This window comes from Argentina anserina, chromosome 3 (assembly GCF_933775445.1).
Source record: "Argentina anserina chromosome 3, drPotAnse1.1, whole genome shotgun sequence".
Lineage (NCBI taxonomy): Eukaryota > Viridiplantae > Streptophyta > Magnoliopsida > Rosales > Rosaceae > Argentina > Argentina anserina.
In genome coordinates, this window is record NC_065874.1 from 29,061,568 (window position 1) to 29,132,846 (window position 71,279).

General features: G+C 38.5%; 5 protein-coding genes, 2 long non-coding RNA genes and 1 pseudogene across 11 annotated transcripts; 2 read left to right on the forward strand and 6 right to left on the reverse strand.

The window, feature by feature from the left end:
* Window positions 1-6,974: 6,974 nt before the first annotated feature.
* Window positions 6,975-9,517, reverse strand: LOC126788308 (uncharacterized). The gene is made up of 3 exons (XR_007671353.1): window positions 8,725-9,517; window positions 8,109-8,173; window positions 6,975-7,262 (listed from the first exon to the last, which is right to left on the reverse strand). It is a non-coding gene; the product is annotated as an uncharacterized LOC126788308 (long non-coding RNA).
* Window positions 9,518-13,530: 4,013 nt separating this feature from the next.
* On the reverse strand, window positions 13,531-15,958 carry LOC126788309 (uncharacterized). Its single transcript, XR_007671354.1, has 3 exons — window positions 15,281-15,958; window positions 14,665-14,729; window positions 13,531-13,818 (listed from the first exon to the last, which is right to left on the reverse strand). It is a non-coding gene; the product is annotated as an uncharacterized LOC126788309 (long non-coding RNA).
* A 448-nt stretch (window positions 15,959-16,406) lies between these two features.
* On the forward strand, window positions 16,407-18,381 carry LOC126787427 (factor of DNA methylation 4-like). Its single transcript, XM_050513316.1, has 5 exons — window positions 16,407-16,427; window positions 16,572-16,625; window positions 16,720-16,971; window positions 17,626-17,835; window positions 18,148-18,381. Exons 1-5 carry the CDS (start codon window positions 16,407-16,409, stop codon window positions 18,379-18,381), a joined length of 771 nt encoding a protein of 256 aa, XP_050369273.1.
* Window positions 18,382-21,815: 3,434 nt separating this feature from the next.
* Window positions 21,816-25,386, forward strand: LOC126788295 (factor of DNA methylation 2-like; annotated as a pseudogene).
* Window positions 25,387-38,790: 13,404 nt separating this feature from the next.
* LOC126788303 (uncharacterized) lies at window positions 38,791-40,809 on the reverse strand. 3 transcript variants are annotated; one of them, XM_050514283.1, is made up of 4 exons: window positions 40,693-40,809; window positions 40,433-40,594; window positions 39,673-40,147; window positions 38,791-38,811 (listed from the first exon to the last, which is right to left on the reverse strand). In XM_050514283.1, exons 1-3 carry the CDS (start codon window positions 40,768-40,770, stop codon window positions 39,722-39,724), a joined length of 666 nt encoding a protein of 221 aa, XP_050370240.1. In that variant the 5' UTR covers window positions 40,771-40,809; the 3' UTR covers window positions 38,791-38,811; window positions 39,673-39,721. The 3 variants fall into 3 exon arrangements, with proteins under 3 accessions (XP_050370240.1, XP_050370239.1, XP_050370237.1); XM_050514282.1 differs by lacking the exon at window positions 38,791-38,811 and adding an exon at window positions 39,218-39,588; XM_050514280.1 differs by lacking the exon at window positions 38,791-38,811 and having other exon boundaries at window positions 39,596-40,147.
* Window positions 40,810-43,827: 3,018 nt separating this feature from the next.
* Window positions 43,828-45,839, reverse strand: LOC126788294 (COP1-interactive protein 1-like). Of its 3 annotated transcripts, none has more exons than XM_050514273.1 (3): window positions 45,786-45,839; window positions 45,514-45,618; window positions 43,828-45,235 (listed from the first exon to the last, which is right to left on the reverse strand). In XM_050514273.1, exons 2-3 carry the CDS (start codon window positions 45,589-45,591, stop codon window positions 44,069-44,071), a joined length of 1,245 nt encoding a protein of 414 aa, XP_050370230.1. In that variant the 5' UTR covers window positions 45,592-45,618; window positions 45,786-45,839; the 3' UTR covers window positions 43,828-44,068. The 3 variants fall into 3 exon arrangements, with proteins under 3 accessions (XP_050370230.1, XP_050370229.1, XP_050370228.1); XM_050514272.1 differs by having other exon boundaries at window positions 45,719-45,826; XM_050514271.1 differs by lacking the exon at window positions 45,786-45,839 and adding an exon at window positions 45,719-45,756 and having other exon boundaries at window positions 43,828-45,618.
* Window positions 45,840-58,409: 12,570 nt separating this feature from the next.
* On the reverse strand, window positions 58,410-60,397 carry LOC126788296 (uncharacterized). The gene is made up of 4 exons (XM_050514274.1): window positions 60,317-60,397; window positions 60,141-60,242; window positions 59,935-60,033; window positions 58,410-59,835 (listed from the first exon to the last, which is right to left on the reverse strand). Exons 2-4 carry the CDS (start codon window positions 60,204-60,206, stop codon window positions 58,876-58,878), a joined length of 1,125 nt encoding a protein of 374 aa, XP_050370231.1. The 5' UTR covers window positions 60,207-60,242; window positions 60,317-60,397; the 3' UTR covers window positions 58,410-58,875.
* Window positions 60,398-68,289: 7,892 nt separating this feature from the next.
* Window positions 68,290-70,459, reverse strand: LOC126788293 (flavonoid 3'-monooxygenase CYP75B137-like). The gene is made up of 2 exons (XM_050514269.1): window positions 69,498-70,459; window positions 68,290-68,910 (listed from the first exon to the last, which is right to left on the reverse strand). Exons 1-2 carry the CDS (start codon window positions 70,422-70,424, stop codon window positions 68,290-68,292), a joined length of 1,548 nt encoding a protein of 515 aa, XP_050370226.1. The 5' UTR covers window positions 70,425-70,459.
* Between the last annotated feature and the right edge of the window lie 820 nt (window positions 70,460-71,279).

Consider the following 71,279-nt stretch of genomic DNA (forward strand, 5'->3'; position numbering starts at 1 on the left):
TAAACATGCTTTTGTGGAGTCACCATGACGAAAGTGATGCCTCTTGGGACCTAGAGTCGGATATGAGGACAAGGTATTCGCAGTTGTTTGTTGAGTAGAGTACTTGAATATCGAGACGAAATTCCTTTAATGGGGTAGAATGTAATACCCCGAACTTTCGAGTTTAAATTTGTATAATTTCTTGTAAATTTTTAAGCTTGATAATTAGAGTAAAATCGCATTTTTACGTCTTCTCGTCAATGTCTTTGAGAAATGAAACTGATTTCGGAAATATAAGGTTGAAAAACGTTACGTTTCAGTGGCTCAAGAGTTGATTTTGGAAATATAAGGTTGAAAACTTCCTTCACGAAAGTTGTAGAGCTCGTCGATACGAGTTCGTGGACACATGACACACTTTAATCGGATGTCGTATGTGAAAGTTGTTAGCAACAGACGTTTGGTTTCCAATTTTGGAAGGTTATAAAAGGACTTTTTTGGAAACTCTAAATCATAAAACCAAAAATGGAAACTGGGCAGAGCCGCGCGACCCCGACCCCAGTTTTTCCAGAAATTTCTCCGGCCCGGAACTCAGCCGTTCGGCCGCCAATCGGAGGGCCACCGGTGCCATTCTCTCCGCCCCTCCATTCTCTCTCGATTGAGCCACGGCCCATGGCGAGCAAACCACCGAGCGCAGAGAAGCAAGCTTGGCAGTCTCCATCGTCGATCCGCACCTCAGTCTCCGGTGACGCCGGAGCTTGCGACACTTTCTTCCGCAGTCATCCTACCTCTGATTCTTATCCTAGATGATTTGAAGCTCGAATCGAACCGGTTCATTCCCGATCTCCAACCTCTGATTCGATCTCTTGTGGCGGTGTTTCCGGCGATCTCCGGCCGAATCCGAGCTAGCTGCAGCTAAGGTTACAAGGTACTCCTTGTAATCTACGTTTTTCATGTTGGAAATTTTGTAAATTGTGGACGTTTGGCCTGAGATGGTGGTTGTGCGCGTGCCGCCACCTAGGGCGACGCGTGGGAGGAAGTGGGGCTGCGGTGAGTGGCTATTAGGTCTAGGATGGTTGTAGGAAGAAAATTAGAGGGTTTTGATGGCGGCAAGCGAGCCACGCGCGACTGCCTGTGGCGGCGCGTGAGCACCACACGCGACTGCCGATGGCGGCACGTGAGCACCACACGTTGCTGCCGGAAGGTGGCGCGTGAACCCCACGCACTGCTGCCGGAAGGTGTTTTGTGAACAGTGTTCGTGATTTTAACTGTAATTAATATTCACATGTTGTTATGCGGGTCGTTTTTTAAGCATGTTGTTATTCTACTAGGTGACCGATGAAATCTCTCTTGGTGCCGTAAAAGTTGCACGCAGGAATTAAGGTGAGTAAATCTTATTATGACAAGTCTACCATTACCGGTGACTCATAATTATGATTTTTTTAAAGAGTGAACTGTGACATCTATATAATATAGTGGGTTGTGTATGTGTACAAAAGTGGTGAACACGATACATATATATGAGTTGCTATATTATATAATGTTACGGTTTTTACTTAAATTATGAAATGTTATTGTTTTCGATTAATTGTGGCGGATGAGACCAAAAGGGAGATAATGTACCTTCCGATAAAATGAATTATGGGAGTGACTGTATATATATATATATATTGTTGATATTGTTGTGCAATAGTCGCTTGGGTGTAGTAGATAAACATGCATAAGTTGTTATATTGTACGTGGTTTTAACATTGAGTCTTGTTAAAACGTTTTCTGGTATTCGGACGGTGATGACATTAAATCGGAACCAAACCTTAGCCGGGTGTTGGTTATGAGCAGTTAAAACTCTAGTCTGTCTGCCTTGTATTCATGAGGGGTAACCAGGTGGGCTGCCCATCTCATGAGTACACATATTTTTAAATGATATTCGGGTAACCAGGTGGGTTGCCCGAGTCTCATGTGCACACATATTTTTAAATGATATTCAGGTAACCGGGTGGGCTGCCTGAGTCTCATGTGCACACATATTTTAAAATGTTATTTGTTACGGTGAACCAAGTGGGGTACCCGAGTCTCATGTGCACACATATTTTAAAATGTTAATTGTACATTTCCTTGTATGTGAAGTATGTCTAAATGTTGGTTTACTCATACGGGCTGAAAAGCTTACCGGGTTTGTGTTTACAATCTCGGTGCACCAAATCGATGGTGTAAATGATAGTTCTGCAGGTGGAAATTAGTAGGCTCGGAGAGCTTACTCGGAAGAGTACTGAGGGTATCCTACTTCTATTTTTGGTGAGGATTAAGTGAATATTACATTTCCAATTGTTATAATACTTGAGTGTATAAACTGGTTATGTATTATTCAAGTCGACTGAGTCATACTGTGAACTCAGTTTTCAATACATTGTTGCTATAAGATGATTTCAATATATTTGAGATTATTTTAGAGTTTTCATAACTTCGAATTCGAATTTTTATCATTTGAAAGTTTGAGGTTGTGACAGTGTTGTAGTGTGTTGTGTGTTCGTGGTCAATGTGATGTGGTATGTGAGTTAGATATGTGACTTGGTGAGGACATTGATTTGGCAACCAACGTTGTAGTTGTAGGATAAGGTCTCTCCTGCGTGGCGAATGAGACCTATGTTGTGTGATGGTTTCGGTCTCTCCTGTGTGGGGTATGAGATCGTTGATCCCTCCTATGTGGCGAAGGAGATCATTAGGCACTTAATCCCTCCTATGTGGCGAAGTGGATCATTAGGCCTAAGTATGTTGAGGGTAATGACGTTATGCATTACGCCTGTTTGTGTGATTAGGGAGTGAGGTAATAGGTTACCTTTTACTTGCCTTAGGTTGTTGAGGGTGTTGATGTTATTGTGGTCAGTATTGTGATTGTTGATGGAGGTCTGAGTGGTTGGTGTTTTTGTGTTGTGGAGTTTGAGTGTAGTGAGATATTAATGTTGTATGTGTTGTTGTCGTGGTGACGATGTGATGATATTGTTTGTCTATAAAGTAAATGTTGTGAATTAATGGTGTTGTTTATATATTGCTGAATAGGTTGTGATGTTGTTGAGTAGATATATTGGTTTACTCATACCAGTTGTGAAGCTGGCCAGGTTGTTACAATCCCGGTGAACCAATCAATGGTTTAGTGAGTAGTGTTGCAGGTACTTCTTAGTAACTGTGACAAGACGGGTGGGCACCGTGACAGCTGAGAGCTGTTTTTTTATCTCAGTTTTTCTTTTAATTTTGGTGAGGTTTCGTGAGATTTGTCGAACTGTACTTTTTACTTTCTTGTAAACAGTGAGTTTGGTTTTGAGTTATAATCTAGTTAGTAGTTTAAACTCAATGTTGGATATTCAGCTGCTGTAATGTAATTTCAATTATATTGAGGTTATTTTAGAGTGTTAGTGTTCTATCTTGAAATTTTACTGTTCAGAATTTAGAGTCGCTACACCATCATAGACGCAAAACCTATAGAAATCTTTCCTTGTAAGGCAGTGAGCATGAATTGTACGCTTGATAAACCATTGCATCAACATATAAAGTAATGACTTTGTTGTACATTAAAAGTTTAATAAATGATATTACTTATTCCCATTGTGTTTATTGATTTACTGATGTACATTTTGGATGTGGGTGCATAAAAAGGAAATTATTGATGAAGATGATGCAAATTTGAAAATGTTAAAGACAGAGTTTGGCGTTGAACTTCATCAAGCTGTGTCAAGTGCTCTTTTGGAATTGAATGAGTATAATCCCAGTGGAAGGTATCCGCTTACAGAACCATGGAACTTTAAACAACATAGGAGGGCATCATTGAAAGAGGGAATATTGCATGTCCTGAAGCAGTTGAAACTACAAAAGTGGGGAAGAACCCATTGAGGGTATGGATTGAAATTTTAAATGCTTTTCAGCCAATGTATATTGTGAGTATTGAGATTTTAATCGATTATTTATTCTTGCTAAAAGTCTTTCATTTAAATGTTAAATAGGAATAGATAATAAGATCTTGTTAGTATAGAGGTCCTCTTGTATATTTCTCTTGTTTAAGTTTCATTTGTTCAAGGTCTCTTATATATTGTTTGATTAGCATAATGCAGACCAGACTTGTAGAAGTGCTGCCTTCGTCGTTTTCTCAATTTTTCGTCCAACAGTGCACAGAATCATAATCTTATTTACTCTTTGTCCATATAAATTTCAGTTTGGCCACTACAATTTAATGCAACTTGACAGTTGTAGGACTGTCTTGCAAATTTGTCTAGTGATATGTTATTTTGTCTTACATTTTAGAATTTAGAGTTTGACATTAATATAAAGATGACCATTAAATAATTAGTCTGTTGTGTTCAAATTCATGGGTTCCAATATCATTGTGCAACTGTTTTCTGAACTTCCTATTTCTTCAGTTAGTGTTAGACTTGAAATGTTATTTTTTTGGTTTTATTTTTTGGTAAATATGATTGATGTTCTCTTGCATCTGTGGATGGGAAGGGAAATTTGGCATCATTGAGCACATTTTGCATTACTGTTCTGCCCATCAATCCTGAAATTAATATATCGATCTTAAATATGGAACTATTTTCTATGAAGCAGTTGTCTAACTCTGTGAGACAGTTTTCGGGCTTCATTGTTCCGATTTTGTTCTCCGCATTACTTCACTGCTACTGACGATGGTGACGACATTGTTAGCAAATATTAGTGTTGAGTGCAGGAGAATCGTTAGTACAGTTGCTTTTATGTTATCGGTTGTAGGGCTTTTAATCCATAAATTAGTGAGTCGTTGACATCCTCATACTCTTTCTACTTTGATTGAGTTGGGGGGCATGTACTCTTTGTATTAGCTACTTTTCGCAGGTCTTGTAATTGGGTTCTCCCTTAATTCATGAATTTATTCATTTCTTCAAAGAACTCTGTGAGACTTACCGAACATCTCTTGTTACATCTCTATCTATTTTTGGCAATGGGCTCTTGTCATTACCTATCATTAGTTCTAATCTTTTTGTTATTTTATTTTGTGCTATCTTATTAAGTTGTTTCAGACTTTACACATACCGGGAAGCACTGATGCTTGCTGATCTAACGCCTGGTTCAAAGTTCTGACCACGGCTTGTCTAAATTTCATAGGGGGCTGTCTCTAAAGTGATGGCGTGCGCCCAAAGGATCCGATCGAGAAGCTGCTATTTCCTGCTAAGGAAGTTTTTTTTTTCTTGGGGAAAGCTAGGAAGCTTCTAGAGTAGGCTTACCAAGCCTGTTTTGTATGTGAAAATCAACTTGTTTCGGTGTAGTATTGCACTCCAACTGGACCAAGTTGCATGAGTTGGGAGGCAATCATCTTGTAGTAAGTAGGGAAACAGTCACTATGCAGTCATGTAAATTTACATCGCTTCCTAGTTTCCAACATGTTTGGTCACCATGACTTGAATGATTCAAGTCGTAAATTCCCTTTTGTATATTTACTCTAGTTGCACTAATATAGGAGAATCAACACCTTTCGGGGCCTGGGAGGGAGCCCTGATTTGTGTTGCCGCTTTGGGTTCTAGCCTCTAGGTGGTCGATTAATTTGGGCCTATATTTCGAGCTTTATTGCTCCCTCAGCTGTCTTGTAATTTCTAGACAAGAGCATACATCTTCGCCACAAACAGTTGAGGGATATGATGAAGCTTTTAAATACGTAGCTGACAATTTGTGCTATCGTCTGCTGTAGAATATGTCCGAATCATTTTTCTTTGCCATATCCTACTGCAGAGAAATTCTTCTGGAAAAACCAGAGTTTAGTTATGCTAAATTGTCACGCAATAGAGAAGAAAAGTTTGTACTCCAAAACCAACTTACATCTTTGCCCACCGACTCAAAAGTGAAATGATGGAAGCTTTGAATATGCAACTGACGGTACAACCCCTTGATCATGATGTTCATGTTTCTGTCCAAAAAAAAAAACAGAGTTCGCTTATATCGCGACGCTGCGGATGCAATAAATAAGAGAAGTTCTGCGTTACGTGCTTTGTTCGTCACGTAATAGTTTCACGAAGAAATTATAAAGTAAGGAGATATTCTTGTACATAAGGTGAACCAGAGGGACTCAGAGACTCAGAGAGTAAGCCAAGGAGTAAAAAGGAAGGAGATAGATTCTGGTACGTATTGCTGGTATTATTTACTATTGAGAGTTGGCGGTACTTGCCACCATACCTAGTTGGTATTTGGTTGTGTGGCGTTTACTACCATCTAGTTCAAAAAGTATGTTGACGTGACTAGCTTCAATCCTTATAATCATTCTAGAATAGCATGGTGTTAACTGTTAAGTTTAGAAGGTATGGCCTGCTTTCAGCATTATTGGAGAAGGTGGTTAGTGCCTCTCTATGACACAACACACTTCTATCTTCAAACAACCCTTCTTTAGGTACATCTAAAATGCCTTGCATTCTTATCTTCTTTTAGTAAAAGTTCAAGCTTAATTAGTCTTCTGAGACTTCCACTGTCCAAATTGGTTGGTTGAATGATGATCTGCATGTATCTTGTTTGGTTGATTTGAAGAGATGTTTACGCTTTGTTATATTAATTGTTTGTTACTGGTTACAGGATATCAGAGGTTGAAATGTCTCACATGGAGATCGGTGAGTCTGAACTTTTGAATACCTTTTGAACGATTCTACTTGACCATTCATTCATCCATTAATCAGTTCACTTTTCTTTGAATTATATGGGCTCAGTAGGGAAACTCCTAGAAAATGCTCGCGAACACCTAGAGAAGGCCTTGGTCGAGTCTCTCAAAGCCTTTTCAGATACTGAGAAGAAGCTTGAGCAAAGTGAATTTGACAAGAAAGAACTTCAGAAGAATTATGATCAGATTGAAAATCAGAAAAAGGCGTTGGAGCTGTCGAATGTGGGGAAAGATTATAAGTTGGAAGTGTTCAAGAGAGAACTCGAACAGAGTGAAGGAAAGCTGAAAGAGTGTAACGACCCTAAAATTTCGAGCCCAAAAACTCAAAATTTCAAAGTCGTTAGAACACCAAAAACAATCTCACTGAAAATGAAATCATTTAATGTCACAGCGGATCACCTCTGAGTTTAAAACATAACTCAGTCAAGCCGATTATTACAAACCAAATGCTAATTCAACATTTAACAAATGGAATTGTATAATCCTCACAACAACCTCACAATGAAATCACAGAGAAACTCACACACAATCCACACAGGAACCTCACCACGACTGGATGCAATCGACTTTGAGTCTTCGGAGTCGTCACCCGATCACCACTACTCAGCACCTGTGGAAGTATCCCCTACACCATTGATATTGGTGCACCGGGATTGCAAACACAAACCCGGTAAGCTTTACAGCTCGTATGAGTAAAATATAAAAATAACTCTCGTCTCATAAACGACACAACTCCACAGCAACACAGTATAATGAAAATCATGAGAAAACGAGCAACCCATCTGGTTACTCTAATACTTTCACACAATGGTATCTAATGAGCGCTGGTACACATCCGTTACCCCTCACTTAGTATACCGCTGATGTTGGGTAACCACCCGCCACCCAACATCCACACAAGCTGAGTACCCATGATCAGGTAACCACCCGTTACCCTCATGCAGTACTATGGCAGACAGACTAGAGCTCTAACTGTATCGTAACTTTCGCCCGGCCAAAGGCTAGGTTCCGACTTGCCTCACATGTACAATAATCTCACATCATATTGTACCACACATCACGTCCGAAGACCAATCACAATAATTCACATTTTCCGTGATAAAATCATGTACAATAATCACACATCATATTGTACGTTTTAAAACTTTCACAATATCACCACAATAAAATCATAACAGTATAGTATATAGCGAACTATATATATTCGTATTTATTTACCATTTATACTATATACATCGTTCTCTATATCCTATACATGTCATATTTTCTGTCACCGAATTGATTATTTTCAATGAATTAATAACAGTATGTAATTTAACGAACTATATATATATATGTACTTATTACCATTATACTGTATATATGTAGTCCGCTAAATTATATACATGTTGTAATTCATTTAATAAACACACTTGCAAAAATGTTGAATCACCACGAGGGTAGATTCGTAATTCAGTGAGATTTTACTCACCTTAATAACTTGAGCGTAATCCCACAATTCCGAAGATAATTTCCTTGCCTCGCTTTATAGATCACCTTGAAAAGATAAGAAAGAATTTAGAATCGTTTCGTAAACCTTTAAATGCCGAAACAGTAATAATCGGTTACTGTTCAGCAATTTTCGGTTTTACGAAGTTACTGTTCAGTGTTACTGTTCACTGTTACTATTCACGGTTACTGTACAAATACACAATCATACGTATTTCTGTACGTGTATATACTGTTTATGTATTTTTGTACGTACGAATACTATTCAATGTAACTACTGTCTCAGTAAATGTTAATTACTGATTTACCCTTCTGAAATTTCTTTTTTTTTACTTTTACTGAAGGTAATTTAGGATAAAAACGTAAATAGTAAAACAGTAACTTTCTGCCATGGGTATTTTTGTCATTTCACATCACAGTAAAATGGTAAAAAGGTAACTGTAAAATGGTAAAAACAGGGGAATTCACCCCATTGTCTCCGATCACTACTCCGGCCTCCAAACCTCTTATTCTAACTCTCCCAATTCGGCATACAACAACAACATAGCTTTCACAAGAACTGAAAACATCAATCAGAGGGTTAGGAGCAGAATTGCCACCTGAAGAACTAAAAATGCAAGCCGAGGATGCTGCTCTGTCCTTGACTCCAATCCGAGTTCCTGCAGTCCTCCTTCTTCATTGCCACTGTCCCTTGGACGGCTGAGATTGCTTCAAGTCTCTTTTAGACCAATTAGGGTCAGGCGAGCTCTCCATTGCGACAAGAGGAGGGTGACGGTGATGATGGTGTACCGACGGTAATAAACCCAGAAAAGGAGGAGGAACAAGAGGGATTAGTCCCTGATTCATCAAATTGAAATAACAATTAGATTGGGTATGAAGGGTTTAGGCAAGCTCACCCAAAGAAGAAGGAAATCATCGTCGAAATCCGCCGAAGGTGATGAGCTTCTTCGGTGGTGTTCCACTGCCTCGATTTAATCTCACAAATTCGTGGGTGCAGCGGATGATTGAGGAACATGGCTTGGAAGAGGATGAAAAGGCGATCAAGATGGTGGAGAAGGAGACGGCGGGGTCTCGGTGAAGAAGAAAATAGAAGAAGAAAGAAATGAGGGAGAATGAGCTCGGGCCGAGAGAGAGAGAGAGAGAGAGAGAGAGAGAGAGAGAGAGAGAGAGGAAGAGGGAGGCGGAAAGAGAGAAGAGAGAGGGTTTCCTGAAAATGGAAACCCTAATCACAATAATTCCTTTTTATACTCGTTTCCAAAATCGGAAACTAACTTCCGGCGTTAATAACTTCCACCTCCGACGTCCGATTTGAACGCGTCACATGTCCACGCACTCGTATCGACGAGCTCTACAACTTTCGTGAAGAAAGTTTTCACAAACGATCGACGGAATAAAAGTCGATATATTTGTTACGGAAACGTAACGTTTTTCAAATTAAGCGTTCTGAAAACGTTTTCGTTTTCGCTTCGTAACGTTTGCAACAATCATTTTCATTTAAACTGCAATTCATGTCTTTATAGAACTCAATTTAATTCAAATAATGTATTTGAAATTTAGGGTTATTACAATCTACCCCCCTTAAAGGAATTTCGTCCCGAAATTCAAACTCACTCAACAAACAACTGTGGATATCTGGTCATCATGTTTGACTCTAGCTCCCAAGATGCATCACCCTCGTCATGGTGACTCCACAATACCTTGACTAGCTCCACATTTTTCCTCCGAAGCTTCTTTGTGGATCTATCCAGGATACGAACCGGTTCAACCACAAGTGTGGCATTTTCCTTCACTTCAATGGTGCTATGATCGATCACACGTGACTCATCTGGTACATACTTCCTTAACATGGAAATGTGGAAGACGTTGTGAACACTCGACATGCTAGTAGGCAAGGCTAGTCGATATGCTAGTTCGCCCACTTTCTCAAGTATCACAAAGGGCCCAACGTACCTCGGTGCCAACTTCCCTTCTTACCGAATCTCACTACACCCCTCATAGGTGAAACTTTCAAGAACACATGATCACCGACCTCAAATTCCACATGTCTCCTTTTCAAGTCCGCATAGCTCTTCTGTCTGCTCTGAGCGGTCCGAATTCTATCCCGGATGATCGAGATCTTTTCTGTGGTTTCCTGAACCACGTCTGGACCCATCAGTGCCTCATCACCAACTTCGGCCCAACAGATCGGAGATCGACATGGTCTACCATAAAGAGCCTCATAAGGTGCCATGCCAATGCTAGAATGGTAACAGTTGTTGTAGGCAAACTCAATCAATCTCACATGATTTCACAGCTACCTTAAAAATCCAGCATACAAGCTCTCAACCTATCTTCCGTTACCTCAAACTTTCTACATCAGACAATCTGTCACATGTCCTAACAATAATAGTCGCATGTGAGCTACTCAAAATATAACCATCCTCCCGAAACATCATGATGTTTTCAACATGGAGGCGTCGACGCCCTCTTTTGTCTAGTTCACCACTCTCTTACGATTTGACAGACTATCCTCACGTCATGAGTTAGCTCCTACCACCAAGCATGGTCAAACTCTCAATATCTAACATGAGTCAAACCAATGATTAACACATGCCTACGACTTTCATCACACATAGTGGTTTTCAAATAAACGTGCTTTATCACGACAATACTTTCATGACTTCACCACAACACATTGCTAGAATAACGAACCTACCAATCCTTCCAGTCAACAAAATGATCCCCTTCATGATCATCTTATTATAACCATAAAAAGTTGTCGTGCATGATACCCACTCCAGTACCATATTTGTATCGGCAACACGATAAAGAATTCTTAACTCATTGAGTTCACAACCACCACAGAACACCACCGAGGATTATGAGTTACTCTCCAAAATTTCACCAGAGAATCGACTAATATACGCACAAGGCAATAGAGAACCTCTACCGCCACCACAAGAGTGACGCATCACGCATCCCATCACACTCACCAAAACTTACCGTCGAAAATTAATTACAACTTCTTGCTTCCATGAGTGGTATGCCACAATTTGGGGTTCAGACAAGAAGGTATTTATCTCACAACGGTGGAACATGAAAATTAGGTGAACTTTACAGCACAAAATCCAACACGACCACAACTGAGATATACTTTACCCCCTGGTTCATACATGCCTCAAATGTAAGACATACGGTCCACACAAATGCCCCCGTGCATCATCTAAGATATTGGTTCCTCCCTCCGTTGTAGTACTAATAAGTTTAGTAATTACTTCAACAGAACCCGATATTAGGTACACTATCTCCTCGAAACTAACCCCAAAATGATCGCTATACCACCATTCTAAACCGTTGTTTCTTTACTTCCATTAAGAACTCTCATGGCCAACGCATTCGGCCAAAATAACTTCTCTGCAAGCAGTAATATAGTTGAGCACTCTTTATTGTAAAATTTATCCCTTGTTGAACACTTCAGTCAACTTCTCCTTATCCAACAATAAACAATCTGATGCATAGAGGAAAAGAACTTCTAAGTCTCCAACATTAACGCCACTTGCACTTGAAAGAAAATTTAGTCCTCAACCATTCCTTTACCAGTTAGAAGGTACTTGTCACGACCAAATCGTTAAACATCATTAAGCTAAGGTCTTCTCATACCCAACCTTCAATAGAGTCACTTCACCGCCATTGCGTCTCACTTGGACCTGTGGCATTGTGAAGTTCCAGTCCCCAACACCGAAATAATTAAATCCTGAAAGATCAGTGTTCTCATTTAAATGCTCATCTAGCAAATAATTAATTCATATCGCCACATTGAGATTTCTCCATTACCTTATATTTCTTGTTCACCCAAGAACAATGCGTAACATCAATTATCTATAGCCGAACCAAAACAAGTTTGGAATGTCACGTCAACAAAATGTGAATCCCATTTCAATAATTGTATTTACCACTTATGGACATATCATACGCCCTACCACTCTGTTACCAATAGCGTTAGAGATGCTAGTCACGAAAATTTTCGTTAACCAACTCCAACCTATGGTCTACACATCTTTTACGTGAACATAATATCTCAACCTTGTTAGGCTTCATCTTAGATTAGTTGCATAACTAAAATCTAGTCCTCAACATTTAAACACTGAACATCCCTCAACATAGGGTCAACGCTCTCTATCAAGACTCCTTGACAGTTCTCTGCCCTGATAGGAAACTATATACTCAAACCTGTTAGCATTCCAGTATCTGGATCGCATGTCAAACTCAGAGAGTATGGTAGCCTCTCTAAGCTGATCGCACCAGTCATTAAGTCTTTGAATTCATTTGTCCCATCCATACGACGTCTTCGTTATAGGTGCTATAACACAGTATCTCCGGAAACGTCTCACTTTACTGAGACATCACAACAATGTCTGTGATAGCTACTTCAGATCCACATACTCAACATATGCTATGACTCAAGCTCTCATGGCATTATCCGACTCGAGTCAGAGATACGAAACTCTGGTTTCCTGGGTCTACAAAAGAACCCACCATGTCAAAACAATCAATCACTACGTACTGCGGCCTCAACCAATCGATTCCTCAGATTACCTCATAGTGTGGTCAGGAATCACTATCAAATAAGCAGAGAACTCTCTACTTCCAATCACAATAGGATAGGCCTTTCATTGTCTCCAATTTCGAGGAACACTCCAAAAGTGAAGTGACACATAAAGAGTTTCCCATAGGCGTAGGAATCAATCCTAACCCCTCCACTGCCAACTATCAATAAATGAATGCGGCTATCCTCGTCTTCTCTAACTCAGAGTACTCAATCATTACTAAGTAAGTCCCAATACTCTCGATCCAATGGTCCGCTACCATATGATCCAAGCGTCATGAAATGACAGCACTAGCAGCTCACTCATGTCCTTGATCAACCTCAACACACGACTATCGTCTCTAACGATAGCAACAAGATCAACTTGTCTTTCCAGTGGAGCAGCCTCCTCATAAAGGTTCTCCACATTGCGGACTCGGCCTGCAGCCCTAACTCGGCCTCGACCTCTCGTCCGTCCTCGACACTGTCCACGACCATTTTCCAAATTCATCACCATTCAACAATTAACACTCAGTCATACATGTGAAGTCTCGAATTCGACAAAATAGATCCAACCAAAATCAATCATGAAATTTCAGAAGAAGGTGAATCATCGGAGTATCGTCACAATACTCTCTACAGGACCAAACCATAAGGTATGGCTCCTAACACTCTCGCGTACCCGACAACATATCAATACCGAGGAGCATGTGATGGGTGCCCGCCTGCAGTCGGATCATCGCTCCCGGATGGTATAGATAATCGCCAAATACGCACTTAGGCTCTGATACCAACTGTAACGACCCTAAAATTTCGAGCCCAAAAACTCAAAATTTCAAAGTCGTTAGAACACCAAAAACAATCTCACTGAAAATGAAATCATTTAATGTCACAGCGGATCACCTCTGAGTTTAAAACATAACTCAGTCAAGCCGATTATTACAAACCAAATGCTAATTCAACATTTAACAAATGGAATTGTATAATCCTCACAACAACCTCACAATGAAATCACAGAGAAACTCACACACAATCCACACAGGAACCTCACCACGACTGGATGCAATCGACTTTGAGTCTTCGGAGTCGTCACCCGATCACCACTACTCAGCACCTGTGGAAGTATCCCCTACACCATTGATATTGGTGCACCGGGATTGCAAACACAAACCCGGTAAGCTTTACAGCTCGTATGAGTAAAATATAAAAATAACTCTCGTCTCATAAACGACACAACTCCACAGCAACACAGTATAATGAAAATCATGAGAAAACGAGCAACCCATCTGGTTACTCTAATACTTTCACACAATGGTATCTAATGAGCGCTGGTACACATCCGTTACCCCTCACTTAGTATACCGCTGATGTTGGGTAACCACCCGCCACCCAACATCCACACAAGCTGAGTACCCATGATCAGGTAACCACCCGTTACCCTCATGCAGTACTATGGCAGACAGACTAGAGCTCTAACTGTATCGTAACTTTCGCCCGGCCAAAGGCTAGGTTCCGACTTGCCTCACATGTACAATAATCTCACATCATATTGTACCACACATCACGTCCGAAGACCAATCACAATAATTCACATTTTCCGTGATAAAATCATGTACAATAATCACACATCATATTGTACGTTTTAAAACTTTCACAATATCACCACAATAAAATCATAACAGTATAGTATATAGCGAACTATATATATTCGTATTTATTTACCATTTATACTATATACATCGTTCTCTATATCCTATACATGTCATATTTTCTGTCACCGAATTGATTATTTTCAATGAATTAATAACAGTATGTAATTTAACGAACTATATATATATATGTACTTATTACCATTATACTGTATATATGTAGTCCGCTAAATTATATACATGTTGTAATTCATTTAATAAACACACTTGCAAAAATGTTGAATCACCACGAGGGTAGATTCGTAATTCAGTGAGATTTTACTCACCTTAATAACTTGAGCGTAATCCCACAATTCCGAAGATAATTTCCTTGCCTCGCTTTATAGATCACCTTGAAAAGATAAGAAAGAATTTAGAATCGTTTCGTAAACCTTTAAATGCCGAAACAGTAATAATCGGTTACTGTTCAGCAATTTTCGGTTTTACGAAGTTACTGTTCAGTGTTACTGTTCACTGTTACTATTCACGGTTACTGTACAAATACACAATCATACGTATTTCTGTACGTGTATATACTGTTTATGTATTTTTGTACGTACGAATACTATTCAATGTAACTACTGTCTCAGTAAATGTTAATTACTGATTTACCCTTCTGAAATTTCTTTTTTTTTACTTTTACTGAAGGTAATTTAGGATAAAAACGTAAATAGTAAAACAGTAACTTTCTGCCATGGGTATTTTTGTCATTTCACATCACAGTAAAATGGTAAAAAGGTAACTGTAAAATGGTAAAAACAGGGGAATTCACCCCATTGTCTCCGATCACTACTCCGGCCTCCAAACCTCTTATTCTAACTCTCCCAATTCGGCATACAACAACAACATAGCTTTCACAAGAACTGAAAACATCAATCAGAGGGTTAGGAGCAGAATTGCCACCTGAAGAACTAAAAATGCAAGCCGAGGATGCTGCTCTGTCCTTGACTCCAATCCGAGTTCCTGCAGTCCTCCTTCTTCATTGCCACTGTCCCTTGGACGGCTGAGATTGCTTCAAGTCTCTTTTAGACCAATTAGGGTCAGGCGAGCTCTCCATTGCGACAAGAGGAGGGTGACGGTGATGATGGTGTACCGACGGTAATAAACCCAGAAAAGGAGGAGGAACAAGAGGGATTAGTCCCTGATTCATCAAATTGAAATAACAATTAGATTGGGTATGAAGGGTTTAGGCAAGCTCACCCAAAGAAGAAGGAAATCATCGTCGAAATCCGCCGAAGGTGATGAGCTTCTTCGGTGGTGTTCCACTGCCTCGATTTAATCTCACAAATTCGTGGGTGCAGCGGATGATTGAGGAACATGGCTTGGAAGAGGATGAAAAGGCGATCAAGATGGTGGAGAAGGAGACGGCGGGGTCTCGGTGAAGAAGAAAATAGAAGAAGAAAGAAATGAGGGAGAATGAGCTCGGGCCGAGAGAGAGAGAGAGAGAGAGAGAGAGAGAGAGAGAGAGGAAGAGGGAGGCGGAAAGAGAGAAGAGAGAGGGTTTCCTGAAAATGGAAACCCTAATCACAATAATTCCTTTTTATACTCGTTTCCAAAATCGGAAACTAACTTCCGGCGTTAATAACTTCCACCTCCGACGTCCGATTTGAACGCGTCACATGTCCACGCACTCGTATCGACGAGCTCTACAACTTTCGTGAAGAAAGTTTTCACAAACGATCGACGGAATAAAAGTCGATATATTTGTTACGGAAACGTAACGTTTTTCAAATTAAGCGTTCTGAAAACGTTTTCGTTTTCGCTTCGTAACGTTTGCAACAATCATTTTCATTTAAACTGCAATTCATGTCTTTATAGAACTCAATTTAATTCAAATAATGTATTTGAAATTTAGGGTTATTACAAAGAGATTCAAGAAAAACTATATCAGAGTGAATCCCAGAAGGTAGAGCTCGAGAAGAAGGTGCTTGAGCACATCGGATCGCAGAAAGGAGAGCTTGAGAAGAAGGTGCTTGAGCAAATTGAATCTCAAAAGATATTTTTTCCAAGAAGTCTTAAGCAGTGCGAGATGAAACTAAAACACCTTATTGTCCTTAATATGTATCTTCTACTTGTCTAGTTTTCTGCTATATATGTTTAATAATCTAGTGTGCTACTGTGCTTAATATGATTACCAGAGATATTCTTAGGTATTTTTGTTTGATAGCTAACACTGACCCTTAATTTTTAACAGGATAAGCTTAAGCTGGAGCGAAAGAAGGCTCATCAAAATTTGCAAAAACAAAAGGTAGGTTTTCTGTTTACTCAGAACTAGCTGGGATATTTGTTAGTTGTTACATACATTTGTTACATGTTTTTTTTTGGATCGAGGGGAATAGCAGAAAGAAAATGAGGAGCTCCGGAAGAAGATCACTGAATTGGAGGAGCGCAAGGACCAAAGTCAGGATCAGGATACGGCGGTTTCAGACAGGGATGAGTCTAAGGAGGCGGAAGAAGAGATGGCTGTAATTCAAGAAAAGTTAAAGGAGAAAGAAGAAGAGCTGGACAATGTTGTAGCTCTAAACAATACACTTATTGCAAAAGAGCGTGGAAGCAACAATGAGTTACAGGATGCCCGTGCAGAGTTAATCAATGTACGTATGTATATCATTGGTTTTGAATTTGAGTGTTATTTTCAAAGTGAACACAGGAAGCTTACACTATGCATTAATGTATCTATGAATGACTTAAATAAAGGCACGTAATACCTTAGAAACTTGATTGAGGGAATTAATTAAAGGGCGTAGAAGTCGGTTGAGGTCCAAACTAAGGGACAGTTGAACTATTTTCTTTTGATTTTTTCCCCATGTTTAGCTGTTCTATGATCTTATTGTATCTGTTGTTTAGTTTCTCAATTTTTATAATTATTTGGTGATTAATACTCTACCATGTTAAACAGATCCAGAACTTACATGGCCTAATATTAGGTCTCATTGACCATAAGTTCTTTAAAATGTGATACACATGTGCCTTGGGCTTTAGTAACATGTATTTAAATCCTCTAATCTGTTGTTTATGTAGGTGATAAACCAGTAGTAAGTTGATTCATGTATTCTGTCCCAAACATGTATGCTTTCTAAATTTGTCTGATCTTCTGCACATGTTCCTTTTATCATCGGATCTTCCATTAACTTTTAGCCTAATGTTCAGTTTATTATGGATCAGTTGTTATTGCATCGATCCTGATGCTTGATTTTTGTGATAGCTACCATAGACATATGGTTTGAACATACTTGTGTATTTTGCAGGGATGGCCATCAGAATGTTCTGCTTTTATTGGTGTCAAGAGAATGGGAGGGATTGACGTCAAGCCATTTCGGACTGCATGCAAGAGAAAGTATCCTGCAGAAGTAGCAGACGACATGGCAGTAGCACAATGTTCTCTATGGGAGTTTAATGTTACAGATTCAAGCTGGCATCCATTCAAAGCTAGCACAGATTCCTTCGGACACCCTAAGGTATACAACTATACATTCTCCTTAGGTTGTACTATCTAAGTGAGATAATATAGTATTATCGGTAAGATGAGTTAATGTATGAGTTTAATTTCTCATGTTCATACACTTAAAAACAAATCATGTTGCTGTTCCTTATGCTTAATCTGTAGGAGTCTTTCCTGTATAATAGAACTGTGCGCCTGACGAACCATTGCGCCCACGTCCAAATAAAGGACGACGTGGATCATTAAAAATCTCATCATGACATTATTTTGATCCATTGCGCCTCTTGAGATCAATTTACTAACGTATTGGATGTGAGTATGTACACAGGAAATTATTGATGATGAAGATAACAGATTGAAAAAGTTAAAGGAGGAGTTCGGTGCTGAAGTACATCTAGCTGTCTCAACTGCTTTGTTGGAACTGAACGAGTATAACCCCAGTGGTAGGTATCAAGTTGGGGAACTATGGAACTTTAGACAAGATAGGAGGGCATCTCTGAAAGAGGGGATATCGTATGCCCTCAAGCAGTTGAAACAACAAAAGAAAAGAAGAACCAAATGAAGGTATGAATTATAATCGCACATACTATCTGGCCAATGTTGGGTGAGTATTGAGCTTTTAAATCGAGTCAGGATTCTACTCTTTCATGCAAGTGTTATCTGAAAATGGACAGTAAGATATTGGAATATATACATATTTCTCTTGTAGAAATTGGCTTAAGTTTGATTGGTTAAGGTAATAATGTCTCTCATTGTTTAGTTAGCATAATGCAAGGTCAGACTTGAAGCATTGCTAGCTGCCTAATAATGTGCAGTATATCTAAATGGTTAGCTTTGTCATTTTTAAATCTTTCGACGCATTATAGTGCATAAAGACCATAGGCTTCTTTTATGTTTTGCACTAGATTTCAGGTTGGCCACTGATTTCAACTGCAACTTAGCTCCTTCAAATTTGTAGAAAGTGACTAGTAATCCCGTCGGCACTTTAAAATCTTAGATGACCTTTACTATATAATCAGCCATTGTCTAAAAATTCCTAGGGGACAACATGGCTCTGCAACAGTGCAACTCATATCTGAACATCGTACTTCTGTTAGAGCCGAAGGAAATGTTTTATTATGTTTTTTTTTTGGTATATACGATCAATATGCTAATGAATATGTGGATGGGCAAACAACTTCTGCATATTACTGTTCTGCCCTTCTTTTAGCTGTTGAAATCATGAAAATAGTCTCGATGATCAGGTTCTAAATGAGACCTTTCATACCAAATATGTCTTGTTACATGCTGTGTGTGTATATATATATTTGTTTTGGCTAATGACAAGTTTTACTACTTATTGATGTGTTTCTGATTCAATATCTATACATCATACTATCAAGTTTATTTAACACTAGCTAGGTTCTGACTTCTGACTACAACCTCTCATCTAAATTTCACAAGGGGTTGTCGCGAGAGTGATGGCACTCGAAGGAATCGATAAGCCACTAAAAGTTCCTGCTAGGAAGCTTTTGGAGTAGCCTTGACGATCCTGTTTAACTGTTTTGTATGTAAAACTCAAGTTGTTCCCTTTCGTGTAGTTCTGTAGTGCAACTTGAGCTGCTATATTACCTTGCTAGGAAGCTTTTGGAGCAGTCCTGCCTGAACCTGATTAATGTTTTGTATGTGTAAAAAAGTTGTTCTTGTGTAAATTTGTAGTCCATGATCTGGTCCAGCCCTTTGTGCAAGACTATGTAATCTATGGTCGTCACTCATTCGGGCTGATTGGGGCCTGGCTTTGGGCAGGTCCAGCCCTTTATGTGTTACTGGCTGGGTATTACAGCCCTTGGGCTAATTGGCTCCGTCGAATTCTTGCTTCAGACAATTAGATGTGTGTGGTCTATTGTAACAAAATTAAATTTTTGGCGAGAACGGAAATATTGAAAATTTGAAAATTAGAAATTTGATTTAAAAAAATAATTAAGTAAATTGATGAAAATTTATATAAAAATATGGAAATTTTGAATGAAATTTTGAGAAATATTTATTTGATTAATTATTTACTATGTCATAATAAATTATTATATAAATATTAGTTTATAGTGAGTTATAGTAATTTGAGGTGAAATAATCGTCGATCATTATTAAAATCTACTTATATATATATATATATATTTATCTAAAGAGAGACTAAGTTATCACGCTTTATTTACATATGATATATTAAATATGAAATTACGTAACTGGTTTAGAACCACATAAATGATCTATAAGGTACAAAATGTTTACTATCTTAATCATGTCATCGAGTAAAACCCTGAGTACATTGTGAATAATAGTCTTTAAATGATATCGTCCCTTTATAATTTTGCATATACTGACTTATATGCCAACCATGGGGGTCATGAGTGATTGATTGTGAGTTGTGGTATTGATAGTTCCCGTTCAGACTTTGACTATGTTCATAGCTTTGTGAAGGATGTGCTTTAGATTGTGTCCCACGTTTTCACTTGATTGCATCTCAATAGAGAATAAATATGGTGGATAGACATGTTGATTTTCCTCCATAAGAATAAGGTTCATCATTACTTCATCCTAGACCAAAGGGGTTTGATTCCCTCTCAACAACTAGTTCGGTTTTATTTTAATTTTAAGTGAATGTTGAGACATGAAATGTAATCTATAATAAAAGAAACATATATAACAATAAGTTGATTATAACTTTGTGTTTACAAAATGATGGATCATAAGTTCGATTCTCCTAACTATTGATTTTTTATTTTATTTTGAAGTTTGCATGATACGTGGCGATATTATGAAAATATCGGAAAATTTCTAAAATTTTCGGATATATCGGAAAATATAAAAAAGCTAATGAAAAAAATGATTTGTATGTAACATATATATTCATATACCGAAAAATGAAAATTTTCATAAAAATATCGAGGAAATTATAGATATTTCAGACATTAGTTACTACTCTAGTGTTAAATTTCGCTCTGAAAATAAATACACCAGGATTAGGAAAATATCAATTTAACCGGAAATTCAAGTAATTAGTAACGCGAGAAAATGAATGCTCATTCAGTTCCTATCCTCCAGCTCAGTGAGCTCACTCAATATGTATGGTAGAGTAAAAGAAGTTGAGAGAAATAAATACCTGATAAAATTTAAATTTCTTCCGATTCGTTTGACGTTATTATCTAAATTTTAAACATCCTCTGTTATTTTTCTTCACTGTCTCAGAAGTCCTTTTTTTTTTTGAGAATGCAGAAATCTACAAATTAAACAAGATGAAGATTCAAAAAATTTACTTTATTTGATCAGTGGCATAGTCTTCTCGAGTTTAGCAGAAAAGTTAATGTACAACTCTGCTCTAATCGATAGCAAAAGTGAAATGAGAGACTGCCCCGCCCAGTTCACCAAGTCCTTTGTTGCCAGATGGTTTCCTCCTTCATTACCAAAAAACACCATGCTCTCTCTTCTCTCTATATTCAGTTTCCACCGTCCACTTACCACGAGATCAGAGCCAGACAGCAAATTAACTTATGGAGAAATGAGGCCATGTTGGTCATCATTTCATCACTGTGAACCGGAGAAAGAGCAGGGCCTCTGCTTTGGTTGAGTTACATTTTCGTTTCTGGGCATCTACAGTGTTGGCTAATCGAATCGGGTAAGCACATTCTCGTTTGGTGCTTTATTTGCTCTTCTTTGTTCATGAATACCAAGTTTGGTTGCTGAGAAAATCTCAGAGGAAGTGTGTGTGCGTCTTAGTTTTGGATCAAACTTTAGCTAGAAAAGAAATCCATTGTTTGGGCTGACCTGCTTCTAGTATGAAACTTTTGGCTTCATTAGCTTAGTGGAACTCCCTCTCTACTTGTGCTGCTGTTTCCACTTTTCCAAGCCATGGACCCTTAAATTAGATCTTTATATTTTTTTAGTACTTTGTTTAGGGGAGAACAGATTGTTAATTTCTACCTTATCTATCTTCCCTGTCTCAGGTCAATCAGGTGTGATATGTGTGATATATCAGAAGAGGCAGATATTGGAGATCAGTCTGCGTTTTCTCACCAACATCATCTTGATATTACTGAGTTTGATTAATCTCCAAGATACGCAAGCATGGTCTTTTGGGTTTGAACAGGGTTGCTATATTACTTTACTTATTTTCTGATGTTGATAATTAGGAAAATTGCAACAAAATGTACATAATCTCCTTGAAGAGGCCTTCTTAAACCAGGGAAAGTGATTCAAAACTCCGAGGATCAAATAAATGATCTTAAGAAAAAGCTCGAGGATACAATGTGTCAACAAAAAGAGCTTCGGGAAAAACTTGAGAAGAGTGAAGCTCAAACGGAAGAGCTCCAGAAAAATATTGTGCAGACCGAGGCTTGTAACAAAGAGCTTGTAAAAAATGTTAAAGCTCAAAAGAAGGCACTTCACGAATTGCTTCAGGAGAATGAGATTAAAAACAGAACTCTGGTATTGATATTGGTTTCAATCATATTCGTTAAAAAATGGACCTTCTAAAAATCTGAGTTGTCAAAGTTGATCTAAAATGAATTGTGTATTTTGAACTTTACTTGTGGTTTACTTGTGGCGATTGACTTGCAATGTAGGAACAGAATGAGAAACTTGGTAGGAAGTTGAACAGATTGCTCAACCATTGTGATCTCCAGAACGAACAAATGAATGTAGTTCTGATTAAGTTAAAGAAGATGGAACAAGAGTCGGCAGAAGTACGTGCACTATACTCTACACTTATTCGCAAGGAGAACAATAATTATGATGAGTTGATCAATGTACGGTACCATCTTGAAAACACCTTAGGGGCAGAAGCCTTTTCAAAATGTGAAGCTCTAAAAAATGATCTTGAGAGAAGGCTAGGTGAGACTGAATCCCAAAGAAAGGAGCTTCAAAAAAAGCTTTGTCACAGTGAATCTCAGAAGAAAGAGCTACTGGAGGAGCTTGAGCAGATTCAAGCTGAGAAGAAAGAGCTTCAGGAAAAGGATGATCAGAGTGAAATCAAATTGCAGGAGGCTTATAAAGAGTTCATCAATGTATGTATATATGTCCAGAACAGTTAATTACTTAATTCCTGTAGGTGTCTTATCATTCTCCGTTTTATTTTATAAAAATCCAAGAGGCTTACACTTCATTGATTCAAAGGTTATATATACTTTACAATTTAAATCTAGGAGGGCAGGGGATTTGAATGAATGAATTAGACCCGAAACAATGGGAGGTTTTATAGTATATATGTACTTTTTGTGTGCTTGTCTTGAACATATTTGTAATTGCTTTCCGATTTGTATACCAATACCCAGGCTTCTGATATATAGTCTGGATTTATCCAATGCTATTAGCACTTTAAATTTTAGGTTCTCTTTCCAATGTAACATAAACGTTTCTGTAGACAATTTTCTATTTAACATGTCTCCTTTTCGTTCTGTTAGTTTGACTGTTTGAACATGTTACTTGATTCATACTAGGGTGGATGATCCATCTAGATGGACTTCTTAGTTTTATCTATATGAGAAAACCTTTTTTCTTGTTGATAAGATTGGCAATGCGTTATCATTTGATGGGGTCATAACATGTGGGCAATGCAGGGACTAGGGGATTCAAGAACTTGTGCCCTGATTGGTGTGAAGAGAATGGGAGAGCTCAGCAAAGAACCATTTCAAACTTCATGTAAGAAACGGTATTCCGTAGAAGAAGCAGATGGCAAGCAGAGGCACTAGATGCTCTGTGGGAGGGCAACCTTAGGGATCCAAACTGGTATCCTTTCATAAGTAGCATGGATTCTTGTGGAAATTATGAGGTATATAACTATCTATATGTAAAATTCTCTCTGTCAGACCATTAAATCTATGTACCTACGAGTAGCACTGTTAGCGAATCTGATTTATTTTCTTCGTGCTATGCCACTTTATGTCTCATGACTACAAGACTTCAGTTGAAGAGCTATTCAAGTTGTCTTTCCTCCATATACAAACTATTAGCAACCAACTATTATCAAAGATAAATCTTCATTTCTTCTTTGAGGCTTATATTGTTAATATTTGTTTCCTCTCACATTGCTCAATCTATTATTAATGTACGGGTAATTTATATCTGGCATGGAGCTTTTTTTCTTTTCTTTTGTTTTCATCAACCATCTACACCAATGCATTTTTCATTCTCAAATTTCATCTGGTTCGCTGACGGGTTAATGTGAATGTCCATGAGCAGCTCACAATCAATGAAGACGACGAAAAATTGAAACAGTTAAAAGCTGACGATCTAGGTAGTGAAGTTTACAAGGCAGTGACAACTGCCCTTGTGGAATTGAATGGCTGTGATACCAATGCTAAGGGTGTAATGAAGGAATTATGGAATTTTAAAGAAGGAAGGAAGGCAACATTGAAAGAGGCAATATCGTTTGTTCTGAATCAATTAAAACTGCGGAAAAACAGGGTAAAAAAGTTGTCAGGACAAAAGGTATGTTTCCACTTCTGTAGTTGAAGCTAACTTCCTCCATTGATTATGAACGAGTCTTCTAAATATTGTTGCCTTGTTGGATTGAATCAGCAACTTGATGTGAACTTGTGAAGAAGAAAAACCTTGATCAATCTGAGCAGCAGCTCAATGTGAAGAATAAAAACCGGTGTGACAGCATTAGCGAAATTAAAAAAAAGTTGGAGGAGAAAAAAGATGAATTGAAAGATTTAAAAGCTGATCTTGAATATTCAGAAGCTCTCAACTCTACATTATTTGTCAAGGAGCGTGAAATTAATAATGAACTGCAGGATGCTCGCAAGGAGTTGATCAGGGTATGTGTACTTTCGTTTTCATCTGTTGTTCATTCTTTCCTTTATTTTGTGCTTACAAATAAGATGCTTGCATTTATATATATACCAAAAGGGCAGGGCATTCTATATATTCTCAAATTAGGGTTAATAATGTGGACACAGACTGGTGCAGATTGGGAATTTGTATAATTCGAGATGTTTACCTGTTTGGCCATAAAATAAATAAATAAAAAGACATGGTACCTGCACTAGGCATTTAACCTGTAAATTTTTATGCCTTGCAGGGACTTGTTGATGACGGTTTTATTGGCGTGAAGAGAATGGGAGAGCTTGACATCACACCTTTTTCAATTGCATGCAAGAGAGACCATTCTTTGCTAGAACCAGAGGTGTGGCAGGATTATCTTAGTGATCCAAGCTGGCATCCTTTTAAAGCAATCGAGGATGAATTTGGAAATCGGAAGGTACATACTAAACAAGCGAACTCAACAATTAGTAGCTAGACAACCATATTAATGACCTTGTTCTTTTCTTTTTTGCTCTATGCTATATTGGATGTGATGCAGGAGATTCTTGATGAAGAAGATGAAAAGTTGAAGGGTATAAGGGGCGAGGATGCAGTATACAAGGCAGTGACAACTGCATTGCTGGAATTGAAAGAGTACAATTCGAGTGGTCTGTATGTAACATATGAACTATGGAACTTTCAGAAGGGGAAGAGGGCAACACTACAGGAGGGATTATCTTATATACTATTAAACTGGAGACCTCTGAAAAGGAAAAGGAAAATTTGATTCATAGGCAGCTGATTTTAAACTGGATGACTCGGATGCATCATCAAAGCATTTTTCTTTTAATTAGTTAAAAAAAATTAAGATATTATTCGATCATCTGTTTTTGTGTAATATCCCGAATTTTCGGATTTAAATTCGTAGCATTTCTTAAAAATTATTAAGCATAATAATTCGAGAAAAATCGCCAATTTACGCATTCTCGTCAATGTCTTTGCGAAACGAAAATTATTTCGGAAATTTAAGTTGAAAAACGTTACGTTTTCTGTGGCTCGAGAGTTGACTTTTAATCCGTCACTCATCTTTGAAAATTTCCTTCACGGAAGTTGTAGAGCTCGTTGATACGGGTTTGTGGACATGCGGCACACCTTAATCGGATGTCGTATGTGAAAATTTCTAGCAACGGAAGTTTGGTTTCTGATTTTGGAAGGCTATAAAAAGACATTTTTTGGAAACTTTCCAAAAATCAGAAATTTTTCCCTGAGCTTCTCTCTCCTCTCCCCCGACCCCGTGACCCTCCTCCGTCGATTTCTCCTTCGCCGATCTCCCACCTCCGGCCACCGTGACCTTCACCGCCGGACTCGTAAGGACCGCACGACTAGCTGCTCCAACCTGTGGAGGTGGCACACCACCCATCATCGCCGTGAAGCCATACTGACGATCGGAAGTTTCTGCAGTTCCGTGGTCGATCCAAGCTCCGTCGCCGGTGAGTTTCCAACCGCTTAGCCTCTTGATTTCGACCTTCTAGGTTGGTTTATCGCTGATTTACAACTCGAATCGAAGGTTTAATCGATGGAGACGAAGCTTGGAGCTGCTGAAACTTTTCGGCAACTTTCCCACCATTTTCCAGCGATTTGGGTTGCGACGCATGTACGAGCGTGTTTTTCTCCTTGTGATCTACGTTTTTGTTGTTGTGAGGTTTATGATTTGGTGAAGTTTGGGCGGCGGAGAGACGACGTTAGGCCGTAGGAGGAAACAAGTGGGAAGAGGATTGGAATTGGTGGCCGCAAGCAAACTCACGCACGGTTGTTTAGACGGCGCGTGAGCACCACGCACAGCTACAGTGGGCGGCGTGTGCGATTACTGTGGACGACGCATGACCGCCACGCATGGCTACTGTGGGCGGTGCGTGAGCGCCACGCGCGACTGCCGGAGGGTGGCACGTGAGCCCCATACGCGGCCGTCTGCGGCGGCGCGTGAACAGTATTTTCGGAACAACGTTTTTCGGAACCGTGTTTTATGAACAGTGTTTGCGCGAACATCGTTTTCAAAATAATGTTTTATGAACAATGTTTTTTACAGTAATTAATAATCACCTGTTGGTTACGGGTCGTTGTCTAAAACACTTTATCATGTTATTAGGTGACTGATGAAACGAGTGAGGGAATCGCTTTCGATGTCGTAGAAGTTGCACGCATGAAATAAGGTGAGTAATCTCACGATGACAAGTTTATCCTTAGTGGCGACTCATATTTATGATTTCTTGAAAAGAGTGAACTGTGACATCTATATAATATAGTGGGGTGTGTATGTGTATGAAAATGGTAAATACGATACATATATGTGGGTTACTGTATTATATAATGTTACGGTTTTTATTTAAATTATGAGATTATATTGTTATTAATTAATTGTGGCAGATGAGACTGGAAGTGAGATAACGTAACTTCCGGTATAATGTATTATTTGAGTGTCTATATATATATATATTATTGTCCAGAGTCGCTTGGTTGTAATATAATAACATGTGTGGTTTGTTATATTGTACGTGGTTTTAAGATTCAGTTTTGTTAAAACGTTTTCTGGTCTTCGGACGTTATTGGCATTAAATCGGAACCAAGCCTTGACCGGGTGTCAGTTATGATTAGTTAGAGCTCAAGTCTGTCTGCCGGTGTACTACATGAGGGGTAACAAATGAATTACCTAGGTCTCATTAGTACCCATATTTTAAATGATAGTGGATAACAGATGGGTTGACTGGATAACCTGAGAAGATCGACACTAAAGTCTCGCAACAGCACTCCGGATATCCTGCCAACTTGGAAGAAGATGTACAGAAGCTTTCTAATCTATGAAACAAACAGGGGAATAGGCAGAGCCCTGGTGCAAGGGAGTTGAGGAGGATAAGTGTTTGAGGTGCAGTGGAAGATTTGGTGACCCCATTTGATCTGAGTGCAAGTGTAGTGCATTACAGGTTATTTGATTAGTCTTTATTGTGGTTGGTAAGGTTCATCGTAATAATAGTATGTCGAGTGCAATGAGTTTGCTTTTTAAAACTATAATTTGGTTTCTGTTTTACTAGCTATAATTACTCAATAACCCTTTCTTGAAAAAGCTATAATTATTCAATAAAAAAGAAACACATTGCATGGACAAAAATAACACAATACTCGGTAGTTATTATCTATTTGAATTGAATAGTAGGATCATGAATTTCTTCTTATTATTCCCCCCCCCCCCCGGCATAAATCATCATTCTAGTATTTTTTTTCACATTTATAATTAGTAAATTATGATCATACATTTAGCACAATATTTAGACAAAATTTAGAGATTAATAAACCGTGGGCATTTTTAGTAGTTCAAAAATTTAACTACGGAACTTTCCTTATTGCTTTATTAATAGAAGATGTATGTTTTGCGGTGAAGATCATATATCTGTTATGCTGCTAGCTAACATATAAAGAATAATAGTGTTTATTATGGAGGTAAGAATTTTCGGTTTACTATGTATTTTAATAAATTAAGGGTATTCTTATTAACAAAAAAAACTAACTTGACTGGGCAAGGGCAACACTATTTAAAACTAAAATGGATGATGAAGGATTAGCTATGATTTTATGATCGATCAAATTGGAGGAGAGCACAAGAGTCTGTATGTGTAAGGATTCATCTATCATGAAGCTTTGTATATGATGCAGATCAAATCATCACCATTCAATTTTCATAAAGTTAGATTATGTGGTCCTCATTACACATTTTTCTTCATTTTTTTGTCTGTTTTTTTACACACATAAAAATTGATCTGCATATCTGCATGTTAGAATTTTTCGTATGTGCAACACAATTAAGTAAAAATAATTTTAGGCTCAACATTCAAATTAATCCACCTTTCTAAGAGACTTTCAAGTCTGAACAATCGTCGTCTCAGAAAATATATAAAAAAATGAAGACCATAATTCCGTCGACCTCGAGGAGAAGTTCTTCCGTGGGGCAACCTCACCACGTGGCGGTGGGGCTGTCCAATATGGAGCTTATCAAAGAGGGTATTGTGGATATGATGGTTATTTAAGTGAGGGTAATATCGAAACACTGAAATACTTTTCTGATAAGTGATTAGCTTGCCTCATAGCATGGTGGGGAGGTCCGCATATAAGAATTGTTTGACCTCGAGAGACTATAAACAGCCCCATAAACAGCCCACGTGTGTTTTAAGAACCATACACAAAAGCAAGGTTCTAAAAAACGCTAGGCGGTATGCAGGCAGACAATCACCTCCTAGCGCCTAGACGGTTAGGCGGTCTCCTAGGCGGTGCTTAGGCGGTTTTGAATTATTAAATATTTATTTATTTTTATACATATATTTAAACTATTTTAATGATTAAAATATATAATGATGTTTAATATTAATTTTAAAAATATTTAAAATAGTCTAAATTCACATAACTTAAGTAGAAAGTCCATAAAAATATTTGAAGAAAAGATAAATAATGAAACAAATGCAATAATACTAAATCTCAATTTATTTATCTCCAAATTATTTCCTAACTCATTCAGTGTAGGACTCAAACTTAATATTCATATTTTTTTTCCTCTTCTTCTGTTGATGAGATTCAGTTTTCAGAAAATAGACAAAAAGTGAGAGCTGCGGCCTCTTTTAGTTTTTTATGATGGTTGACCACCTAGGACTAAATAGAGCCAATTAGACCGCCTAGGACTGATTAGGGCCGCCTAGAACGCCTAGGACTGAATAGGGCCGCCTATGACCGCCTAGGACGGAATATGGCCGCCTAAGCCCGCTTAGAATCACCTAGGACCATCTAGGGGGCCGCCTAAGACCGCCTAGAACCGCCAAGGACCGCATAGGCGGCCGCGTAGGACCGCCTAAGCGGCCGCCTAATTCACAAAATGCTACAGATGGCCGCCGAGGCAAAAAGCATGACGGTGGGTGACCTCCTAGCGCCTAGGCGCCGCCTAGACCGTTTTTTAGAACATTGCGCAAAAGACGAGGGAAGGTCCCAGATCTTTTCATCTTTCTCAACCCCAAGAAACCAAGAGAGAGCTTAGTTTGTTGCATTGGTTTTGAATCTGAGGGTATCCGCCGGAGTAGAACAACAACCGAGTAAGCCTCTTCTGGTTTTTGCTCAAGTTTATATGCCCTTTTGTTCATGTTAGAAGTGCACTGTTTACTTATATTATTTTGTAAGGGAACTTTTTGGCTAGAAATGAATGCCGGGAATTTTTGATCTGCCGTTAAACTGAGTGTATTCACAATTTCACCACCACAAACTCTTTTGGTTCATTGATGAGTTTAGGAAACTTTTCTGCTTGTGTTACTGTTACCTAAACCCTAAAATCTTCTGCATCTGTACCCTTGTTTACTTATTTGGTTGCTTTAAAGGGATACTGATCTTAGTTTAACCTCTAGATTGTTTTGTATATTGATAGGGGAGAACGGAGAACAAGTTGGCTTTCTATCTTTTCTATATTCGTTGCTGAAGTTTTGATATATGTCTGACTATCAGAAATAGATTTTGGTCGATCAGCATCAGACTGAATACTGTAACCAAGATGTGGATGTTGGTGAGTTTGATTATATTGTAAGATGTCAGAGTTTGGCTTTGGTATTGGAGAAATAGCTTGTTTTACTTATTCCTACTATGTTAATGGTTAGGAAAATTGCAACTTAATGTGTGTTTTACTTATTCCTACTATGTTGAGAAGGGAAAAGTCTTTTCAAAATCCGAAGCTCATGTAAGTGATCTTGAGATAAAGTTTGAGCGTACAAGATGTCAACAGGAAGAGCTTGAGGAAAAGCTTGAGAAGAGTGAAGCTCGAAATGAAGATCTTCAGAGAAAGCATGATCACAGTGAACCTCAGAGGAAAGAACTTATAAAAAGGCATGAAAAGAGTGAAGCTCATATCAAAGAGCTTGAGGAAAAAACATTGAGAAGAGTGAAGCTCAAAATGAAGATCTTCAGAGAAAGCATGATCACAGTGAAGCTCAGAGGAAAGAACTTATGAAAAGACATGAAAAGGGTGAAGCTCATATGAAAGAGCTTAAGGAAAAACTTGAGAAGAGTGAACTTCAAAATAAAGATCTTCAGAAAAAGCATGATCACAGTGAAGCTCAGAGGAAAGAACTGATGACAAGGTATGAAAAGAGTGAAGCTCACATTAAAGAGCTTCAGAAAAAGATTGTGCTCTGTGAAGCTGATATGAAAGCGCTTCTGAAAAAGCTGGAGGATATTGATAGACATTCCATAAAATCTGCTCAAGATTCCTGTTGATTGCATCAGTTTCCCTTCTCTATCAATCTGTCTAATCTCTAATTGCTGATTCACAAGATCTAGATTGCTATTGTATTTACTGTAATCACTGATTCTATGGATCTATATTGATCCTACACTTGTATATAATCAGTATGATCTCTGAGAAAAGTATCAAGCTTCATACCTTTCAATATCTCTTCATGGTATCAAGAGCCTCTGTCTAATCGACAAGCTTTTCTCTTTCCCCTCCCTCCCTCTTCCTCATGGCCAATGACAAAGATCCCCTCCCTCCTTCTGAAACAGCCAACAATGATCTACCACCATCCTCCACTACCACCACCGTGTCCAATTTTCTTACAATTAAATTGGACAGATCCAACTATGCTCTTTGGCTTGCCCAGATCACTCCACTCCTCAAAAGTCGCAATCTCATGGGGTTTGTAGATGGAACCCGCCCTTGCCCATCGGCCTTTCTCCGTAATCCCACTGGCACTCTCACTGACCAGGTTAACCCAGCATATGAAGACTGGTTAGCCACTGACCAGATGATTTTGGGCTGGATTAATGGGTCTCTCACCCATTCCGTGCTAGCCACTGTTGCGCGCTCTTACTCCGCCCACTCCACTTGGACTTTTCTGGCTCGCCGCTATGCCTCTACTAATCAAAATCGCATTCTGTAGCTCCGAAGTCAATTGCTTCGCACCACCAGGGAGACATATCGATCTCTGATTTTCTTGACAAAATTAATCAAGTTGCTGATACACTTGCACTCTCTGGTCACCCTGTTGACGATTCGGATCTGATCTCTGTCATTATGAACAACGTTGGCTCTTTATTTGAGAATACAGTGACCTCAGCCCAGGCCAGAGACACCCCGATTACATATGATGCACTTGAGGCCTTGCTCTTAAGCGCCGAAAGCCGGATCAATAATCAAGCTCTTGCCGGTTTGGATTCCGCTCCTTCAGCACTTCACACCAATCGATCTTCTGTGGGTGGCTCTCGAGGCCGTGGTGGCTCTTATACTCGTGGCCGGTCTAACAATCCAAATCGTGGATCTTTCTCCGGGCCATCTACTTATGCTCGTGGCTCAAGCTCTCACTCTCCTTCTCAGGGTGGCTCTATCCTTGGTCCCTATCCACCTGTTTGATCCACTTTCACTTAGGACACAAGAGGACCATGCCAAATCTGCCAGCGCATGGGTCATACTGCCATTGACTGCTATCATTGAATGAATATGTCCTATGAAGGCTGTACCCCAACTCAGTGTCTATCTGCTATGGTTGCTGGTTCTGCCACTCCTCATACCTCCTCTGCTTGGCTACTGGATACAGGTTTCAACACCCATATCACCAATGATCATCGCAACCTCACCAATTCCCAATCCTATAATGGTTTTGATACTGTCGATGGTGTAGTCTCTGGGCAAGGTTTGCAAATTTTTAAGATTGGGAACACATCTCTCCCCTCCACTCTTTCTTCCCTTACTGTAAATGATGTTCTCTACTGCCCACAATCTTCTGCTAATATCTTATCTGCCCATAAATTACTCTCAGATAACTCTTGCTATATTCTAATGTTTCCCCATGTCTTCTATGTGAAGGATTTAACCACCGGGAGGACGCTTTTGGAGGGTCGGAGTAGCCATGGATTCTATCATGTTCATCAAGGTCCAACATCCACCAATAACTCAAGTGTTTTTCGCTCTTTTTCTGCCAAACGAGTCACTGCTGATGTGTGACATACTCGCTTAGGGCATCCGTCTAGCAATATTTTTAGTCATCTTTCCTCTAAACTTTTATTATCAAATAAGAAGCAAGTATCTCAATGTCATTCATGTCCTTTGGGCAAGGCTACAAAATTGCCATTTTCCCTATCAGAGTCTACTACTACATCTATTTTTCAAATAATACATAGCGATATTTGGACCTCTCCTATTCTTTCCATTCAAGGGTTCAAGTATTATGTCGTCTTCATTGATGATTTTTCAAGGTATGCTTGGCTTTTTCCAATGAAACGAAAATCTGAAGTCTATTCTATCTTTGTTGGCTTCTTTACCTACATTGAAAACCAAATTTCTCATCAAATCAAAATCTTCCAAACTGATTGTGGGGGTGAATATACAAGTAACCAATTCAAGAAATTCTTCTTAACAAAAGGGATTCATCATCATCTTTCTTGTCCGCATCACCCCGAACAAAATGGATTGGCGGAACGTAAACATCGACATCTCATCGAGACAACCTTAACTCTTCTTGCTCATTTTGCCGTTCCCCAACCCTATTGGGTTGAGGCCTTGAATACGGCTCTTTATCTTATCAATCGTCTGCCAACTCGAGTCTTAAATTTTTCCTCTCCTTATGAAAAATTATTTCACACTATTCCTAATTATTCTTTTCTCTGCACATTTGGCTGTGCATGTTTTCCTTATCTCCGTCCTTATACCAAAAATAAACTGGATTTTCGATCTACTAAATGCGTATTTCTTGGCTACTCTTTAAATCACAAAGGGTATCGTTGTCTTAATCTCTCTACGGGTCGAATTTACCTTTCTCGTCACGTAATTTTTGATGAATCCAATTTTCCTTTCCGAGAATCCAATGGCGCCGACACTACACCTCCTCGGGCTACTTCATCTTTAGACTCCTACCCTCTAGTCGTAACTACAACCACTACTACCACTACCCCCTCTCCACCCAATCTAGGCCCATGCCCAACCTTATCCACTCCACCTCCACAATTCTCTCAACCTCCCTCTTCGTCTCTAAACTCTAATCCCACTTCAATTAATACCATCCCACAAAATACTCCCACCCAGCCACAAACCCGTCCCATTATTCAATACCAAAGCCGTAAAAGACTATTATGGGAACAACAACCTCCTCCTAATCCTTCATCTGATCATATATCGCAATCTTCACCACAAAACATCTTAGCACCACCGCAAAATCTAGACCCACCCTTTCCTCCTCCCTTATTTCATCCACCACCGGTTCCGCCTATCCATCCTCGTCCTGTCACCCGAAGCCAACAAGGGGTTGTAAAGCCTAATCCCAAATATGCTATGGTTGTCCAGCCCCTTACCCATCACATTGAACCCAATTGTTATACCCAAGCAGCCAAGCAACCAGAATGGCGTTCTGCCATGGAAACCGAATTCAATGCTCTCCAACATGCAGGTACTTGGAAATTGGTTCCCTATACTCCCTCCATGAATGTGCTTCCTAACAAATGGGTTTACAGAATCAAAAAGAAGTCTGATGGCAGTGTGGAGCGGTATAAGGCTCGGTTAGTTGCCAAAGGGTTCAAGCAGCAAGAGGGTGTTAATTATGGTGAGACCTTTAGCCCAGTAATCAAACATTCTTCCATTCGTTTGATTTTAGCAATTGCAGTATCATATGGCTGGCCAATTCGGCAACTTGATGTTCAAAATGCATTTCTACATGGCTATTTATCTGAGAAAGTTTATATGAAGCAGCCCCAAGGTTTTGTCGATCCCAAATATCCAAACCATGTGTGTCAATTGCAGCGTTCCCTGTATGGGCTCAAACAAGCACCCCGTGCTTGGTTTTCCTGTTTCTCGGCGTATCTAGAGGAATTGGGGTTCCAAGCATCCAACGCCGACTCATCCTTGTTTGTTTATCAGTCTGGGAATGTGAAGCTCTTTCTCCTTATTTATGTGGATGATATCTTGCTTACAGGCACTGATATAATTCACATTCACACCTTGATCTCCAAGTTGAGTACACTTTTCTTGATGAAAAATATGGGTTCTTGGCATTGAGGCAGAAAGATCATCCAAGGGTTTAACTCTTACCCAGACTAAGTATACAATGGACTTGCTTCACCGTACCAACATGTTGGATGCCTCTCCTGTTTCTACCCCATCTAGTGGCAAGCGGTTGAGTGTCAAGGATGGCGTTCCTTTATCTGATGTCATGGAATACCGGAGTGTTGTGGGAGCCCTTCAATACTTAACTCTCACTCGACCGGATATATGTTATGCTGTTAATCAGGTGTGTCAGTTTCTACACTCTCCAACTAATGTCCATTGGATTGCGGTTAAACGTATTCTGCGTTACTTGAAGCATACCCCTACATATGGTCTGTTCTATACTCCGAGCACCCTACACTTGACTGGATACAGTGATTCCGATTATGCTGGTGATTTGGACACAAGAGTCTCAACAGGTGGAACTTGCATTTATTTGGGTTCAAATTTGATTTCTTGGAGTTCAAAGAAACAAAATGGGGTCTCTCGTTCTAGCACCGAGGCGGAGTATCGTCAGCTTGCCTATACTGCCGCCCACCTTTCATGGTTCCGGATTCTTTTCAAGGACCTGGGCCTTCCTCTTCTGCCCCCAACATTATGGTGTGATAATATCAGTGCCATTTCACTTGCCTCCAATCCGGTTTTTCACACCCGAACTCGCCATGTTGAGATTGATTACCACTACATCACGGAAAAGGTGACTCGCCAAGAGCTTCAAGTACACTATGTCTCCTCCCAGGACCAGCTTGCAGACATTTTCACTAAGGGCCTGCCCACTGCACGCTTTCACTACATTCTCAACAAGCTTCCAGTCCGTTCTAGGACCAGCAGCTTGCGGGGGGGGGGGGGGGGGGGTGATAGACATTCCATAAAATCTGCTCAAGATTCCTGTTGATTGCATCAGTTTCTCTTCTCTATCAATCTATGTAATCTCTAATTGCTGATTCACTGGATCTAGATTGCTATTGTATTTACTGTAATCACTGATTCTATGGATCTATATTGATCCTACACTTGTATATATAATCAGTATGATCTCAATGAGAAAAGTATCAAGCTTCATACCTTTCAATATCCCTTCAGATATTGAGGCTCGGAACAAGGAGCATGAGAAAAATGAAAAAGCTCTAAAGGAAGAACTTGAAAAAAAAATGCTTCAATAGAGTGAGACTCAAAATAAGAAATTCATAGTGTCGTTAATTTTTTACTTTGAATTAGGGGTGGGCATAAAAAACGGAAATCCCGATCCCGTCCCGAAATTCGTAGGGACGGGACGGGACGGAGGTCTAAAAACGTTCGTCCCGTCCCGATCCTGTCCCGTTTTATAATAGTGGGATGGGACGTGGGACGAATAATTTCTATCCCGCTTCGTCCCGTCCCGTCCCGTCCCACCTTCAATGAAAACTTAAAAATTCTTATAAATTTGTTTCAAAATGAAACTAATTTATGTTCTTAATAACTCCAAAATTATATTAATTCAAATAATAATGGTAAATTATAATATTTTGAATCTAATATGTATTTTTTTGGTTAAAATTTCATTATTAAATGTTATTTTGTTAATGAAAAAGTAAAAATATAGGTTTTTATTTAACTTTATAGGAAGGTGGGATTTGTCCCGTCCTGTCCCGATGCCGTCCCGTCCCAACCGGGATTAATCCCGAATGTGATGCATTCTTAAAAACCCTTGTCCCGTCCCGATCCCAATCCCGTCCCGATTCAAAAGAATGGGACGGGACGTGGGATGAGCTCCGTTCCGTCCCATCCCGTCCCGTGCCCACCCCTACTTTGAATATAGTATCTTTTGTTTGTTGGGTAATATAGTTGCTTAGATACTCTTAACATAAGCATGACTGTATGAGACTTCTAATCTATACATTTTTGTTTTTGTTTTCTGTTTGTTTCTGTCAGCAACTTTAGTTAAGCTTAGATGATAATAAGACTATCAAAGAGTTGTTGGTAGAAAAGGTTTGTTATCCATTCATTGGCAAAAGTGTGTGACTATGATATATTAATCTTAAATGAATTAATTGTTAGGACTTCAGTTTTGATTATTGGCTTACAAATTGCAATGCAGGAAAATAATGAGAAGTTTGATGGGAAATTGAATTAAATGCGCAACCATCGTAATCTCTTGCTTGAACTAATGGATGTTCGGAATAAGTTACAGAAGAAAGAAGAAGAGTTGATCAATATCGTACGTTACTGATAGAGCCTTAATTAAAACGTCTATAATAAATCCTGTCAAACATCATCGTTAGTATAGAATAAGCAGAGATCGTTCTTTCCGGGGAATTGAAGGGAACTCTAAACTTTTAGTGTTAACAAATAATGGGGGGTTGAGATTGATTATTAACTACTAAAATAAAACTTAAATTACTATTTACATGATCGACTTCTCTTTAACAAACTTAAACCGAATTTACCATTACACCACATAATTACAAGTTCGAACCTATCATGTATTCTAATTCGACCAATTACATATTTTTTAGACACCAATACAATTAGAGCCTTAGGGGATTATCTAATCATGCAAAATTTCAATTAACATTCAGATTGACTTATGACCTAATCTAAATTTGCATGCAATCGAATTCAATAACACTTAGAGTAGAAATCAAACAAAATTACATTTAAGCACCAAATCTTTGTTTGAGAGATGTTTCATGTGTGGCGTCACCCACCATGGTTTCACATGTAAATTTCCAGAATTTTTTACCACTTTTAATCAACACAAACCGAACCTACTTAGGGCATGATTCGATATGTGTCAATATGGTTGATGAATCTAGCACTCAAACACAATCTTATGGACTGCATCCAAGCACTAAATTCATATGCACATATATGAAAATTATCTAAAAGTATGAGAAAGATGATTAGAACACACCAATAGAAATACAAACTTCAATAATTATAAGAACATAAATTCGGTATAGTCTAAAAAAATATCAAATACAATCTGAAAATTCTAAAACAAATACAAAACCAATATTTCCACATAATAACAACTTACAATCTTCATAGACAAAGAATTGTAGATTAACACAAATAGACGAAGCCATGGAGATGAGTTGCGAGAATCACACGTTGTAGGAACCTTGGAGGTGTGTCTTCAATAGTGAAACTCGGTGGAGATGATGATAGTTTTGGAGTGGACGGCTTTGTTAATTTGTGAGGGAAATTTATGGTGGTGTTTTGGTAGAGTTTTGGCTCTTGAATGCTAATGAGAAGTGTTCTTATTTGAGAGATGAAGTCATGTATATATAGAGAAAAGAATGAGGGTAGTTGCATCTTTCCTCGTCATGTTTTATGCTTTTAATGATCATCTTTAATTGTTGGATGACTTGTCTTCATCTCTTTTTCTTTAATTATCTCTTTAATCAAATCTGAAAATAAGAAAATAAAATCATAAGTAAGAGATAATTAGTTTCAAAACCTAACAAGGATTCCTAGTCAAACTAGGACTCTAGACCAATTATGCGTTTTTAACTCATATAAGCATAAAAATGCATCTAATACCGCCCAAGACTCTTACTACGACTCAATGATTCAATAGTACAACAATAAGGGCTAAGCAAAGTACAAATTGAGGTAAAAACATGTTAAGAACGTCGCACAAAGTGCTCCTATCAGCTACCATCTCGGAAAGGCCTTCGTAGAGAAAGAAACCTTGTTAAAATCTTAAGTTCTAAAAAGCGATCTTAAGAAAACATCAGGGGAGAGTGAATCTGAAAGTATTCAAAGTAATGAGCTTGAAAAGAGGCATGATCGTTGTCAAGCTCAGAAGAAATATCAGTGAAGCTGAACGTCAGGAGGCTCGTCAAGAGTTAATCAATATATGTACACATTTCAATTTTCAAGAGTGAATCTAAAGCATCTCCTTCCAATTCCAAAGATTGAATTCCCAAATGGAGAGCGAAACGCAGGCCACTTTGTTTTGTTTAGAAAGGGTTCATAGTTCATAAACCAAACCAAACCAAACTACGCATCAAACTGGAGGACAGTCTACCAATAGAAAATCCGAAAAAAATAAATCAAGTACTGGTTGAAAACAAACTAGTTTCTTTCACAAGCCATGGTTGCTGAATGTAGCGTCCCTGAGAATTTTCATCTGTAGTATACTGTTACATCAATCACTTCAACATCCATCTTCGTTTCCTGAAATGTTGTTAGAACCACGAAAATTGCAACAAGCTGTAAGTGAGATGAAGATGTTGTTGGAGGATTGAGACACCCGAATCAGAATTGGAACTTCGAAAGAAAGATCTAGAGCTACTTGTGCAACAGCATTGCAATAAATTAGTACGTATGTATATTTGTTTTAGATTTCGGCTTTGTACTTTGCGGTGTAAGCATGTATTTTGGATCTGACTATCTGTAGCTTACTCTTTCAGATTGAGGAGGCACATGAAGAGGGGCTACGGTTGAAAAAAGCAGAGGTTCGTTTGCCTTTTTATCATTAATCTGGTCATTAGTGATAATGAAACTAGATAGCAAGTAGTCGACTGAGTATATTGCATATATTTGGTACTCATTATTTGATAATACTTTCAATGGCATGCAGAAACTCGAGGGAAAATGTGATATTGAATCTGGAAAAGAGGAGATTTAAGGTAACGAGCTAGACATATGACACATGCTGAAGATGGAAAATCGATATATAATTTCCTAAGGGGAGTCTTTTGGAGTAGCTATCTTGCATTTAGCAAGCTTATGTTTGATATATAATAGACAATAACTGTAAGATATTAGGAAGCTAAGCTTGATCAAGCATTCAAGCCAACTGAAACTTATTGGCCAAGAGTGCCCTATATTATGTATGTTTTGTGATCATGACTAAAATGGTAGATGGTCTCTGTTGGTAGATGGTAGATGCCCTCTGTTGGTACATGTCAATCTTAACTAATGGTCCCAAATATCGTCAGACTTTCTGCTCTGCCCATGCAAAATCAAATTCTCAAACAAATTTCATTCAGGAATAAATTGCCAATGAATCTGTCTAGAAGTTCAAGTTGATACCTGAAATGCGAATGAGACTAGTAATCACCTAATTATATGCAAGTCTGGTTCAGTCTCCTTCCTTCTCCATGTCACTAAAGTATAGCTGATCAGCAAACACTTCAACCTGCTCCGAAGTCCATCCAAGCCTGTGGCGTCTCCCCTTGGAGCAATCGCTATACCCAACGGTGTATTGCTGGCTCTCTGTCATAAAGACTTGTTCTTGGAAGTCCTGCATCAATTCTTCAGACAACTTCCTCTTCTCAACCTCAATTTGCTTCTTGCATTGTTCCAAACTCTTCTGGCTCTGCTCCAACTCAGATTGGCACTCGGACAAGTCCTTTTGAACATCCTTCATCTCCTTCAAGGTCAAATCTTTCTCCTTAAAAGCCAAGTCTCTCTCCTTCGCGACCAAGTCTTTCTCTTTTAGGGCCAGGTCTAGCTCTTTCTTCAAATTCTGGATAGTTGCTTCGGACCAGCCAATATAAGTGTCAACCTGCACACTCAAAGATGCATGCCAGACCCCATTATATCCTGACTTAAGATTGAAAACAACAACTGCATGGTCCATTCGAATAAATGAATCTTAAATGTTTCACTTGAATTGTAACTACAAAATTACAAAAGCAGGAGCAACCATCCAAAAGAGGGTGATTCCAAATCTCATAGAATCTATTATAAGCCTTACTGATCAAAATGTTCCCAAATAAAATGGCTTATGTTAATTTGATAAAGAGATTTAGAACAAAATGAACAATCTCTTGTGTGTAAATTAACTTACAGAAGCACAATGCTGGGAGAGCTGGGCTCTGAGATTCACAGGGCATACTACACCTCCGGTCGAAACAGTAGCTTGGGTTTCGGGTTGGGGTGGTGGGGCCATCACAGAGATTCCTGGATCATCAACCTGAGGTGGTCTTGCTGGCTTTTTACCAGGCTTTGTCTAAGAAGAAGAACAAGAGAGAAACAGAAGATGAAACATGAGATTGATCGTGTAACAGAAAATTATGAGGAATTGCTGAAAGCAAAAGGAAACTTTACCCGGGTGGCGAGCCGCTTCTTGGGGAATTTACCGCCGGTTGATTTCCGAGCAACTTGAGCTGGCCTTGTTGGAGACATGTTGGCTTTGTTGTCAGAAATGAACAAGCTCGGAGAGTTTAGAGAGGGGGAGAGAATTGATTGAAGTGCTGAACAGTGGTCTTCAGGGTACACGGATTTTAACTTGAGTGAAACTGTGAAAGTGAAATCAGTTCTCAGTTCTCAGAATATGGTAAATTGACAATGCCCTCCGCGTGGTCGTCTGAAAATAAATACTGATGGTGCTTTCAAACTGAATAGTGTGTGATACAATGTGGTACAGCTACAAATAGCATTACATGTTGGAAATGGCGCAATGAAGCATATGAGATGTTAGGAAGATCAAGCATTCAAGCCAATTGACACTTAATGACCAAGAAGTATGTATGCAATATCCCATTCCATAACGAAAATGGCAGATCAGATGGCTTCCTTACTACTGATGTCAATCTCAACTAGTCTCTCCATATAGTAATTGTTAAGACTTTCTGGTCTACGCATGCAATATCACATTCCCTAACAATTTTCATTCATGAATATAGCGCTAACGAGTGTACAGAAAGTGTTGATTGATACAGGAAATGAGAATAAGAACAGCAATCACCCATTCACATGCAATCTGGTTCCGCTCCTGTGATTCCTGCCCTTGGAGGAATCACTCAACCCAACACTATTGCTGGCTCTCTGTCATAGATATTTTCTCCGATGTCTTGAATTATATCTTCAGACAATTTTTCCTTCTCAACCTCAAACTGCTTCTTGGCTTCTTGCATAGCTCAACTCAGATTGGCACTTGGACAAGTCTTTTTTAACATCCTTCATCTTCTTCAAGGTCAAATCTCGCTCCTTGGAGGCCAGGTCGTTCACTTTGAAGGCCAGGTCTTGCCTTTTCTCCACCTTCTGGATAGTGGCATCAAAATAGTTAATATAAGTGCCAGCTTGCACAAACAAATCAACAACAGCACAAATCAGACCTCATAATTCTCGTAACTTGGACTTCAACCAACAACTGTATGGTCCTTTTAGGATTGGTGAATCTAAATTATCGGACTTGTACTGTAACTATTAGAGTAGATAACTTTAAAACTACACTCAGGAGCCACCAATCAAAAGTGTGGAATCTAAAGGATATACTTAATATTATATTTAGAGATGACAAGCCGTATGATGCAAATTAGGAAAAGGGTTGATGACCATGAGACCACAAAATGGGTTCATTCTAGTGCTTACTTTGTCTCCAATCCAAGCCGTATGTTTATATCTTTTTTTTTTTCTCTCCAATCCATTCTAGTGCTTTGTAGGGCTGGACTTTTTGACACCGAAAAAACCGAAACCGGCCATAACCGAACCGCACCGAAACCGAGAAACCGGAACCGAACAAAATCACCGTGTCGGTGTCAGAAACCGAACCGAACCGAGAAGTTGGTGTCGGTTATTGGTTTCATGCTTTCAGAAAACCGGTGGAAACCGAACCGAACCGATAATTGAGATGTAAGGTTATAACTTGTATTTGATGAACATATGTAATCGATCGGGTGCTTGTGTAAAGCATAGATTTGGTAATAAATATATACATGTAGAGATATGTGATTTTGTACAAGGTAATATATGATTTTAATTTTTCTATGTGTACAATCATGCATGAAGAGATCTAATATAATGCTTATGGATTTTGTCAACTAGCCGTCATGTTAAGACAAGTATGAACATCTGATGATGAAGCTCATGAGGTTTAATGTTTATTTTGGTTAACTTGTTGTGTTTCAGCAAAGCACAATAATTTTGTTTAGTTAATATTTGAGTTCTTGATTATTTATTTGGTGAATGTACTTAATTAAAGTATTGAGCTTGTAGCTTACTCCTTTACTTTTTATTCTTTTTATTTTCATTAGTTAAGTACGAAAAGTCAATAAGGATATTAGGTTTTATAACCGAAACAAAACCGAAACCGAACCGAATTATAGGTTAACCGAAACCGCGGTTTTTATATATATTTTTCGGTTTCGGTTTTGAAAAACATAAAACCGAAAGTTCGGTGTCGGTTTTCGGTTAGTGCTCATAAACCGAACCGTTGACACCGAGTCCAGCCCTAGTGCTTTGTCTCCACAACAAATCCAAATCAAGCAATGAACTACAAATATTACTAATGTTCCCAATTAAACAGGCTTCTATTAAACAATGGTAAAAGCAGTTGAACTAAATAAACAAGGTCTTGAATGTAATTAAACTTACAGAAGCACAATGCTGGGAGAGCTCAGCTCTGAGATTCTCAGGCTCCCCTCAAAATGTGGCTTATTGGTGGTTGAGGTGGTGGTGGTGGAGCCATGGCAGAGATTCTTGGAGCATCAACCTGAGCTAGTTTTGCTGGCTTTCTGTCAGGCTTTGTCTTAGGAGAAGAATGGGAGAAACATACAGTATATGACAATTCAAAAGCAACAAACACAATTGAGGAAATGCTGAAAGCAAGATCAAAATGGAATGGAGGAAACTTACCATGGTGTCGAGCCACTTGTTGGGGAAATTACCAACGGTTAATTTCCGAGCAATTCAAGCTGACTTGATTAAAGACATTTTGGATTTCTTCTCAGGTATGAAGTAGCACAGAGAATTAGAGACGATTTGGGAACTGATCGAAGTGAATACTGAACAGTGCTCTCTGGGGTGCAGAGATTTAGTTCATTTTCAGTTATAATCAGTTAAAATGTGCATAGTTAATGAACAAGTGACCTCACATTAGTTCTGGCTTATGTTTAAGCACATATACTGCCCTCGCACTAGTTCCGGCTTATGTATATGTAGTTCCACCATCAGAGAAACTCTAAATAAACATCTAAATTTGCAACTACAACAATAAACTTGATGAACTAACATCTGAATGCAGTCCAAAATAATCAAAATATCACTCAAAAGGAATTGGGGTCTCTTTTGACCCCGACTTGCCATGATATTATAGCAGTTGAAACAAAGAAAAACAGTTATTCTGAGAGGGGCTTTTTGTGTTTTGTGGATTTACAGTGGCCTCTGGAGAGAGTTATTTTAGTGACAGTGGGACGTGAGTGACGGGATGAACATCTACAATTACATGAAATCTCATGAAGAAGGTAATTAAGTTCAATTTCACATACTTCATTTCTACTTTTGTAGCGTATGTGCATACAAAAAGTTCACGACAGCAGTTTTCCAACTCTATCAGACAAAATGGGTTTAAGAAATCTACATGAACCCACATCCGAAAAATAGAAGCTGCAAAAATTTACACTAAATTTGCCAAACTATAAGCACTTACAATCTAATACACAGCTCTTGGTATGAGACTGGCAGTTTGCTCATCTTTGGATGCTCAGGAAGATCCGTAACTACGTTGGCCAATCTGGAAATCATATGAGGCATATGAGGCTTCTTGAGCCCCCCATTTTGGCCAATTGTCCTTTTTCCTTTCCTGGGCCCCTATTGCTGTTCTCTCACCAATTTGTATCTCCTCAACTTCTGCAACCTTTTCCATTGCTATCCTCTTTGTCATCTTAATCCTCTCAGCCTCCCACACATTGTTCCCCGATTTCAAGTTATCCTGGGAATCCTTTTCCAACTCAGCCTCCGACACATTATTCCCTAATGCGAAGCTGTTTTTGTATGAGGCATATGAGGCTTCTTGATCCCCCCATTTTGACCAATTGTCCTTTTTCATTCCCTGGGATCCTCTTGCTGTTCTCTCACCAATTTGTATCTTCTCAACTTCGGCAACCTTTGCCATTGATATCCTCTTTGTCATCTTAATCCTCTCAGCCTCCCACACATTGTTCTCTGAAATCAATTTATCCTGGGAATGCTTCTCCAACTCAGCCTCTGACACATTGTTACCTAATGCGAAGCTGTTTTTGTATGAGGCTTGAGGCTTCTTGAACCACCCATCTATGTACCCTTTGCAATAGGCCTTCTCCTTTTCCTTGTCTGACATTGCTCTGCTCTTCGCCATTTCTTTTCTCTCAGTCAGATCCCTCCAAAATTTGCTACAACTACCTGTACCTCTTTGGTTTTCCTTATTCGCCATTTCTATCCTCCTAGCCATTTCAATCCTCTCAGCCTCCCAGACCGTGTTCCCTAAATCCAAGCTCTTTTTGTAGGTATCCAGTTCTTGGGAAGTCTTATCAAGTCTCTGAGTCAGAGCCATCTTCTCATCTTCCCATTCTTTTTTCTCTGATTCCAAGCTTTCTCGGTAGCTATCCCTTTCCTGGGAAGCCTTCTCCAACTCCACCTCTCTTTTGCACAACTCCTTGAGGACATTTTTAAGCTCCAAAGCAAAGTTGTTAACTTCTCTATCAAGTCTCTCACTCACTGCTTTCTTCTCAGCCTCTAATGCCGTCTTGGCTAAAGCGAACTCGACGCGATCACTTGTCCCCTGACTCTGTACCACCTTTAGCTCTGCTTTCAAGTTGCTGAGCTCATTCAATGCCGAATCACGCTCCTTTAAAGCTCGATCGTACTCTTCTCCTGGAACATCCCTACAATCCTGCATGCAATGGTTTAACACAAGTGGAAGGGCACAAACTGGAACTGCAGTAGAGAAACTAAACAACATATAAACCCAGTGATGCATTGGGACATCATCTGAAACTCACAAGTGTTGCTTTGGAATAATCACCGGAAAGGACAACTTTTTTTTTTACACAATTGTGAAATTTAAAACAGATAGAATAGTTGGGTGAGGAGTTTCATCAAACACCTGGAGTGCAACTTAAACACAACCCAGTTTGGGAAATGGAAGACCAGCAAGAAAACAAAACTGACCAGAGTAGTCCGAGGTCGCTTGTTAGGAGGAGACATGTCACCGGTTGTTCGACGAGCAACTTGCCTGATACGAGCCATTGCTTGTTTCAACTAAACCCAAACAATCTGAAACCATAACAAGGAGGAATTGAAGAGCTGGATGTTAATGAATGAATCTATGCGCAGTAAATAAGAAAAAGAGGGGAATTAGGGAGCGGAAATGAACCAATTTTGCGGAAACTACGAGAGCGATTTGGAATTTAGGATATCGAATACTGTTTTACAGTCTCCACCTAATTTCGTCAGCTCTTCTTTTCCTTCGTTCGAGACTGAGAAGGGCTTGGAAGTTTCCAAAAAGGAATTTCAAAAGAAATCGATAATGTTTTAAGTCCTATTGGTGGCGTTTAGTTTTCTTACATATATTTTCATTTTCAGAAATATAATGAAAATTTGTTCATTGATATATAATTATACCAAAATGAGGATGAATTTTTCAGTACTCCCGATAACTATGTGGAATGTTTAGTGTTATTCTATTTCAATCAATATTTTACATTTAGTATTTGATTTAAAAAAAATTATATTTAAGTTATTATATCAAAGACTATTTTTTGTTTCCTTATAAACCATACACCATATACTCTAATACCCTAAATTCTAAAACCCTAAACCTAAAACCCTAAATTCTAAATTTTAAACCCGAAATTCTAGTTCAAAATTATCAATACTCATAAAGGTTATTTCACAAATAATAAAAATATATACAATTATAATCTTAGTGTAATAAATTTATATGTCAAAATATAACAGGTGAGAATAATCACTGGACATTGTCACATGATTCTCCAGAAACACCGAAATATTTTTTCAAAATGAAATACAAAATGATGCGGCAGGTGCCAACTCATCAACTCAATTGCTTACATGGATTTTCAAATTAAAAATCAATAAAATTGGGGAAATGACCAAATGAATGAAAACAACCCAATACTTGTCCATTTCAATTCTCGTGTGTCTATTTCAATGTATGAAATTTTCTACCCATTTTACCTTAATCTAACTCTCTCCACTCACCTCTCTCTCTCTCTCTCTCTCTCTCTCTCTGAGATCGAGTCTATAGTCAAGCGAATCGAGGACTACGTAGACGGAAAACTCCCAGATCGAGTAGTACAGATGCGCAGGAGATTGCGGTCGGGAATCGAGGACTACAACGCCAGTGCCGGCGCATCGCTTTCGTGGTGGAGCCTCGAAGAGGTAGGCCTGTGAGGGTGGTCCTTCGTATGCGCGACGATGAAAGCATTTGGTTGATTTCAGGGAGTGAGGATGACGAGCTCTTGGATCTTAGCTAGTGACAATGATTTCTTCTTTTGAGAGATGAAGCTTGGCGACGGAGATAAGTGCTCCTATTTTATAACAAGCTTCATATTCATCTTACAATTGCCCAGATGTATAATTAAGTTTTCTTACTTTCATCATAGAAATGTTCCTTGATTATTTTCATCATAAAACGTGGCTTGATTATCTAAGAAGATGAACCAGAGGTCAAATGAAGAAACAGTGAAAGTTCTACCCATACCGGAGCCATGGTTTTCTCAATTAAACTTTCTCTTCCCCTCTTTTTTGTGTAAACTTCCATTTGAAGGTTATTTCTCCATTAACACACATTTCATTGGGATAAAAATAGGGCAGTTGTTTGTCGTTTGGTTTGTTTCTGTCAATTTTAAGATGAAAGTACTTGAGCCTGAGAATGGTCAGAATAGTGGAATTTGGTTAAAGTCGCGGGTATTCCATGAAGTCAACATTTCTGATCTATTACTGGCGGTTAGTAACATAATTAATTGAGTTATTAGGGTCAGTAACATAATTACTTGAGTTATTGGAGTTAGTAACATGATTACTGGGGTTCAGTAACATGAATACCGGAAGTCAGTAATTTATTATTATGAGTTACTGGGTGTTAGTAACATAATTACTAGGGTCGGTAATTTAGTATTGTTTGTTACTGGGGGTCAGTATTATAAGTTTATGTTTTGATAGCAATGCTTGGTGTCCCTGGGGTTCAGTAACACAAGTACTAAGGCCATTACTAGGGGTCAGTAACATAATTACTAGGTGTTAGTAATGTTATTACTGGGTCAGTAACACAATTACTAGGTGTCATTAATACCATTACTGGGTCAGTAACACAATTACTAGTGTGTCAATAATTTATTCCTGCAACCAGCGACCGGAGTCCGACAGTAAGTGGCCGAAGTCCGGTGACGGGTGATCGAAGTCCGACGAGGTTCTGGCAAAGTGTCATCGTTCGTCAACTTTATCTATAAATGAGGGTAAAATAGTCTTTAAACTATGGTTTTTGTACTAATTGGGCAAATGTTAATTTACCTTGTGTTGAAATTATCATATTTTGAACTTTGTCATTGAAATAAACAATTAGAGGGTTAAATTAGTATGAAAATGTCATTTTTTTTCAATTAATAAAAACCTTTACAGTATTTTGAAAAAAACATTCTTAACCTTTAGAAGTGTATCGCCACCATCCTCAACAAGAGGAGATAATCATCTACATATATCTAATTTATGGTCTAGAAAGATTATTCAAATTGGCAACATAAGGGCTCAACCCTAGACAGAAAAGCTATCAATATTACTAGATCATGATTGAGAATGAGAAAACCCCAAATTGAATTACATAATATCATAATGTGTTGCTCTAGTTCTCTTTTACCAGAAAATTTCGATTAAAATTTAAAATTATGAAATCTAAATTAACAAGGCCAATGATTCTTTATTGAGAGAAAGTGGGATACTAAACATGAAGCTTAATTTCCTTGTTGCAGTTGTTGATTTTGCAGAATTAATATTCTGATGTGGGGGTGATATGATGGCAATTGAGGGACGACCAACACTTGTTTCAGACCACAAGTTTGGAAAAAGTTTTAAATTATCAAACTAAAAAGGAGAAAGATTGGCAACAAAAAATTTCAGGTCTCCAACGAGAGTTGTTATTTCAATAGCAAAGATAGATATATGAAGACTAATTGATCATCAGTTTCATTATAGATTAAATAGATTAATAATAAAACATAATTAAATTCCACTGTATTAATATATGTAAGCAAAAAAGCTGACATGGATGTTTGGGATCTAAGTTTTGTAAAAACAATTTGGGGCCTTTAGTATTTTCCTTTTTTAAAACACAAAAAATGAAAATTGAGCTTTATTTTCAACTTTCATAAAGGAAAATAAAACTTTAAATTGACGTTTTCACTTTATTAATTTCTCACTCCTAAAACTTATTTTCACGTTTTCAAAAAAAAAACTTATTTTCAAAAACTGTTTTGAAAATGTTACTAAACAGGAATGAATGGAAATAATTTTTTTGTCTTTTTATGAGCATGGAAAATTACAATTCCTATCAATTTTTCTTTCTTGTGTTTGTTAAAGCCAAGGAATGTAATACATAGATCCTGCTAATATTTCCATGGTACCGCTTGTTTCAATGACAAACGTAATTATCGTGGGCCTAGTTTAGTCTAAATATTTAGTAATAAGTGCAAGAATATGGAAAAGAAAGTGATTAAATGGAGTATGTGAACAACCATTTTCTTCTGATGCATTGGAAATGAAAAGTGAACAAAAGGGAAATAAATTCTAATGCATTGGAAATTTGGTAAAAACGATTTCCACAAAAGGAAAACAATTTCCAATGTGGGAAACTATTTTCTCACCAATTTTCCAATGAATTGAAAATCATTTTTTCTTTTGTTCACTTTTCATTTTCAAGACAATGATACCACAAAACAAACCCTATAAAAATGGGATATAGACCTATAGGGTTTAGAATGATTTTCTAAAAAGATGAGTTATGTGTCTAATGTGAGTAAAATCATAATTAGTACAAGAATTGTCTTTTTTCCGGCCCGACATGGTTAATTTCAGAATGTTTGGGTTAAAAGGAATCTAATTCCGAATAGTGTAAATAGAGACAAACGTGCATGAGCTAATCGATTGCACCCAAACAATTTTGCAGATTTGTAGATGATCTGTCAATAATTTACAATAACATCTCACACAATAGAGAGAAGTAAATTTATCGATCACCTTTTTTATCACTTTTTTTAATCACTATCATGCCCACCCACCTAGATGGAAGTCACGTGTCCTAAATTAATTATGGTATAACCATGGTTATCTATATAAATTAATAATACTTGATAAAAATAAATTAATAATTAATTTAATAAATTTAAGAATTAACTATGGTATAACTATAGTAAGTAAAAAAGATACGTGACTTTCATCTAGTTGGGTGGGCATGAGCGTGGTTAAAAAATGTAATCGGTAAATTTACTTCCCATAAAAGGGTGAATAGACTGTGATACTTATTATCATTAGTTACGTCTATTAAATGCAATGCCTCACACTCATTATAATTTTTATAACGCATAGAATTTTATGTAATAACCCTAAATTTCAAAACAATTTTTGAGTTTGATTGAATTCTATAAAATTGTGAAATTTGATTAGAATGAATGTGATTGGTTACGACGTTATGAAACGAGTAACGGTTATGTTCTCGGAAACGTTTAATTCGAAAAACGTTACGTTTCCGAACGAATATATCGACTTTTAATCCGTCACTCGGTTGCGAAAACTTCCTTCACGAAAGTTGTAGAGCTCGTCCATACGAGTTCGTGGATATGTGACGCGTTCTAATCGGACGACGTACGTAAAAGTTATTAACGTCGGAAGTTAGTTTCCGATTTGGAAACTAGTATAAATAGAGTATTTTATGATTAGGGTTTCCCATAATTGGAAACTCTCTCTCTCTCTCTCCCTTTCAGCCCGCCTCCCTCTTTCTCTCTCACCCTCTCTCACCCGACTCTCTTCTCTCTCTCTCCCTTCCGAATCGCTCTCTCCCCCGACCTCCGCCCTCAGCCCTCCGTGGCTCACACGGCCACACTCTAGGCCACTGCGAGCTCGACCCCTCCCTCTCCTAGGCAAGACGCGATCTCCTGCTTCGCCGGGAGGCTACGCCGAGCCCTACATCTGTTGCGACGAACTGCCGCCGCCCAAGCTTCCTCCGATCGAGCTAGGGTTCAAGGCAGGTACATCACCGCCGTTCTTCAACCACGGAACTACCTACGCTCGGAGGGAACGCGACGCCGCACCGCTCCTCACCACGATTCGAGCACGGTCGATCCAACGAACCCTATTGCTTCCAAGATGATGAATTAGGTGACGGTTTGATTTTATTTGGTTGTGTTGATTGTTGTTGTGATTTTGGGATTGAATTGGAGAGATTTTGGAGGAGATCGGAGGAGGGAGTGGAATGGTGAACACTGCCGCCTTAGGCGGCGCGTGTGAGCGCGTGGGGTGCCTTAAAGGCGGCGTGAGGCCATGGGAAGGCCGGAGGAGGCAAGGGGGAGAGATTTGGGGTGGCGGTGGTGTGCTACGCGCCGGCCTTAGGCTCGGCGCGTGTGCCCCACGCGCTGCCACAGTGAGTGGCGCGTGAGCGCCACGCGCGGCCGGCCGGAGGTGGCGCGTGCACCCCACGCGCCGCCACGTGCGGCGGCGTGAACAGTGATTCTGAGAAGGGTATTTAGGTAATTTACTTACGTACGGTAAATGTAAATTAAATTTTACGTACGGTAAATGTAATTAAATTTTACGTACGGTAAATGTAAATATAAATTACTTTCAGTAATTGTAAAATGTAATTTGTAAAAGGTAATTTAGTAAATTTTATTTACTGAGTTGTATTTACATTTAAATAGTATGTATACGTACAGAAATACGTAAACATTATGTATACGTACAGAAACAGTATCTATACGTATATAAATACGTAAATAGTATGTATACGTACAGAAATACGTAAATAGTATGTATACGTACAGAAATACGTATTACTTTGTGTATTTGTACAGTAACAGTGAATAGCAACAGTGAACCGTAATTTCGTAAAACCGGAAATTGCTAAACAGTAACCGATTATGACTATTACGGCATTTAAAGGTTTACGAAACGTTTCTAAATTCTTTTCTTATCTTTTCAAGGTGATCGATAAATGAAGGGAAGGATTATCTCCGGGAATTGTGGAATTACGCCGAGTCAATAAGGTGAATAAAATCTCACATATTTATGAATCTACCCTTGCGGTGATTCTAAGATATTTGCAAGAGTTTTTAATATTGAAATACGACATGTATACAATATAATGGATTCTATATATATTGTATAAATGGTAATAAGTACATATATATATAATTTGCTATATTATATACTGTTATGAATTCATCTGGATTAAGTTAATTCGATGACAAGCATGTGAGCTTAATATGGAGATTGTTTAACGTTTTGTCTTCGGACGTGTTTATAAATTATGACATGTATAGGATATAATGGATTATATATATATCGTATAAATAGTAAATAAATACATATATATATAGTTTGCTATATAATATACTGTTATGATTTTATTGTGATGATGTCATTTTGATGACAAGATATATCGAGCATGTGATTTAGATTTGTACAATATGATGTGAGATTATTGTACGTGATTTTAACATTGAGATTGTTAAAATGTTGATTTGTCTTCGGACGTGATTTGGTACAATATGATGTGAGATTATTGTACGTGTGTGGCAAGTCGGAACCTAGCCTTTGGCCGGGCGAAAGTTACGATACAGTTAGAGCTCTAGTTTGTCTGCCTTAGTACTGCATGTGAGGTAACGGGTGGTTATCTGCTCATGGGTACTCAGATTGTTTTGGATGTTGGGTAGCGGGTGGCTATCTAATATCGGCGGTGTATTACGAGAGGGGTAACAGATGTGTACCAGCGTTCTTGGTACCCGTAATATAAATGCATTTGGGTAACCAGAAGGGTTACTTAATTTCTCATGAGCGTTTTATTTCTTATTTCTTCGGGACGACCAGATGGGCCGTCCATTGACTCATGAGTGCATTTATATTTGATGATTTGTGATTTTTCGTATATATTAATATGCGAGTTATATTTTCATTTTACTCATACGAGCTGTAAAGCTTACCGGGTTTGTGTTTACAATCCCGGTGTACCAATCCGATGATGTAGGGGATAACTCTGCAGGTGTTGATTAGTGGAGATTGAGCGACAACTCCGGAGGCTCGAAGTCGTTCGTATCTTACTTGTGGTGAGATTTTTAGCGTGGATTTGTGTGCGAGAATTGGTGTGGTTTTATTTGTGAGATTTGTGAGTGATTGTGAGGATTATTACATTTCCATTTTATGTATGGATTATAAATTTGGGTTGTAATAATTGGTTTGTCTGAGTTGTATTGAGAACTCAGAATTGATCCGCTGTGACATTTTAAATGATTTCGATTTCATTGAGATTATTTTATGTTTAACGACTTTAGAATTTTGAGTTTTTAAGCTCGAAATTTTAGGATCGTTACATTTTAGCTAGGCGTACATGATTTTGAAATACTTGACTATTTTAGTTGGATGGAGACAAATGGAGGTGTTATTGAAAGGTCTAAAAAAGGAAAAATCCTGCTCTTCTACCCTCTGCAATAAGATGTTGCAAAGGGTTTTGTGTTTGCTGCAACCGAACAAGGCACAAAATAATGTAGACATCATCAATATCTCTGTCAGCTTCTTAGATTACGCTTCTTTTTTTCAATTTGGATTTTAGAGTTGTGGCCAAGGTGTATCTGTTTAGTCTTGAAATTTCAAGACTTTGACCTTAAATATTCAAAATTCAACTCTTGGTCTGGAAACTTAAAGTTGATTGTTCTTCCTTCATTGGATGGGGTAACAAGCGTACAACTGGAGCCTTGATAGCAAACATGAGATAATCGAAGCCTCCCGTGCCATCCAAGTTAACAATTACATATGAAATGGGTCAAGGAAGCATTCGAATAGTAAACCTAGGATGTCCCCAATTAAATAGTGTCACCCCCCCCCCCCCCCAAAAAAAAAATTTAACAAATAAACTTCAAATTCAAAAGCATGATAAACAAATTTCTCACAAATACTTGACAGTTATCATACAAATAACTAAGTATTCTGAAAACTGAGTTCAAACAGTTGACTCAGTTAATCCTTGAATATACATTTCCAATTTTTATACAACTATAAAAACACATGAATAATGTACAAACTCACTCAAAAGAAATAAATGGTAGGCTAAAAACAGTCCCACACCTAGCTACTACCAACCTCAGCCTCCAACTCATGCATGTTGATCCTCACCTGCAGGATTAACCCATACACTATTGATTGGAACACCGAAATTGTAAACAACAAACTCGGTAAGCTTTTCAGCATGTATGAGTAAACTGAAATAATAATTAACTCCACAAAATAAACGACTTCAACTCAACTCAACTTCCAAGACCCAAATACAAACCACAATACTTGGTTCTAGTTCCTCATCAACACTAAGACCAACAACAACAAGATGGAAATAATATCCATTCAATTCATAAAAACTCTATTCTTAAGGTTACAACGACCCTCATATCGCTCACATGAATAGATTGACAATAAAGACTAGAACTCAAGCTAATCATCCACATCATCAGGCCAAAGCGTGGTTCCGACACTTGCCTAACGCCACTTTGGCAATTTAATAGAATTTCACAATAAAAACAACACTTCTACCGAAAGGTACATTTTCTTCTCTTTCAGCCCCATCTTCCGCAACGATTCACTAATATACCGGAAGGTACATTTTCTTCCCTTCCAGTCTCATCCTCCACATAATAATCCACAATCAACATCACTATATTCCACATAAATTAAATAAGACAATAGCGTTATATAATATTACAATGTATATATGTATCTTACAATTACCATTAAATACACATATATAAATTACTATCTTATATCAATAACACAAGTTATTTATATTTAAAGAAATCATTTTACTTACCCATTAACCGTTGTCGATCAAGTTCATGTATTTTAAAATAATTACTTATTTTTATAAAATCATTACACATTTAAAAAGTCACCACCAAAAGGTAACATCAACATTGTGAAATGAAATCATTTTACTTACCCATTAACCGTTGTCGATCAAGTTCATGTATTTTAAAATAATTACTTATTTTTATAAAATCATTACACATTTAAAAAGTCACCACCAAAAGGTAACATCAACATTGTGAAATTTACTCACCTTAGCTCATTTCCCGATGTATCTTCAGTCATAAATAAGAGCACTAATCGTCATAAACCACTCCATGACAAACCATCACGTACCTGCAACTCGATGAAACTCAGCGTGAAACCACTATTTGCGCTGCTGCATTCTCAAATCTCACCAAATTTGGAAAACAATGCTCCAAACCTCAAACTGACCAAGGAAACTTCCAATGGATCAATTAAAGAAGAGTCCATCTACACAACTATACCAATTCGGAGCTCAATCATCTCCAGAATGTCAAAAAGTCAGAAACTTGCTGCCCTACCATTGCTACGTCGACTGTACTTGTGGGCTTGAAATGTGATCAGAGTCTCTTACGGGAAAGACTAGAGGAAGAAGGGAAGTCGCTATGGGTCGGTCGCACCATCGGAGGTTGCCAAAAATTGGAATCTAAAAATTGGGTCAAAACCCTCTTCTCTGAACTATTGTTTCCCAATCGATTTGAAAGAGACAAACTCGATAAGGACAATGGTGAGGAGGTGGTGAGCTGCTCTGGGCTAGCGGTGAGGTCAGGCATTGACAAACGGTGCCATAAGTGCTAGAAATAGGAGTCGGGTCACCGTTGGGTTGTCGGGTCATCTTTCGGCTTTAAATTCGCGCAGCTCGACGCGAATTGGTGCAAGCCACCATCATAGAGTAGGGCACACTGAGGAGACAAAAAGATCTGGATCGGTGCCGTCACTTGGGACTGTCGAAAATGTTGGGTCCAACCAGCTTAGGTTCGAGTTGGGCCAGAAGGAAAAGTTAGATATTGAAAGCGCGCACGGGAGAGAAAGAAGGAAAAGGAAATTGAGTTGTCTTGCAATGATGAACCCTAACAAGAAAATTTTCAATTTATACTTAAAATTCCCGAAATCTCAAAACTTCAATTGATTATAACTTTTTCATATGATCTTCAAATTATGCATGTCATGAAAGTCGTAGAACTCATATGGACGAGCTCTACAACTTTCATAAATGAAGTTTTCTGAGAAAAACGAGTTAAAAGTCAAATCTTGATCTCTCATTAACGTTTCTGAGTACGTACTCGCGTACACATTTTTGTTTCCGCCCTCGTTCTATATAATCAAACCACCACTAAATTAATAATATCCGAAAAATACTTAGAAAGTAATTCAAATTTCCGGGATATTATAAATAGGATGTCAATAAGAGGCAAAATGTGACCATGCATCACTTGCACAGTAGTAGGTTTCAACAACAATTAAAGGCAAGAGACGATGCATAACAGTTCTTATCTCACCGATTCCCTACTCTGTTTTATACCAAAAGAAGTGTCCCGAATTCTGTTCTGACAAAAGTGAAGCAGAAAACAAAGAGCTCGGACAGCAGCCAGTGGTTCAACAACACAAAACCAAACCTCCTGAAGCACTCTCCATCCACAAGGCCTAGAAACACGCTCATTCAGGTCAAAATATATTAAGAATTATAATCTGTATCTTAATTTCTATTACAGCAGAGTTCGTAGGTGCAACACCGTAACTTATATGTCAACCATGATCACATCATATCCAATCCCAAGCTTATAGAATACTCAAAGATTCAAAAAGAAAATCCATTTCAGTGACGAATTCAGAACATATTAATCTAAAATTCCCAAACTGATTTTTACATGCAATTGGTAACCACTAATATATAGTATTGAAAAATAATTGCCATTTATTTGCCGTGCAAGTCCTATCACTCATCGCTGAAGCCATTTGCAAGCATGTTGGAGTCGAATAGCGCCGCCGGCCTCATCCCTCATGAAATCGACCCCGTTGACATCTCGAGCTCCTCCGGCAACGTTCTGGCAGTTCTAAGGCTCCACATAGGTACATAAATGTTTTAATCGAATGATATGTTGTTGTGAAGATTTGTGGAAGATTTGGAGGAGTTTCGGAGGAGGAGGAGGGGAGGTTCGTACTGTCGCTTAGGGCGGCGCGTGAGGGAGCGTGAGGGGGGGGGGCAGGAGGCGGCATTAGGCCGTGGAAGGGAGGTAGGGAAGAAAATGAGGAGTTTTGGGCGGCGATGGGCAAGCCATGCGCGCCGGTTTGAGTGGCGCGTGAGCTCCACCCGCGGCTGCCGGAGGTGGCGCGTGAACCCCACGCGCCGCCACGTGCGGCGGCGCGTGAACAGTAATTTCCGAACAGTAAATTTTTGTAAAAAGTAATTATGTACAGTAATTGTAAAACTGATTTACGTACAGTAATCGTAAAAAGTAAATTTCTGAATTAGTAAATCGGTGAATGGTATTTACTAGAACAGTAATACGTAAACAATACGTACATAAACATTAACACGTGATCAGTACAATGTGAATAGTATTTATGTGAACAGTAATTACGTAAAAATCGTAAATTGCTTAACAGTAAAACAGTAGTACTGATTCGGCATTTGAGGTTTTACGTAACGTTCTAACCCCTTTTTTATATAACTAGGTGATCGACCAAACAAGTAAAGGAATTGCTTTCGGTATTGTGGTAATTACGCTCAGGAAAATAAGGTGAGTAAATCTCACTATGATGAGTCTACTCTTGGTGGTGATTTATAATTACGCTTTATTTTAAAAGATCGAACTATGATATGTATATGATATAGTGGGTTGTATATGTGCATAAATGGTAAAATCGATACATATATATGGGTTGGTACATTATATACTGTCATATCTCTAGTTCCAAATGAGTTTATTTATAACATTGATATTTATTTTATTTAAACATGAATCGCTTGTCTTTTTGTGCAATGTGAGGAATGTATTGTACGTTGTTTTAACTTGAGTTATGTTAAAACGTTTTTCGGTCTTCGGACCTGTCTTCGGATGTGTTGGCATGTCGAAACCTAGCCTTGGCTGGGCGACAGTTACGATTCAATTAGAGCTCTAGTCTGTCTGCCGGTGTACTGCATGAGGGGTAACAGATGGGTTACCTGCTTATGAGTACCCATATTTTTAGATATTGGGTGACAGATGGGTTGCCCAATGTCTGACGGCGTACTGCATGAGGGGTAACAAATGAGTACATGAGTCTCATGATTACCCGTATTATAAATGTATTTGGGTAAACAGATGGGTTGCCCGATTTCTCATGAGCACTTATATTTTCAGATATTATTGGACAACCAGATGGGCCGTCCTGTGACTCATGAGTACATTTATAATTAAATGTTTTCAGTATTTTTCTCTTGTATTCTATGCGTGTTATACTGTCGTTTACTCATACGAGCTGCAAAGCTTACCGGGTTTGTGTTTACAATCCCGGTGCACCTATTCGATGGTGTAGGAGATAGTTCTGTAGGTGTGGATTAGCAGAATTGGAGGGCTCATTTGAAGATTTTGAAGTTCAATATTTCTATTTGTGGTGAGGATTGAGTGGATTTTATATTTCCATTTGTTATAATGCTTGAGTTATAAACTGGTTTTATAATAATTAAATCGAATGAGATGTATTATGTACTCAGTTACGATACACTGTGACTATAAGATGATTTCGATTTATTTGAGATTGTTTTAGAGTTTTTCATGACTTTGATTTTGAGTTTAACACTCTAAATTTCGGGGTCGTGACACATTAATCTAAATATAACCGCCAAGGGTAGACTTGTCATAGTGAGATTTACTCACTTTATTATCCTGCGTGCAACTTCTACAATACTAAGAGAGATTTCATCACTCGTTTCGTTGGTCACCTAGTGACATAACAACGTGCTTAAGAAAAAACGACTCATATCAAAGAAAACAGAAGAATAATAATTATAGTTAAAACATTGTTCACGAATTACTATTAATCTTTTGCGCTCCAGCTTTTGAGAAGGCATCTGCTTGAAACAAGAAGGCCTTTTCGAAGTGGTAACAAACATTCTGTTGCAGAATTCCTACTTAACAGGAAAAAAAAATTAAAATTCACTTTGTGGACAGAGGATTTTCAAGTAGAATCAGAAGATAGAAGTTCACTTCTCAGATAATTTCATCTCCACTTTTCCAGCTTCCCACTCTATTAGGCATGATGGGATTCAGAAAACTACATGAACCCACGTCCACATGCAAAATAGAAGCTGAAAAATTTGACACGAAATTTGTAAATGTATCACTATTAATACAAAGCTCTACAGATCTGATGTCAAGACTGCTCATCATCCGCGATACAGAAAGATCAGTAACCCCGTTGGCTAATCTCGGATTGTGCCATGTGTTGTCAGGATTCTTGAGCCCTCTTGGCCATTTTCTCTTCCATCTCCTTCATTACATTGTAAGCACACATAACTTCGTCAAACTCTTTGGTGTCCCCTAGAAACGCTTCCAGATAATCAACCCCCTCTTCCTCTTTCATTGCACCCTTCTCTTTGGCAAGCTTAATCACCAGGTAATCCAACGAAACTGTTAAATACTTGTTTTTTGATTCGTACATGTTTCGGTCGTCATTATGGCTCTGAATCAAAACTTTCTTTTCATCCTCCCACTCCTTGTTCCCCAATTCCAAGTTGTTTCGGTAGCTATCCCGTTCCTGAGAAGTCTTCTCCAACTCAACCTCGCACTTAAACAAGCTTCCCTGGGCCTCCTTAAGCTCTACTCCGAAGTTATTAATTTCCTCATTAAATCTCTCAGTCAAAGCTTTCTTTTCATCCTCCCACTCCTTCTTCCCCGATTCCAAGTTGTTTCGATAGCTATCCCGTTCTTGGGAAGTCTTCTCCAACTCAGCCTCACTCTTGCACAAGTTTTTCAGGACATCTTTTACCTCTGATGCAAACTTATTAATCTCTTTGTCAAGTTTCTCATCCAATGCTTTCTTTTCATCCTCCCACTCCTTCTTTCCTAATTCCAAGCTGCTTCGGTAACTATCCCGTTCCTGGGAAGTCTTCTCCAAATCAGCCTCCCTCTGGCACAACTGCTTCACGATATATTTTAGCTCCGATGCAAAGTTAATAAAATCCTTATCAGCTCTCTCATTTATACCTTTTTTCTCAGCTTCCAACACTTTCTTCCCCAACTCAAACTCAGCCAGATCCTTTGACCTGTTATCTTGCACCTTCTTTAGCTCTGCTCTCAAATTGTCAAGCTCGTTCAAGGCCAAACCTCGCTCCTTCAAAGCTTGATCATACTCTTCGCTACTAAGGACCACATTCTGGCCCTCCTGAGCAGGAAAACTGGCACCATTCTGCACGCAATTGTTCCACACAAGTGAAAATACCCAAGTTAGAACTACACTGTTACAGAAACAATACAAAGCATTCATATATTCCCCTTAATTACTTACCAGACTAACCAAAGCACTTGCGGCTTCAAGTTGGGGCATCATCTCAGACCCACCAGTGTTGCTTGGAAGACTCACTAAAGAGGTAGCCCTCTTTACAGACTTTGTACGATTTAAAACAGAAAGAATAGTTGGGTGAGGACTTTGAACAAACACATTGAGTGCAAATAAGACACAACCCAGTTCAGAAATGGTAGAAAAGAACTTACCAGAGATGTACAAGGACGCTTCTTAGGAGGGAAAATGTCGTCGGTTGTTCGACGATTACGACTCATTTCTTCTTTTGAACCAAAACCCAAACAATCTGAAACCTAAGAGCAAGAAATTGAACAGATATCTATGTATAAATTAATGCCCAGTAAATAAGAAAAGGAAAGGAACCGACCTTGCAAGAGGGATTTGCTTTACTGTTTGGAGCTAGTTTGGTTTCATAGTAGAGTCTACACTCGTTTCGGCAGCTTGAACGTTTGCCCTTATTTTCATATGTTCTTTTATGTCCACAAAAAAAAAAAATCTTGAAAGCAAGGCCTTTAGTTCTTGACTGTACGTAATCATTGGTTTTGTTTGTAAATAATGAAGATGATAAACGAGTAATGCTCGATGGATCAAATTGGTTGCACTTAGACTAATGTACTACATTTATAAAGTATCAAACTATCAATCACTAATTTGTTATCGGAACTTACACAACTTGACGCTTACTAATGTGATGGATGTGGTAATTTTTTTTCTTTCCTTTGTTTTTTTTTTTTGGGTTGATCAAGAATCAACTCAATCAAGATGCCATTTTGGTATTATTTATATAGATTGATATTTAGTTCGAGAAACATGTTGTATGACAAAAGCATAATGACTTCTTATAAAAAAAAAGTTATATTTGATACATGAAATTAGAAAAAAAATCAAGTAAGATTTTAATATTAGAAAAAAGTCAGTTTTCTAAATTACTTATAGAGTTACCCCTATTTTTTGCCAAAATTACAAAGAGTGCCACTGCTAGTTTTTGTTCGCCACATAAGTCGTGAAAATGTCACCAGCTTCGTCTCCGACCCGCAGCGTTTGACTAAGTTGAGATTGGGGTTGATCTCATCGGTATCGTCGATGGCGAGATCGATTCTGGCGTGCTCATCAAGGATGGAGAGAGAGAGAGAGAGAGAGAGAGAGAGAGAGAGAGAGAGATCCTGAGGATGCATGCTTGGTCTTAAGTTCACTTTGAGACCGAGATGCCGATGATGTCAGTGAGGATGTCGGACGCGAGAAGCTTGCTGAGTGTTGAGACGATAAAAGCGGTAGTGGAGCGGTGCCGAGGGCAAGGACCATTCCTAACTTCAATAGAGGACCTCACATAACAATACATAAAGGTTTGTTATTTCTAGTATTCTTCATCTTCATCATCATATTCTTCTTCTCACAACATGAGTGTGACAGCCTGACAGGGGTTGTGAGAGCAGGTGTGACATGTAGTGTGACAATGAGTGTGATATGTAGTGTGACATGCAGTGTGACAGCGGGTGTGACAGATAATTTGACAGGTAGTGTGACAACGGGTGTAATATCTCAGAAATTTATAATTATTTTCTAATTATTGTTCGGGGATATTTAAATTGGTGGTGATCCGATTATATAGTACGAGGGAGAAAACGAAAGTGTTTGAGCGATTTTTACTCCGAAACGTTACCGTGAGGGGTCAAAGGTTTACTTTTTATTCGTTAGGAATCTCATAAACTTCATTCATGAAAGTCGTAGAGCTCATTAATACGAGTTCGTAGACACGCGGCACGCGGTATTTGAAGATCGTATGAAGAAGTTACATTCAACAAAAGTTTGAGTTCCGAAAATGTTGAAGTATAAATAGGAACTTTCCTTTTAGGGTTTCATTATGTGCGAAACCTTTTTTTTTTCTTCTTTTTCTCTCTCTGTCGCACGTCTCCTTTAGAGTCAAAGATTTTTTACTAACCCGACCCGGAACCAAGCCGACCCAACCCAACTTTTTCGGCCGACTCTGGCGGTTCCAGGCGACGGGGTCAGCCTAGATCTCTTCCCCTCATCCTGGCGCGCCTCTCTACTATGGTGGCTTACATCAGTTCTCACCAGACTATGCGAATCGAAGACTCTAAGACGACCCGAAAACCCGGCACCAACCCGACTTATATTTCCAGCTTTTCCGGCAAGCTCCGACGGAACTAGTCGACGAAATTGGTCGGTATGTCTTCTCCTCCTCCTCATGCAGCTCCTTGTGGTATTGGTTTAGCCCATTTTGATCTAGAAATTTCAGATTGACAAGGATGGTTCACAACAGTAATGGCTTCGTATTTCCAGTGGTGTCTCGATGTGAAACCAGTCGATTTGTCAAGTTCTCTTCCTCCTAATCACGACCATGTAACTGTTGAAGCTCGGTGTGAAGGGTGGAGTGTCCAACTTGGAAGTCCTGGGCTGCGGGAATATGTAGACTGTTCTGGTCGATTCGAGAGCTCCTCAGGTATACAGACAGATAATCATGCATTGAGTTCCATGTTTGTGAAGTTAGATTGTTGTGAAGTCGGAAATTTAAGAGAAGTGTGTGTGGAGGGCATTAGGCAACCTCTTGTTGTGGCTGGCAGCAGTGTGCCGACCTATAGTGGAGCTTTCAAAGGCTCTAGTGTCTCACGCTCGGCGACGCGAGTGTTTTGATATATAAATTGTAGGTTTTGGTTGCCATATGAGCAAGTTAGGCCATTTCAAATTTTATTCGTGAGCTTTGAATTCGACAAGTAACACTATGTTATTGCTTAGCAAGGGTCTAGAGACTTTAGGAGAAAGAGTTGTCTCGAGTGATAAGTCTTCGGGTTAGATGGAGTGTCAAATTGAGCTAGAACTTTATTATTTTCAATTGTTACTGAGTTGCGAATTGTTGTTTATTTAGAAGGTAAATACATGTGGATTCAGTGTTGAATTCACTAGGGTCAACATAGTAACACCTTGGTAGTTTGGAGACTTTAATTAGTCTTAAATGAGTTGCGGTTCAAGTGGCTTTTTTGGCGGGTTAGAGTTTAAATGGGGAAAGTTTAACTGTTGTTGTCGTGTCTCAAGTGTTAATGACTTGCAACCTTGATATGAATTAGGTACTTGTTGCTTGGTTATGGAGTGATTGTGGTAGCTAGTACCTTCCTTATTTTGAGTAGAAGACTCAGCGAGAGCTAAGGTGAGTAAATCTCACTATGTCAAATCTACCATTGGCGGTGACTTGTATTTATGTTAAGATGCATTTAAGTTAATGAAATGATTTCTTTAAAATGAGTGAACTGTGACATCGATATAATATAGTGAGTTGTGTTTGTGTATTAAAATGGTAAATATAATACATATATATAGTTTGCTATATTATATAACGTTACGGTTTTAATCAAATTATGCAATTTATATTGTTTTCGATTAATTGTGGCGGATGAGACCGGAAGGGAAGAAAATGTATCTTCCGGTAAATTGGAGGATTATTGTGGCGGATGGGGCCGGAAGGGAAGAAAATGTACCTTTCGGTGTAATGGATTATTGGTGTGACCTTTTATATATTTTTTATTGTATAAGAGTCACTTGGTTTAGTACAATATAAACATGAGTGGATTGTTATATTGTACATGGTTTTAACATTGAGTCTTGTTAAAACGTTTATGGTCTTCGGACTTGGTGATGACATTTAAATCGGAAACCAAGCCTTTGGTCGGGTGCTGGTTACGATCAGTTAGAGCTCTAGTCTGTCTGTCGTTGTACGGCATGAGGGGTAACCAGACCGGTTACCCGGGTCTCATGAGTACATATTTTTAAAAGGGAATTTAACTGTGTTATGTTTGTGTTGGTTGTTGAGTTGTTAAATTCTCAAGGCATGAATTTTGTCATATGTATTCCTTTGAGAAAGGGATATTATGTTTTAAAAGAAAACATAGTGAGTTATCGTCCAGGTTTCTAAATGGAGGTTTCCTAGTTTCGGATTGAATTGATTTCATTATTTCCTTCATTTTGTATATATTTACGTGAGTTCCTGAACTATGTTTTTATGCAGGAACCACTAATCTTTATTATGCATTGTTATAAGTGTGTGATATATGGATTTAAATGTTGTTTCTTATTTACTATAAGCATGTGTATTTTGTGTGAAGTTTAGTCATACGAGCTTTATAAGCTTACCGGGTTTGTTTGGTTACAACCCGGTGCACCAATCCATGGTGTAGAATTACATGTGCAGGTGAGGATCGCCATGTTTGTAGTGAGGGAGTTCGGGGAGGTTCTTACATGGATAGAACGTTGTAATTTGAGAATTGTCATGTATCAATTCTTTGTAAACTTTGTATGTGTAATTACATTTGTTTTTATTTCAAGTTGTCATGTCTTTGAATTTGAATTTTTATTATTCAAAATTTGGAGCATGACAACGGGTGTGACTGGTAATGTGATAGGGGTTGTGATAGGTAGTGTGACAGCGGATGTGACAAGTAGTGTGACAATTTGTGTGACAGGTAATGTGACAGCGAGTGCGACAGATAGTGCGACAGTAGGAGTGACAGCGGGTGTGACATGCTGAGAGCAAATGTCTAAATATGAAAAATTATGTTACAATTCAAAGGAGATTAGTATGAGTATGATCAAAATGAAGATTAACTAGAATTAGGGAGCCTTGAGCTCCGGTTTCGCTAGAATTGCTTGGAGCACCGCCATTGACGGCGGTAGCCCCTTGCGAGAGTTGCTGTGCCTTATACGGTGGTCGGTTCGGAGTGTGTATGATATCAAATAAAAGAGGGGAGAAAAATCTTTCCAATGGTACCAACCACTCTCAAATCCATCGCCGGATGACAAAGTTATAGCCGGAATTAGAAGAAAAAAAAATGAAGAATAAATGGTAAAATTGTCCGAAAAAATATTTTAAAAATGACTATTTTCTAATTTTGTTTAAAACTTGTTGACTATTTTCTAATTTTTAGATGACATTTTTTAGAATTAAAAAATAAATGGTGATATTTTTCTAATTTATTATTGAAAATAGTACTATTTTATAATTTGCCCAAGTATAATTACAAACTATATGTAAGAAAAACACTTGAGCTTGAATTTGACAGAGCAAACTCCCAGCAAAGGAGAAAACAGTTCACACTCACAGACAAAATAGTCTTATTTTTAACTCCCAGGAGAAAATTCACGGTGCAATATCTCTGCACTCATCTGAACCTTTATGCTTATAAGATATTAAAACACAAGTTAATATGACGAAACGTTAGTTCATGTTACGTATCACCAAGATATTATGAAACACACCTAGTCGGCTCCTCATAATAACCTTGGAGTTGAGATGGTGACCAAAGGTATCGTCTTCTAATTCAATACATTCTCAGAAAGGTTCAACTTCTCTTCCTGTGGCATTATCCAATATAATAAAGCAGCAGTATAGCCAGCGAATGCATCACCGTCGTCTCAGGGTAGCTGGAAGTTGAGCTCCTTGTTAACAAGAGATGAGAGCAAATATTATTGTCTTTCTAGGAAGCATTTTGAGTAGCTGCTTCACTTCAAATAGGTACGTCAGGTAGGTCTGTAAAGGAACTATATGGTCAAGCCAATTAAGTATATATTAAGTCATTAAAGAATATGGATGAGCAGAAACACACTGCTAAATCAGACCCGTCAACAAAGGATCGAAAGAAGAAAACAATGGCAAAATGATCAAACCTTAAATAGTAGAACAAACAGAGTAAAGTGATTCATCATTCAAAATCCAAGTGCAATCCTGGCCAACTTAATTCTATAAATGAAGATGATCTAACAAAGACAATAGCACATGGGAAGCAAAAGAAAAGAAATGATACCATGCAGCAATCAGATAGCTGAAACTCTTTGGTTAGGGAAAAGAATGCTACAAGTACCTGAAACTCTTTGGTTAGGGAAAAGAATGCTACAAGTACCTGAAACTCTTTGGTTGGTGAAAGTTACATAAACTCAATTGCAGTTTAACTGTAATATATATCAGATGTAGTAGACGTACGTCTCATCTCATTTCAATTAAAAGTTGAACAAATGGTGTTTCGCTTATCTTCACTTTATATCAAGCAAAATAAGTCTTTCAAGCTTATGCCAATCACATTATCTCACATCAGGCTCGTTACTTAGATGCTGCAACGGAGGTGTTCTCAGCAATTTACTTTCAACAGACTACTGTTCCTAGTTCAAGCATATATCTCTACATATCAGATCCTGATAATTTTTTATCAAGCTCTCTACCATTCGTAGCAACAAGCTTCACTAATACTTTCACACCAAAACCTTTCATTCCATAGACATATGACATATCATGCACATACCAAAGGGTCAAACAACTATATTCTAGCCTGATACTTTATATCATGCTGAGCAAACACGCTTATGAAATAACATGCAAGCATACGTCAAGCAAATTGGAAGCATAAGCAAGATTTTTATCTATTTCTTCTTCATAAAATAACTAGGATGCAAATAATATCTAGTTTTTCACCACAACAGTCTGGTTTTATAGCAGCATTCTGTACTCAAATAAGCAACACCAGCAAATTTAGCCTATTCCTAGTCTTTCTTCACATCTTTATCATTGGTACAGCTATAATACCAAGAAAGTCTTTTAAAACCACAAGTGAATCCCATATCCAAGCTTCTTATACTGCAAGCACAAACAAACATGAGTTATGTACCAAAAGAATCCAATGTCAAAAATATCTGTTATGGAAGCACCAATTCCCTTTCTCCTGGTCATTTATTCTGCATGCACTTAAGCCTCATCCACACCAAGCAATTTAAGCATTCTTATTACTACATTGCACATTCCAGAAGATAAATGTGCTTCTAGGTAAAGCAGTAAGAAGCCAAGCAAACCAATGAAAGTCACTTTTTTTTTTAAACTGGAAGATTGCCAAGTCACCCAGAAAATTCACTTGTTCTCATCTTTATACATGACCTGGCCATCGTCAGATCAAAAGAAAATTTGGAGCTCAATGTCATGCTACCTCTTCATGCACATTTGGGGGCTAAACAAGCATATGTGTTGCTGGCATCTAATCTTAATCTTCAGCTATTGGTGATCCTGCCTCAGATATATATAAAAAAATTAGTTTCTCTGTAAGAGAAGTACGAAATTTCTGTTGTGCTACTCAGTCAAATAAAAGAAGCCAAGCCAAGCTATTCTAAAGTTGGTCACACAAGCTACCAGATTAAAGTATAGAGGACAAGAAAATCGAATCCAAACAAGCACAAAGCAAAGAAAAGGCAGTCAAGGAGAATTGAAAATTTAAGGAGTTGAAAAAAATTAAGATCATGCAGAAACACATAACAAGGTTGCAGAGAGAGTATGAAGACATGCTGATTCATTCATAACCAAGCCAATCAATGAGTCATTCACCACGCATTCAAAGTTCTTTTATCATGCTGATATGTTAAGGTCATCGAAAGGAGGAAGCCACATTTCTTGTACATGAAGTGGTTCATTGGCAAGAATAATGAAATAACCAAGTAAATGAACATGTCAAGCAAAACAAATGGACTTTAATCATGTCAACCAAAACAAATGAACATGTCAAGAATAACAAAATTACCTGAGCAGCTGCAGACCTAATGAACGAAAGGGAGAAATAAGCAATGGAGGCGCAGAGGTCGAAGGAGCAAAACAAAATGAGGACTTTAAGAAAAACTACTTGTCCCCTCTTATACACAACTCCATCAGAATGCCACAACACCAAATAATAAAGATCAGTAACAACTCCACCGCATTCAAACATAACGTTTAAAATGGAAGAAAATGCAGAAATTAAGAAAATGCAAACATTAAAATGCCCCACCACATTCAAACATAATTTGTTCATACAGATTAAGAACATACATAACATAGTTCTGGAATTAAAATTTGAGTCCATCGTGGCTTTGAAAGATTCTACAATTCGTTGGCTGTACGTGGAAATTAAGAAAATCTACTCCTAAACTTCTTTCATTTTTTTTGATCAATTAATTTCTCATCGTCTTGCGCATCTTGTCATTGTTATTCTGGACTAGCTATGTTCATAGATAATATATAGATCGAGCAACATATTTAACTCAACATGCACTCATGCAGATACATGGCGAAAATGTAATACAAAAATGTAAAAACAAGAAAATTGATCAGCATGAATTAGACATCTTGCTCAAAGGAGAAAGCAGCTTACACATACAGAAAAAAGTCATATTTCTAATTAAGCTTGTCCCATAATCTTTATATATATATATATATATATATATATATATATTATTTTCTCAAAAACAAATCTTTATATATATTAATTGAGCAGAAGTCATATTTAGTTGACAGAAGTTGATATCAAAGAGCATAAGTTCATGTTATATATAGAGGGCTGGATCTGATAACCTTGGAGTTGGAATGGCAACCAAAGGCATCTTCTTTTTCAATACTATACCAAACTTCTCAGAAAGATCCAATTCCTCTCCCTGTGGCATTTTCCAATCAAAAGAATGCAGCAGTGTAGCAAGCGCATGCATCACCATCCTTTCAGCCATTGCTATCCCTGCACATATTCTTCTCCCAGACCCAAAAGGAAAATACCTGAAGTCATTCCCAGTATAATCCCATTCACTGTCCAAGAATCTAGTTGGATCAAACTCCAATGGGTTTTCCCAACTGGAAGAGTCCCTATGTATAGCCCATACATTAACAAAAATCTGAGACCCCTTCGGAATAGTATAACCTCCCACGGTGCATGTCTCACTTGGGCAATGTGGGATTAATAGAGGCACAACTGGGTGCAAGCGCAGTGTTTCTTTCATCACAGCATATAAGTAAGGTAGTTTGTGAATGTGAGACTCTTCTACAATGTTTTCTTTGCCAACAACAGCTTCTAATTCTTGATTGATTTTTTCCAACACTTCTGGTTTGTTCATGACTTCTGATATTGCAAATTCGATTGTATTTGAGGATGTATCCGTCCCAGCCGTAATCATATCCTGTCCACACAAAGGACACAATAATGCTAAAGAGCTGATTGTTGCTGTAAATATCAAATCAGAACCAAGGAGAGTAAATTGCTTGAAACAAAGAATCGGCATATTTCGTTGTTGAGTTATAACTAAAAGCATAAGCATCAGGAATTATATATAGTTCCATCAGCTCACCTCCTACCATATGCAAGTTAAAATGAAAGCCTTGATCGAGGAAAATGGTAATGCTTTATAGTTCTTTTACATTATGAACCATCCTGAATCTTATAAATCACAAAAATATCATTTGTTCACTTAAACATGAGTAACATCATACTGAATATCAAATTTTGACCATGAGCTAAGATTAGGAAGATCAAGCTGAAATAGAGATAAAGACTCAAGAATGTGCTACCATATTCCTTACGGAGGAAAAAAAATTCAATAGATGCTTAAGCACTTGTGATGCTAAACCAAATGATACTAAACTTTATATCTCTTGCACGACACTCACTATTAGTACACACCTAATGTATCAATAACAGACTCTTAATCAGAAGAAAGATGAGTAACACTACTCACGTAAAAGTTAAAAACCTATAAAAACGACGTACCATAAACAAGGCTTTGATGTGTATTATGGTAAGGGGCGTCTTGGAATCTCCCTCGTCTTTTAACCTCAGTAAAAAGGACAAAAAATCTGTACTCCCCTCCTTCTCCTTAATGCCTTCCTTCATCATCCTCAGCCGTTGATCTATCACTCTCTCGAATATTTCGTCAAACCTCTTCACTATGCCGTCCATCTGCTTGACCACGCCTTGTAAGTCAAACCGGGCCAAACCCGGATAAAAGTCCGAAACGTTGGGCTTTCCCAGCAGCCCCGTCAGCTCCGAAATCACTTCCCGGAACTCCCTCCCCTCCCCGGCTGCCTCCTCCTGCACCGTCCCTCCCCACAGCATGTCGGTCACCACGTGCATCGTGTTCAGAAATATCTGCTCGCCGACGTTCACCCGCGACCCGACCCGACCGTAGAAGAACCCGACCATTTTTCTCACCTGCTTGCGGCGGAGGTCCTGGACCGAGTCCAGCGTGGCCTTGCTGAGCATATTGACGACGCAGACCCTCCGCAGCATCCGCCACTCCGCGCCGTAAGGTCTCCACGCAATGTCGGCTCCGCCGTACGTGGCCGCCCGTCCCGCGGCGGGGATGTCGCGGTTAGCGAATATGACGTCATGGTCCCTGAGAACCTCGCGGGCGAGGGAGGGGGAGGTGATGACGACGGCGAGCTTGGTGCCGAGGCGGAGCTTGTAGATTGGGCCGTAGGTGTGGGCCAGGCCCGCGAAGTAGGAGTGGAGGTCCGGGTGTAAGGAGAGAAGGTTCCCGACCAATGGGAGCCCGCGGGGACCTGTCGGGAGACGCGAGTTTGAATTTGGTCTCCTGTAGAGGTAGAGCCGCGCGTACCAGAGAACAACGAGGGAGAGCGTGACAACCACGCCCCAAGTTCCGCCGCTGCTTTTGATGCTTCCGGAATCGGATTCCATGTCTGGAATGTGCAGGAAGATAATCAGATATGGAGAGAGAGTCCTCAAGTTAAATCGATCAGGTCATCTGGATGTTAGATTGTTTCTGTGGTTGATACAGCTAGTCTCGTACGGTGTAAACTTTAAAGTTTGGCGCTTTATTTCTTTGGAGTGTGGTTTGGAGAGGTTTGTCGGCAGAAGATATTTTAGATTGATAGTTACATTATGAAAACTTATATACATAAATTATATACTAAGTGGATGAGTTATCAAATTTTTAGTGATAACTTAGAGGCAATTTGGAGGTATTATAAAAAAAATGAAGTAAAATTAAGATAAGATGACGGAAATAACCCTGAAAATATGGTCAAAATTGACATAAGTACCAAAATGGCTTAAATTTGAGAACTTTGGGTACCAAATTGTCCGCTTTCATACATCAGGTACCAAATTGTTCAAGTAGTCAAACATCAGGTACCATATAAGGAATTTATCCTATTTTGAATGGGTGTTTCTTATGAGATGAAATATATATACACCGGATGTCCGGTCGGTCCGGTGGTCCATTCACTCCATTGGTTCATCAATAGTCGCAGCTTACTGAGCTATGGTTCCAAACCATGCCATGACAATCATACTGGATCACTGGATGAGAAAACATGCATATGCTAGCTTTAGCTAATGGTTAATTATGGGAATTTTGGAGAAATTATTATTTATACATGCCAAATATCTCATGTGATTTACCGATTTAATGTTATTGGTTCATTTTTTTACTATAATTGTTTCTGATTGGTTTTTATATGTAAATAAACTTTTTGATGCATGATGAAATAACTGTGTCTTTATTGAATGATATATGGGCCTATATATAGA

What these genes read in the sequence shown, in the direction of transcription:
- LOC126787427 (XM_050513316.1), top strand. Translation starts at nt 16,407, where the DNA reads ATGAAACTAAAACACCTTATT. An exon ending in AAAATTTGCAAAAACAAAAG is followed by an intron (nt 16,626 to 16,719) that starts GTAGGTTTTCTG and finishes GGGGAATAGCAG; the next exon opens with AAAGAAAATGAGGAGCTCCG. An exon ending in CCCGTGCAGAGTTAATCAAT is followed by an intron (nt 16,972 to 17,625) that starts GTACGTATGTAT and finishes TGTATTTTGCAG; the next exon opens with GGATGGCCATCAGAATGTTC.
- LOC126788303 (XM_050514283.1), bottom strand. Translation starts at nt 40,770, where the DNA reads ATGTCTCCAACAAGGCCAGCTCAAGTTGCTCGGAAATCAACCGGCGGT. An exon ending in AGAAGCGGCTCGCCACCCGG is followed by an intron (nt 40,595 to 40,692) that starts GTAAAGTTTCCT and finishes TCTTCTTCTTAG; the next exon opens with ACAAAGCCTGGTAAAAAGCC. An exon ending in TCTCCCAGCATTGTGCTTCT is followed by an intron (nt 40,148 to 40,432) that starts GTAAGTTAATTT and finishes TTGAGTGTGCAG; the next exon opens with GTTGACACTTATATTGGCTG.
- LOC126788293 (XM_050514269.1), bottom strand. Translation starts at nt 70,424, where the DNA reads ATGGAATCCGATTCCGGAAGCATCAAAAGCAGCGGCGGAACTTGGGGC. An exon ending in ACATCAAAGCCTTGTTTATG is followed by an intron (nt 68,911 to 69,497) that starts GTACGTCGTTTT and finishes TTGTGTGGACAG; the next exon opens with GATATGATTACGGCTGGGAC.
- LOC126788294 (XM_050514271.1), bottom strand. Translation starts at nt 45,322, where the DNA reads ATGCATCACTGGGTTTATATGTTGTTTAGTTTCTCTACTGCAGTTCCA.
- LOC126788296 (XM_050514274.1), bottom strand. Translation starts at nt 60,206, where the DNA reads ATGAGTCGTAATCGTCGAACAACCGACGACATTTTCCCTCCTAAGAAG. An exon ending in AGCGTCCTTGTACATCTCTG is followed by an intron (nt 60,034 to 60,140) that starts GTAAGTTCTTTT and finishes AATCGTACAAAG; the next exon opens with TCTGTAAAGAGGGCTACCTC. An exon ending in CAAGTGCTTTGGTTAGTCTG is followed by an intron (nt 59,836 to 59,934) that starts GTAAGTAATTAA and finishes AATTGCGTGCAG; the next exon opens with AATGGTGCCAGTTTTCCTGC.